The sequence below is a fragment of the Urtica dioica genome, chromosome 1 (assembly GCF_054948205.1).
Source record: "Urtica dioica subsp. dioica isolate 48M chromosome 1, U.dioica_male_clone48M_v1_H2, whole genome shotgun sequence".
Classification (NCBI taxonomy): domain Eukaryota; kingdom Viridiplantae; phylum Streptophyta; class Magnoliopsida; order Rosales; family Urticaceae; genus Urtica; species Urtica dioica.
In genome coordinates this window covers 48,053,057-48,125,145 of record NC_142756.1, presented here as the reverse complement: position 1 = coordinate 48,125,145, position 72,089 = coordinate 48,053,057, and the positions used below count along the sequence as shown (strand labels likewise).

The 72,089-nt window shown below is 38.7% G+C and overlaps 1 long non-coding RNA gene and 3 pseudogenes across 3 annotated transcripts; 1 reads left to right on the top strand and 3 right to left on the bottom strand.

Annotated features, from left to right (window-relative positions):
• Positions 1-14,780: 14,780 nt before the first annotated feature.
• On the bottom strand, positions 14,781-16,142 carry LOC149407984 (receptor-like protein kinase ANXUR2 pseudogene; annotated as a pseudogene).
• Positions 16,143-17,298: 1,156 nt separating this feature from the next.
• LOC149407983 (uncharacterized) lies at positions 17,299-20,914 on the top strand (annotated as a pseudogene).
• A 4,303-nt stretch (positions 20,915-25,217) lies between these two features.
• LOC149407982 (secreted RxLR effector protein 161 pseudogene) lies at positions 25,218-26,073 on the bottom strand (annotated as a pseudogene).
• Positions 26,074-32,050: 5,977 nt separating this feature from the next.
• LOC149407981 (uncharacterized) lies at positions 32,051-58,792 on the bottom strand. Of its 3 annotated transcripts, none has more exons than XR_016297773.1 (3): positions 58,530-58,792; positions 57,332-57,533; positions 32,051-32,137 (listed from the first exon to the last, which is right to left on the bottom strand). It is a non-coding gene; the product is annotated as an uncharacterized LOC149407981 (long non-coding RNA). The 3 variants fall into 3 exon arrangements; XR_016297779.1 differs by lacking the exon at positions 32,051-32,137 and adding an exon at positions 47,741-48,139; XR_016297767.1 differs by lacking the exon at positions 32,051-32,137 and adding an exon at positions 48,623-48,917.
• Positions 58,793-72,089: the final 13,297 nt, after the last annotated feature.

Genomic DNA, 72,089 nt, shown 5'->3' with positions numbered 1-72,089 from the left:
ACAAAAATACCCTTTTGACAATTTTCGAAAAAAACTTGTCTCGTTTTTGTTTTGACTTAGCTTCCAGTTTAACTATTCCTACTCGATGTGATTCGTGACAGTGACCTCATGGATCCAAATGAACAAAGCTTTAGCTAAACACTTGGACTCAAAAGTTCACAAACCTTTTCCAAGTTTAGCTTAATGTCAACTGACTCCACTAAAGAGTTGACACTGAAAATCTCTCGGTTCAAATGAATTTATTTTCTGCTCAAGAATTCAACCTAATTGTAATGAGTGGATCCACAGAATATTATCAGTGTTTACCCTTCATGAATATCATCAGCTAGTCGGGATTTACAAAATTACGATTTTACCCTTCTAGATGTTATTTCCTCAACTCATTTGTCGCTTGTGAATAAGTTAGAAACAATGAATTGACGAGGAGCTAACAAGTCACATTGTTTCATCCAAAAGAGTCAGGACTCAATTTGGACACTGACCAGTTCATTTATTCACACTCCAAGGAACAAAGCATGAGGTGATATACATTGCATTTCAGCAATCTTGTACATGAATTCCATATCTATGAGATCTTCACAAAGTTACTCATGACATTCTCACAACTTAGTACTTCACCAATAGGTCTTGTTCGGAATCACATGGTGAGTCCGAACTCTGACTTTCTCAAATGAGAATACGTAAGGTGTGAAATGGCATGTCTCATTTTAGGATTAAGGTAATTCATACGTAGTGACTTCGAGACATAAGAGGTTAAATGGTTTGTTCTTATCTTGTCTCTAGAAGTACACTGGTCAATTCAGTACCTTCGGAAGATACCTAGAAGAACTATAGAGTCTCCAACTCTCAATGCCTCATCATAGATTCTTCTAACAATCATACTGAGGTCAATAGTCCTTTGACCCTTAGATTGCGAATATATCGTTTTAAGCAAACTACGAAGAGTTTGTTCATGCAAATCTACATTTGTCTCTTCGTAAGTTGTTTAGTTTGTTTATGGACTAAAGACTAATGTTTTATCATAAAGTTTCAAACAAACACGGAAGAATGAATGAACGTTTCAACTTTTTATTAATGAAAAAGCAATTACAAGCAAGAGTCTTCATGAGACTTTATTACATCAAATGTACAATATAAATATTACAACTCTTCTTGTGGGCACCATTGACAACACTAACAAGTCACATTGATTCATCCAAAAGAGTCATGACTCATTTTGGACACTGGCCAGTTCATTTATTCACATTCCAAGGAACAAATCATGAGGTGATATACATTGCATTTCAGCAATCTTGTAAATGAATTCCATATCTATGAGATCTTCACAAAGTTACTCATAACATCTTCATAACTTAGTACTTCACCAATAGGTCCTGTTCAGAATCACATAGTGAATCTGAACTCTGATTTTCTCAAATGAGAATACGTAAGGTGTGAAATGGCATGTCTCATTTCAGGATTAAGGTAAGCACGATGCAATTCATACGTAGTGACTTCGAGACATTAGAGGTTAAATGGTTTGTTCTTATTTTGTATCTGGAAGTGCACTGGTCAATTCAGTACCTTCGGAAGATACCTAGAAGAACTATAGAGTCTCCAACTCTCAATGTCCCATAAGCAGACATCATAGATACTCCTAACAATCGTACTGAAATCAATAGTCTTTTGATCCTTAGATTGCGAATATATCGTTTTAAGCAAACCATAAAGAGTTTGTTCATGGAAATCTATATTTGTCTCTTCGTAAGTTATTTAGTTTGTTTATGGACTAAAGACTAATGTTTTATCATAAAGCTTCAAACAGACACGGAAGAATGAATGAACGTTTCAACTTTTTATTAATGAAAAAGCAATTACAAGCAAGAGTCTTCATGAGACTTTATTACATCAAATGTAAAATATAAAGATTACAACTCTTCTTGTGGGCACCATTGACAACAAACTCCCACTTGACTCAAAGAAGATGTGTGTAGTCCTTCATGCCTAATCCCTCTCGATGTTGGTCGAAGACCTTGTTCGCTAGGGCCTATGTGAATGGATCTGCTAGGTTGTCCACCGTTGAGATCTTCTTCACTTCCACGTCTCCGCGCTGCACGATCTCTCGAATCAAATGGTATTTCCTCTCAATATGCTTAGAGCGCTTATGGCTTCGAGGTTCCTTTGAGTTAGCGACAGCCCCACTATTATCACAATAAAGGGTCATGGGCTCGTCGACATTTGGAACAACTTCCAAATACTTTAGGAATTTTCTAAGCCATACAGCCTCTTTGGATGCTTCACAGGCAGCCACATATTCTGCTTCCATTGTGGAGTCAGCAATACAAGATTGCTTAATACTTCTCCACACAACAGCTCCACCATTAAGGATGAACACAGATCCCGAAGTGGATTTCCTGGAATCCTTATCCGCTTGAAAATCGGAGTCGGTGTATCCCGTCATAGTCAGGTCAGTACCTGAGTATGTAAGCATCAAGTTCCTAGTTCTTCGAAGATACTTAAGAACATGTTTAACAGCAATCCAGTGTTCGGGTTCAGGGTTGGATTGGAAACGTCTAACTACGCCAATGGCGAAACATATATCAGGTCTAGTGCAAAGCATAGCATACATGAGGCTTCCTACGGCAGAGGCGTAAGGAATTTTCCTCATGTCTTCAATCTCTTGTGCAGTCTTGGGAGACTGGTCCTTATAGAGTGAGACTCCATGCCTAAAGGGTGTTTGGCCCTTCTTGGAGTCTTGCATCGAGAAGCGGTCCATTACCTTATCAATATAAGATGCTTGAGAGAGCGACAGTGTCCGGTTTTTCCTATCTCGAAAGATTTGGATCCCCAGAATGTACGCGGCTTCTCCTAGATCCTTCATATCGAATTGCTTTGCCAGCCAGACCTTAACCTCAGATAACTTACCCACTTCATTACCAATGAGTAGTATATCATCGAAATATAGTACCAGAAACACAACTTTGCATTCGTGTATTAACTCGTAAACACAAGGCTCATCTATTGACTGTTCAAAGCCGAAGCTCTTTACAGTTTCATCGAATCTAATATTCCATGACCTAGATGCTTGCTTTAATCCATAAATGGACTTAAGCAACTCACAAACCTTGGTCTCTTGACCTTCTTCCACGAAACCTTCTGGTTGAGCCATGTAAATGCGCTCGTCAAGATTTCCATTCAGGAAGGCTGTCTTGACATCCATTTGCCAGATCTCATAGTCGAGAGCTGTAGCTATGGATAGGAGTATGCAGACGGATTCAAGCATCACGACTGGCGAGAAGGCTTCTTCATAGTCAATCCCTTCTTGTTGGGTATAACCCTTCGCCACAAGTCGTGCTTTGAACGTCTCGACCTTCCCATCCGGACCCCTTTTCTTCTTGTATATCCACTTACACCCTACGGGTTTAATCCCTTCAGGAAGGTCTACAAGTTTCCAGACTTTGTTGACATACATCGAGTGCATCTCAACTTTCATGGCGTCAAGCCAAAGGTTTGATTCAGAACAAGCCATCGCTTGGCTATAGGAAACTGGATCATCCATGTCAGAGACGGCTACGAGAGAGTCTCCATAGGACAAGTACCTGTCAGGCTTTTGAGTAGCCCTCCCACTACGTCGAAGTATTACTTGACGAGATTCTGATGAGTTAGGTTGTGTTTCAGTTGGGGTAAGAATAGTTCTTACAGATGGGGTAGAAGCTTCCTCACCCAACTTTTCTTCAAGCACAATTTTGCTTCTAGGTTTTAAATCCTTCATAAAGTCATCCTCAAGAAAACGAGCATTCGTGCTAACGAAAGTCTTATCGTACTCGAGACTATAGAAAGTAAAACCCTTGGTTTCCTTTGGATATCCAACGAACAGACACAATTCTGACCTACTAGCCAACTTGCTAGTCTTTTGCCTTAGCACGTGTGCGGGGCAACCCCAAATTTTGATGCGGCCAAGATTCACTTTACGGCCAGTCCATCGTTCATAAGGAGTACCAGGAACCGTTTTGGACGGAACTTGGTTCAGAATATAAGCGGCTGTTTCGAGGGCATATCCCTAAAAGGAAAGAGGGAGTGTTGAGTAACTCATCATTGATCTAACCATCTCCATAAGAGTTCGGTTTCTTCTCTCTGACACTCCATTTTGTTGAGGTGTGCCAGGTGCGGTAAGCTGAGAAGCGATACCTTCTTCTTTAAGAAAGTCATCGAACTCTCCAGACATATACTCACCACCTCGATCAGATCAAAGGGTTTTGATCACTTTGCCAGTTTGCTTTTCCACTAAAGCCCTAAAGACCTTAAATACGTTAAAGGTCTCAGATTTGTGTTTGAGCAAATAGACAAAACCATATCGCGAGTAATCATCGGTGAAGGTAACGAAGTATTCGTATCCTCCACGTGCATGTTGGCTGAGCGGACCACATACATCAGAATGTACTAGTTCCAGCAACTCAGTGGCTCTTCGACCCTTATCGGAGAAAGGTCGCTTAGTCATTTTATCTTCTATGCAGGATTAACAAGTAGGTAGTGAACCTATTGCAGAGGCTTGGAGTGGACCGTCCCTCACAAGTCTCTTAATCCTATCTAGACTGATATTACCAAGTCTCAAGTGCCAGAGGTATGTTGATTTTGTTAGATCGGAGGATTCAGAAAGTTTGATCCTCTTTGGCTCCATAATTAGATCGTTATCTATTTTGTTGTCTTAAAAGAGAAGGTTGAGTGGAATAGATGTAGAAAAGAGCATTCTTCATACATGCATCAGTGACAAAAGAATTATCAGGAAACGAAATACGAATTCCATTCTTAATGAACTTTAAACAATAATCTTGCTCAAGAAGACGAGCAACGGATATTAAGTTCTTCCCAAAGGTAGGAACAAAATAAACATTATTCAAGTTTAAAGTGCGGTCTTTAAAAGACAGCGTCACGGATCCCACAGTCTTCGCAGACACCAGGCTCTCATCACCCCATTTGAAACAAAACTCGCCTTCCTCTAAGCTTTTGGTTTTCTTGAAACCATTCAACGAACAACAAATATGGTTAGTAGCAGCGGAGTCGAGAATCCACGTTGATACATTATCAGCTACTAAGCATGCTTCGGTAACTAGTACAATACTATGTTCCTTTGCTTTGAGATAGGCAAGACAGTTCTTTTTATCGGCCTTGTGAGGTCTCTTCTTAGTTCCAGAGGCGGAGGCTATTTGCTCAGTAGCATGTGCCTCTCCTTGATTCCTCTTTCTCTTAGCGAGACCTACAGCAGTGTGAAGTTCCTTCGTAGGCTTGGTAACAGTGTACTCTAGCTTGTTTATGGAGTAGTTCATCTTGGAGGTATCAAGAGATGCGGGGAGAGTTTCTAAGATCATATCTATGACACTCTTCCCATCAATCTCAGATCCTAGTATTTCCATTTTATTCAGAAAACTAATGATCAGTATCATAAAGTCTCTGATATGAGTCCCACCCTTCATGCGACAGTTCATAAACTGTCGGACTGCTTGTTGCCTTGTTTGACGCCTTTGCCCTCCAAACATCTCAAGGAGATTGTAGAGCATGTCAGTGGCAGTCTCGATGTCACGATGTTGTTTTTGCAACACATTGTTCATTGATGCTAAGATATAGCATCTCGCAATCTCATCAGATCAAAGCCAGGCCGCTAAGGCGTCTTTGCCCCTTGAGTCGAATCATCATTCGTCAGAGGAGGACACGGGGTGGTGAGTACCCATTTGTGCTTGTTAACGGTAACTATTATGTCGAGGTTATGTTTCGAATCTACGTAGTTTTTTTTTCGAGTTTGTTCGAGGAAAGGATGATTGAGGGATGTTTGCGAGACATGTTGCTTAATAAAGTTGAAACAAGTTTATGATTAGTCTTTGGTTTAGGATTTAAGTTTTATTTAAGACTTGATAAAATCGAAAGGTGTTATAAACCAAACAATAATTTACTCCCTCAAGAGAAGGCCGCAAAAAATCTCCATTTATAAGTAAATGACACATCATTAATGCTTAGCCAAGATGTCAATACATCAATTTTGACTAGCCACCTTTTAAATTGGTTTGATCACTCACATCCTTTCGCAGAGCCTCAAGGGAGGATTACTAGGGATTGAGCCTAAGTGTGCAACCAACCACTAAGTCCAAAAGATCAACTTTGAAAACAATCCCCCAAGGGGAGGCCTTGTCATCATCGTCTCACTCTCGGACGTAGCTCATTGAGCAATGATCGAAGCAAAAACGCCTTGGAGTACTCCCATTTAAGAGATGGTCGCAAGAGCGGCTCTAAGTCCCACGTTAATTGCTTCTTTCATTAGTGTTGGGGATCGTGGGTTACAAACAACAAATATAACCCTCCCACTTAGTTTTTGGAGTTGGTTCATCGACTCTTATAAGTTCGGAAACAGATTTCCTAGTTAGAGAGCGACAGAGCGGACAACTAGAAGAGAATCCTAGATCTCCATGTTCAGAGCAGTGTTAGTGCATAAAGGCACAAGGGACATACTCGGATCTTTTCCTATTTTCTATTTTGGGAAAGTGCATGAGGGAAGTGTGAACTTCAACTCACTCGAACACTTGAAAGTTTGAGATTACACATCTTTTTATTTTTCGGTTTGTCTACAAAGAGACCTCCCACTCAAAATTTCAAGAGCATATAGATTTTGAACATATGTGATGTAGATATAGTTTTGAAAAAATTTTGAAAACATATTTGATTTGGATGACAAAATATTTTCAAGTTTGAAAACGAAAACGGTTTCTCAAAATTCAAACTAGTTTTGTAAAAATTCAATTTCAATCAAACATTCAAAAATCAAAACATTTTAATCTTACACATCATGTTTATAATCTTATGAAAAAAAAAATTTCTCAAGAAATTTTTCTCATTAGAGTTCTATAACTCATGGTAGTGGGGCTGAAAATCCGGAATTCTAAAAACTGGACTTTCGGAACAGCCGCGCACCTCAAAGTAAAATCGCCATAACTGGCGGATCCTTTGTCATTTTGACCTGAAACCGGTGGCATTGGAGAGAGGACAGACATAGCTTTAATTTGATTCAAGAATCATTAAATTTTGATTTTTGAGCAGAGAGTTATACCACTTTTACTGCGGGTTTTACTCCAGCTCGAAGAAAAAGAAATAATTAAAGCTTGGTCATTTTAGGTGCGAAAAGGAACGTTTTAGGATGTTGTTAAAGCTTTTATTTGTGTTTTATTAGCAAGGTAATAACATGGTATAAAAGAAATAACAACATGCATAAAACGATTCAAGTAAATAAAAGAAACTAGCAAGACAATATAACTAGTCACAAAAATTTACTCGAAATTTCTCAAAACTTTAAAACACGTTTTTCAATATAAAAAATTAAAAACTTTTAGAACTGATTCTAATGTGTTTAATAACACCCCAAACTCATAGAAAAACAACATGATTTTTAATTTAAAGGCAAGAGCAATAAATTAAAAAAAAAATCTAAGAAAACAATTCTAACTTGTCACAAAAATAGTAAACTTTCGAAAACGATTTTCAAGCTCATAATTTTTAAATACATGTACATGCATATCTTTGACCATAGCTCTGATACCATTTGTTGGAATTGATCTAGGGTTTAAGAAAAAGTTTAACGCTTCGTTAAGCGGCGGAATTTTAAAAATTTTATTTTTCAAGTAAAACAGTTTTTACTAACCTAGACAAAGAGCAAGCACATGTAAATAAAAACTAATATGAGCATAGAAGTTTACTAACCTTTTTAGACGCTTGAACGTTGAGAAGCTTTTGGAAAAAGGTTGCAACGTTCGTCTCCCCTCGCAGAACGTCTCTCTTCCTTCCTCGGCAACTCGAGCAACCACGAAAGTTTCTATCACTAAATCACTCGAGAGAAAAGGAATTAGTGAGTGGACACTTTTAAACACTACGACTTAAGAACGAGTCTTGAAGTCGCAGAGCTAAACACTAGGTCAAGTGAGGACCTAGGTGTCAAAACAAAAAAAACGAAATTGATTAGAGAGAGAGAGAGAGGAGTCGGCCACAAGGTCTAGAGAGAAAGGCTCTCAATCTCTAACTTATGTGGGATGAATGAAATGAGAGGAATGAGGGTCCTATTTATAGGAGAAGGGTTGGCCTTGGAAAGAAGTAGTTTCCTTTTATTTTCCAAGCCTTTATGAGGAAATCTTATTTCCCCTTTTTCCCTTGCTTTACACGTCCAACATAGGCTTCAATAAGCCTTGGATTTGTTTCCTCATTTAGTCTTTTCTCTCTCCTTGCTTCATTTGGCCGAATAACTAGTTTCCTCATAGAGGAAATTTGTTTCCTCTTTTTCTTTTTGCAAGTATCTTGATACATTTATGCACAAAATAATCTCTCTTTCTTTGGGTATGTTGGGCGCCTAAGTCCTTCTAGAAAGGGATTCTAGAAGCTTTTCCATTTGTTCATGACAACATGAAAAAGGCCCATTAAGAATTTTCAATAAAACTCTTATGAAATGAAATTAATCTACAAGGCCCAATAAATCTAATTTTGGCCGAGTGATACTTGTCATCAAATGACCATGTCAAAAAAATTTATTGACATTCATTTCATCCTATGTCACAAAAGACAAAAAATACCCTTTTGACAATTTTCGAAAAAACTTGTCTCGTTTTTGTTTTGACTTAGCTTCCAGTTTAACTATTCCTACTCGATGTGATTCATGACAGTGACCTCATGGATCCAAATGAACAAATCTTGAGCTAAACACTTGGACTCAAAAGTTCACAAACCTTTTCCAAGTTTAGCTTAATGTCAACTGACTCCACTAAAGAGTTGACACTGAAAATCTCTCGGTTCAAATGAATTTATTTTCTGCTCAAGAATTCAACCTAATTGTAATGAGTGGATCCACAGAATATTATCAGTGTTTACCCTTCATGAATATCATCAGCTAGTCGGGATTTACAAAATTACGATTTTACCCTTCTAGATGTTATTTCCTCAACTCATTTGTCGCTTGTGAATAAGTTAGAAACAATGAATTGACGAGGAGCTAACAAGTCACATTGTTTCATCCAAAAGAGTCAGGACTCAATTTGGACACTGGCCAGTTCATTTATTCACACTCCAAGGAACAAAGCATGAGGTGATATACATTGCATTTCAGCAATCTTGTACATGAATTTCATATCTATGAGATCTTCACAAAGTTACTCATTACATTCTCACAACTTAGTACTTCACCAATAGGCCTCGTTCGGAATCACATAGTGAGTCCAAACTCTGACTTTCTCAAATGAGAATACGTAAGGTGTGAAATGGCATGTCTCATTTCAGGATTAAGGTAAGCACGATGCAATTCATACGTAGTGACTTCGAGACATAAGAGGTTAAATGGTTTGTTCTTATCTTGTCTCTAGAAGTGCACTTGTCAATTCAGTACCTTCGGAAGATACCTAGAAGAACTATAGAGTCTCCAACTCTCAATGCCTCATAACCAGACATCATAGATTCTTCTAATAATCATACTGAGGTCAATAGTCCTTTGACCCTTAGATTGCGAATATATCGTTTTAAGCAAACTACGAAGAGTTTTTTCATGCAAATCTACATTTGTCTCTTCGTAAGTTGTTTAGTTTATTTATGGACTAAAGACTAATGTTTTATCATAAAGCTTCAAACAGACACGGAAGAATGAATGAACGTTTCAACTTTTTATTAATGAAAAAGCAATTACAAGCAAGAATCTTCATGAGACTTTATTTCATCAAATGTACAATATAAAGATTACAACTCTTCTTGTGGGCACCATTGACAACACTAACAAGTCACATTGATTCATCCAAAAGAGTCATGACTCATTTTGGACACTGGCCAGTTCATTTATTCACATTCCAAGGAACAAATCATGAGGTGATATACACTGCATTTCAGCAATCTTGTACATGAATTGCATATCTATGAGATCTTCACAAAGTTACTCATAACATCTTCATAACTTAGTACTTCACCAATAGGTCCCGTTCAGAATCACATAGTGAATCCGAACTCTGAGTTTCTCAAATGAGAATACGTAAGCTATTAAATGACATGTCTCATTTCAGGAATGAGTTAAGCATGATGCAGTTCATACGTAGTGACTTCGAGACATAAGAGGTTAAATGGTTTGTTCTTATTTTGTATCTGGAAGTGCACTGGTCAATTCAGTACCTTCAGAAGATACCTAGAAGAACTATAGAGTCTCCAACTCTCAATGTCCCATAAGCAGACATCATAGATACTCCTAACAATCGTACTGAGATCAATAGTCTTTTGATCCTTAGATTGCGAATATATTGTTTTAAGCAATCCATGAAGAGTTTGTTCATGGAAATCTACATTTGTATCTTTATATGTTGTTAGGTTTGTTTAAGGACTAAAGACTATAGATTATCATAAAGCTTCAAACAGACAAGGAAGAATGAATGAACTTTTAACTTTTATTAATGATTTAGCAGTAATAAGCAAGAGTCTACGTGAGACTATATGCCTTCGGCGTTCGAATTGTAGTCTGAAGAAGCGTCCTCAGCGGCGGACCGGGCTCAAGTCCATTGGAAAGGGGGGCCAGAGAGGGTGAGAGCCCCATTGTGCCCGGACCCTGTCGCACCACGAGGCGCTGTCGGCGAGTCGGGTTGTTTTTGGGAATTCAGCCCCTATCATGGGGTAAATACCGTCTGAGGCTAAATACTGGCGAGAGAGCTCAAGAACAGGTCTTAGAGTCGAAGAGCTAAAACAAACACTTGGTAAAATGTGGACCTAGGTGCCAAAACAAAAAAGAAAAAGGAAGAGAGAGAGAGAGAGAGAGAGAGAGAGAGAGAGAGAGAGAGGTGGTCACAAGGTGTAGAGAGAGAAGCTCTCAATCTCTAAATTGTGTGGGATGACAAACAATGAGAATGAGGGCTCTATTTATAGGAGAAGGATTACCTTCAATAAGGTAGTTTCCTCTTCTATAGAATATTGCATATTCATGAGCAAATATTGCCCCTCTTCCTCTTATGTCACACGGCGAAGAAGAGCTTCTTCAAGCCCTTGGATTTGTTTCCTCTTTTGTTTTCTCCTTAGTTGGATGAGTAGCATGCATTTCGAAGGAGCTTCTAGATGTTTCTTCATTTGTCCATGATAACATAAGAAAAGCCCATTAAGAATTTTCAAGTAAAATTCCATGAAATGAAATTAATCCTCAAGGCCAAATTTCTTTAACTTGGCCTTGTTTTTTAATTCATTGTCATCATATGAAAATGTCAAAAAAAAAACTTATTTATTAACATTCATTTCATCCTATGTCCAAAAAGACAAAAATACCATTTAGACAATTTTCGTAAAACTTGTCTCGTTCGTGTTTTGACTTAGCTTTTAGTTTAACTAATCCTACTCGATATGACTTGTGACAGTGACCTCATGGATCCAAATGAACAAAGCTTGAGCTAACATACTTGGACTCAAAAGTTCTTAAACCTTTTCCAAGTTTAGCTTAATGTCAACTAACTCCACAAAGAGTTGACACTGAGAATATCTCGGTTCAAATGAATTTGTTTTCTACTCAAGAATTCAACTTAATTGTGATGAGTGGATCCACTGAATATTATCTATGTTTACCCTTCATGAATATCATCAGCTAGACGGGACTTACAAAACTACCATTTTACCCTTTTATCTATTATTTCCTCAACTCCTTTGTCGCTTGTAAATAAGTTAGAAACAATGTATTTATAGAATCACACAATTGACTGACTGACACAAGATTTATAGCAAAACTAGAGATATAATAGACATCAGGAAGCAAAATATGAGATGTGATAGCATAACCAACACCCTCTGATGGCATAACAGTGGCATCGGCGATCACAATCGGAATAGATGAATGACAAAAAAATGACACAAAAGATGAAAAATGAGGGGGAGGCACCTGAATCAAGTATCCATACAGAGGATGGTATACCTGGGACTGACGATGAGGACAAACCTTTAGTGGAAGAGGAAGACATGGCATGAGGTTGTGAGGCAAGGAACTACTGGAACTGCTCAAACATGTACGGATCCACAGATGGGGCAACAACGTCGTTGGTGAATTGAGGTGCCCACAGAGCCGTCGGACGGGGTACCCACGAAGCCGTTGGACAAGGTGCCCACGACAGGGATGGACGTTGTTGTTGCTGCTGAGGTGGTCGTTATTGCTGCTGCGGTTTACCTCTGCCCAACAAGTGTGGACACTGAGCCTTCTCTTTACAAAAGGCACACTTATTCGGAGAGATTGTCATATATGGCCTGAGCGCACTACCATCGGACGACCGATGTAGGGAAGCAAGGACAGTAGGCGCTGAGGGTGGTGGAGTCTCCTTGTCAATCTTAGACTTGAGACGGACCTCTTCGGCCAGCAGCTCATTGACCACAGAATCAACAGAAGGAAGAGGACTTCGATGAAGAATAGCACCACGCAATCCCTCAAAGTCGTCGCGAAGCGCCATAAAAAACTGAACCAATAGTCGCGAATGCTTAGGCCGCCCACCTGTCACATAACTCCACATCGATTTTCCACACAAAAAATTCCTCATAACGTAAATCTAATATGAATAATTTTTCCATCCATTTGAACACCAATCACCTTAGGGAAATCATCTCTACGACCCGCCATATCGAAAAACACCAATCCAAACACTCAAAAAACGAAATCCAAACAAATAGAGAGAAACGCCCAAATCAAAATCCAAAAACGCATCCAAACAGCACCAAAACGAAGGACAAAACAATCATCCAACCACTTACGACATCCACAAATCGAGAAAAGGAGGCGAATATACCAACTATACGGACGAAAAACGTAGCTCGACTCGCCCAAAAAAATTTGGGCACTGCCCCCCCGTAACCTCCAGCGAACTCACTCCAAAGTTCGATCCGTGAACACCGTGGATGGTATATTAATTTTCTTCAATCAATCAAAAAAATGTCATGAGTTGAGAAGATGGCTCTGATACCGTGAAGATTTAAAGATTAAAAGAAAATAGAGAATCTGAATAATGAATTGGGTTAAAGAAAAATACAATAGTCTGTGTATACATAATCATAATACAACAAAAGGGAAAATAAAAGAAAAAATAAACCTAAATAAATATAATAATAATAATAATAATAATAATAATAATGATGATGATGAATATATATATTTATATATATATATATATATATAATGAAAGCTGAAACAAATGTAAAATTGTTATTATAAATTGACAAAGTGGGGATGAAAAGGAGAAAATAAAAATTTCTCTCTCTTGAGTTGATCTTATTTGTGACTTTTTTTGAAAAAAAAAAACATATAGTTGAAATAACACTCCGATTTAGTCCTACACTCAAATTCTATAACAATAACACTTTATGTCTATAGCGATGCTGCTTCTAGTAAAGGTGATATAGATGTATCTTCCTTTCATATTTACTTTCCATAAAGCTACAGCACCACGACTCAAAAGTCCAGATTCCCAGATAATTATTAATATAATAAATTTAAGATTAAAAAAAATTAATACAATAAATTACAGTTTCTAAATTCTAATGAAGACGACAATCTCTTTTTGAGATTTGACCGTGGTTGGATGTCCAATTTTTTTAGTGATACATATCTATATCGTACTTTAAATTTATTTTTAAAATAAATATCTTTTCTGTCCAAAATTGTTTATAAATGTGAATCATTGTAATTGTTATGAGAAAAACATAAAATGACAAAAAAATTTATCGTCATAAAAAAGTAAATAATATCATTTTTTTTTTGCTTGGTTTTTGGGATTTATAAAAACTAAACTCCTTCCTTCAAAAAATAATAATAATAATAATAATAATAATAAATATACTACCCGCTAGATAAATTTTGTGTTCGGCTACGAGAAGAAAATGTAAGATTGCTAAGTGATCATTGATGTTAAAAAAAAAATAAAAAAAAGCACAGTTCCAATAAACTAGAAACTAGGGGTGGCAATTCGTGTTACGTGTCGTGTTCGTGTCGTGTTTTATTCGTTTTCATGTATTTTTTGACAGACCCGACCCATTTATTAATCATGTTCAGGAGCAAAACTCAAACCCGACCCACTATGTTTTTGCCAAACCCAGACCCAACCCACTAAGACCCATTTATTAATCGTGTCTTAATAGACCATGTAACCCACGAATCCACTTAGACCCACAGACCCATTTAGACCACTAAACTCATTTGAACACGTGAATCGGTTTAGGCCCTTAGACATGTTTATTTCAAAATATTGAAATTCTCTAAATCAAATTAAATAACAAATTAGTTAGAATAAGTAATTAATAAAAATACTCCATATAATCAACTAAGCCACCAACATAATATTTTTAATACAAAAGAGAAGTTCAAACACAATCCATTGGGTCATTGTGGGTCTTGATCGTGTTTACCCATTAACAACCAATTGAATATTTGTGTCTAATTGGGTCCTAATGGGTTGTCATGTTCGCGTCGTGTTTATCCGTTATTTAATCCTGTTAATCGTGTTCGACACGGATGGACCCAGATCCATTTAAGGTCAACCCAAACCCATTTACACCGTGCCGTGTCTCGTGTACGGCCCAAATTGCCACCCAGCAGAAGTTATAACTCACTATGTACTACACACGTAGACACTTAAAATGCAAGCACATAATCCTCATTCACACTAATCCCATTTGAATCTTTGTCGCTCCGAAAAATTCGTAATCAAAATAGACAATAAACAACAAACACAACACGCACAATATGCACTATAGACTGTACAATACAAACCTTAATCACAAACAATGATATTATTTTAGAGTTTAGACTGTGAATCATGGGCAGTGGTCCCAGAGAAAACATTGGTGCTCTTAGACTCCAAACTAACAAAGCTCTCTCTGCTTCCATCCGCGGCAGCTCGGAGCACCAACAAATCGTACTCGTCCACAATTCTAAATACCACCTCCGGGTAGCAATAATGTTCCCTCTTGTCATGGCCGCTCTTCTCGACGGCAGCATCAGCCTCCAGCTGGAGCTTGAGGGCGAACTCGAGGTGCTCCACAACATCACCCATCGAGGGCCTCGGATCCCACGTATCCCGGAGACAGCTGTCGGCCACCTCCACGAACGTCCCGAGACACTCCGGCGCAATCTTCCCTTTCAAGGACAGGTCGATGATGTCGTACAACGTCCCATCCCGGGCGCACTTCCGGGCCCACGCCAAGAGGCTCCGTCTCCCGTCCTCGAGCCGGAAGTCGATGGGCTTTCGGCGGCATAGAGCCTCGAAGAGAACCACCCCGAAAGAGTACACGTCGGACTTGTCAACTAGCTTCTGACAGTTATAGTACTCCGGGTCTAGGTAACTCGGAGTGCCCTTAACCACGGTTGACACCGCTCCGCCACCAGCCTAGCCCACCCGGGAGAGCCCGAAGTCCGCTACTTTGGCGACCTAGTTTTCGTCGAGCAGAATGTTGGCGGTCTTGACATCATGGTGGATCACAGCAGCGCCGGAGAATCCAGCGTGGAGGTACTGCAGGCCACGGGCCGCGCCCAGATAGGCCTCGAGGCGGGCCCGCCACGAGAGAAGGATGGAACCCCCATAAAGGTGCTCGCGGAGTGTCCCATTTGCCGCAAAGGCGTAAACGAGGATCTTCTCGCCGTTTTCATCACAGTAGCCGATGAGGGAAACGAGGTTAACGTGGCGGAGGCGGGAGAGGAATTTTATCTCTGCCACAAACTCGTTCTCTCCCTGTTGGTTTCCCGGCGAGAGACTCAGCCGCTTCACAGCCACGGACTTGGACTCGTCGCAGTCGATGAAGCCCTTGTAGACGTTCCCAAATGCTCCGCGTCCGACCACTCGGTCCTCCGAGAACCCATCCGTCACCTCCTCGATCTCCCACAGATAGAAGTACCGGCAAAGCTCCTCCGAAAGCGTTGACCCAGACTTTGACTTCGATGTTGATCTTGGCTTCTTCTTCCGAATAACCAACGTCGTGTACAACACCGCCGCGGTAACAGCCACGAATACGAAACTCACTCCGGCCAACGAGGACGCGAGAATCAAGACCCTTCTCTTTGAATCAGACTCCTTCTTCGGGTACACCGGTTTGTCGCCATTCCGAGTGACGTTGACGCTAGGATTTGGCCCGGCCAGGCTTCGGTCTCTGGCGCTGCTCATCTTGAAAACTTCAATCCCATTCAATAAACTGGGCGAGTGGTATGACTGATGAAGAGAGAGTCCTTGTCCTCGACGTTAACCACGTAGTCCTTATAAACCGGAACTCCGAGGCCACGACCACCAGTCCACAAGTCAATGTTACCCAGATTCTCCGTCGTCCACTCGCTGATGAATACGTAGAAGAAGTGTGCTTCGGGACCGACTGCAGCGACTGTCTCTCTGAGCAGGCAGAAATGGAGTCTCACCAAATAAAAGAATGTCCGGTCAACGGGAAGCCGCCAAGTGAGGTTTGACCTCTTGTTCTTCTCTGCGTCCGGGCCCATCGACATTGCAGTACGGTACACCTCGTCCGGTGCCGTGTAGTTCGGCGTCACCAAGTAGTTCAAGGCCAAGCTCATGCTGACAGGAACAAAACCGGAGGGGATGAAGTAACGATCGTCCCGAGACCATTCCCTGAACATCTCGGTGTCCTCGGCTCGAGAAATAGTCTGTTAAAGGATCAATATTAGCCCAATAGAATTTCTAAAGCCCAACAATTGTGAAAGCCCAATTGCCAAGAAGACTAATAAGCCCACTTGGAGAATAAGCCCATCATCTAGAAGTTTCTTAGATAAGTATAGAAGTGTTAGAATTGTGTAGAATTTCTAGACATGTAAAGAATGTCCTATAATGGTTTAGTTATCTAGACATTTTAGGAATTCTCTAGAAGATAAAAAAATGTGTGGTCTACATTGTTTGGCCTCTACTATAAATACCCATCTACCCCCACCAAGTCTAGCATCCAAAAATTTCAAAAAGAGTAGTAGTCTCCTAAAAGTGTCTTCAAAAAGTCCCAAAAGTGTTTTTGTAGAGTGAGTCCTAAACACTTGGTCTTGTAATCTCTCTTGAGTAGTCTTAATAAAAAAGTGTGAGTGTTTTCCACAAAAAGAGTTGTGTTCAACAATCTGGTATCAGAGCGAGGTTGTGAGTTTCGTTGTCGGATCTCTTGAAAGTCTTAGTATGCTCTGTGGCTGCGGCTTTGACTGATCTTCCACATCAGAAACGATTTCTTGAGATTGTTTGTGTGAGTTTTCTTTGTGTCGTGAGTATTCCATGACTCTGCAAGCTTTGTGTCAAAAACTAACTTGTTTGGTATTACTGAGGTACTGCCAACACGATGGGTGATCTCCAAGTCGTCAGAGGAATTAAGAAACTCAACAACAACAACTACAACACATGGGCAGCATGCATGATGTCCTATTTACAAGGACAAGACCTTTGGGAGGTCGTCGGAGGAAGCGAAACCACGCCACCGGAGGAAGATGCTAACATCATCTTGCGCAAATGGAGAATCAAAGCAGGCAAAGCAATTTTTTCCTTGAAGAAGAGATGTTAGAGCACATTCGGGATAAGAAGACGCCGAAAGAAGCATGGGACACGTTCGTGACGCTTTTCTCAAAGAAGAATGATACGAGGCTAAAAATCTTGGAGAACGAGCTGCTATCAATCTCACAACGCGACATGGTGATTGCTCAGTATTTCCACAAGGTCAAGTCGATATGCCGTGAGATTAGCGAACTAGATCCGAAGTCCATCATCGGAGAAGCTCGTATGAAGAGGATTATCATCCACGGGTTGAGACCGGAGTATCGAAGCTTCGTGATTGCTGTACAAGGATGGCCCGTTCAACCATCACTCGTAGAGTTTAAGAATTTGCTAGAAAGCCAAGAAGCTATGGCTAAGCAAATGGGAGGCATCACGCTGAAGAATGAAGAGGAGGTGCTCTTCACAAGTAAAATTCGAAGCAACCCTAAGCCACCCGCTAAGGAAGAAGTCATCAAGGAACCATGCAATTTTTTGAGAGCTCAAAATAATGACAATAAGAGTTCTCAAGGGAAGAGGTTCGAAGGCAATTGTTACAATTGCGGAAAGAAGGGCCGCATGTCAAAGGATTGTTGGTCGAAGAAAAAGTCCGTCGAAAGCAATGCGAGAACATCCAAAAAGGAGGCAGAGGATGACTGGGATGCTGAGGTGCTATGTGCCATAGAAGAAAACGAGCTAGCACTCACGGCGGTGATGAGAGACAAGATCGACTATGAGAATGACTTGATAGTTGATTCTGGATGCTCAAATTACATGACTAGTGATCAGAAGAAACTGCAAGACGAGAAAGAGAACAAAGGGAGTCGCGTGGTACGGACAGCTAACAACTCACCGTTGCCAATTTCTCAGAACGGCAACACGACAATTATGCCTGGTAATGAATCTAACATGGTGTTATTACACAATGTCTATCATGTACCGGGTATAAAGAAGAACTTATTGTCTGTATCACAAATCACATCAACCGGCAACTACGTCTTATTTGGGCCAGAAGATGTGAAAGTCTATCAAGACGTCAAGATCTCGGGAAAGCCAATGATGGAAGGACGGAAGGTGGAGTCTCTCTATGTGCTCTCAGCTGAGTCTTCCTATGTAGACAAAACCCGAAAGAATGAGACAGCGGATTTGTGGCACGCAAGGCTGGGCCATGTTGGCTATCACAAGTTAAAGGTGATTATGGAGAAATTTATGCTCAAAGGCCTACCTCAACTGGAAGTCAAAATTGATATCGTTTGCGCTGGATGTCAGTACGGCAAAGCTCATCAGCAACCGTACAAGGAGTCAAAGTTCAGAGCAAAGAAGCCATTAGAGTTAATTCACTCTGATGTGTTTGGTTCAGTCAAGCAAACATCAATCGGCGGGATGCGGTACATGGTGACGTTCATCGACGATTACTCGAGATATATCTGGGTGTTCTTCATGAAATAAAAGTCTAAAACGTTCTCAAAGTTTCAAGAATTCAAGACCACGCTAGAAGGAGAACTGGGAATGAAGATTCGTTGTCTATGCTCAGACAATGGAGGAGAATACACATCCGATGAATTCAATCGGTATCTGCATGAGTGCGGGATACGTCATTAGTTTACATGTGCCAACACGCCACAACAAAACGGTGTAGCAGAGAGAAAGAATCGACACCTTGGAGAGATTTTTCGTAGCATGCTACACGCGAAGAATATCCAAGGAAGATTTTGGCCGGAAGCCATGCGAACTGCTGCCCATGTGATCAACAAACTTCCCTAGCCAAGGTTAGGTTTCATTTCACCTTTTGAGACATTATGGGAAATGAAACCAACGGTTAGCTACTTCCGAGTATTTGGCTGCGTTTACTACGTATTTGTGCCTAGCCATTTACGTAGCAAATTTGACAAGAAAGCAGTCAGATGAATATTTGTTGGATACGACTATCAAAAAAAAGGATGGAAGTGTTGTGGCCCAACAAGTGGGAGATGTTACACCTCACGAGATGTAGTATTTGATGAAGCATCTTCGTGGTGGTCCTCGGAGAAGAAAGTCTTGCCAGACTCGAACGACATTGAAGAAATCTCGCAAGAGAAGATGGGGGAGCAAACCACACACATATGGTCAAGTGTGATGTTGAAGAGCAAGAAGTGGCTCAACCAAGCAAAGATGGTGAGACAGAAACGCCGCCTCCCTAACTCAGACGGACGGGAAGAATCCGGAAGCCAACTCCCAAGTATGCCAATGCAGCAATTCTAGAAGACGGTGTCATAGAGCCAGATACATATGAAGAAGCTTCACAAAATTCAGCTTGGCAGAAGGCGATGAAAGAAGAAATCACAGCATTGGAGCAAAACCAGACTTGGGAGCTAGTGCCAAGGCCAAGAGATATCAAACCCATTTCCTGCAAGTGGGTTTACAAAATTAAGCGTCGCCCTGATGGATCAATTGAGAGATACAAGGTTCGCCTAGTAGCTCGAGGATTCTCTAAACAATATGGACTAGACTATGATGAAACGTTTAGTCCAGTGGCAAAGATCACTACTGTACGGGTCCTACTAGCACTCGCGGCAAGTAAAGATTATAAATTGTGGCAGATGGATGTGAAGAATGCTTTCTTGCACGGGGAGTTGGACCGAGAGATCTACATGAACCAACCAAAGGGATTCGAGGATGCAACTAATCCTAATCATGTGTGCAAGCTAAGGAAAGCTCTTTACGGGTTCAAGCAAGCACCAAGAGCCTGGTCTGGAAAGATTGCTGAATTTCTCACTCGAAGTGGTTATTCAGTTGCACATGCGGACTCAAGCCTGTTTACCAAAGAGAGAGAAGGAAAATTGGCGATTGTGTTGGTCTATGTGGACGACTTGATCATCACAGCGGACGACATACGAGAAATCCAACAGACGAGAGAAAATCTATCAGTTCGCTTCCAAATGAAAGAGCTAGGAGAGCTTAAACACTTCTTGGGGGTTGAAGTTGATCGCACAAAAGAAGGGTTCTTTACTTCAGAAGTTCGGCATGTTGGAGTGCAAGCCAGTCTCATCAACGATGAAGCCAAATTCCAAAATTTGTGCACATGAAGGCAGGGAGTTGGATGACGGGACGATGTATCGACAACTAGTAGGTAGTCTTATCTACTTAACTTTAACTCGACCTGACATTTCTTATGCATTTGGGGTAGTGAGTCGGAACATGCAAAGTCCAAAGAAGCCTCACTTGGATGCGGCCCGACGGATCCTAAGATATGTAAAAGGTACAATTGACTACGGTGTTTTGTACAAAAGAGGCGAAGATTGTAAGCTAATCAAATATTGCGATGCTGACTATGCAGGAGACCACGATACCTGAAGATCAACCACTGGGTATGTGTTCAAACTCGGATCGGGAATAATCTCTTGGTTCAGCAAACGACAACCCACTGTGTCATTGTCCACAACAAAAGCTGAGTACAGAGCTGCGGCTGCATCAGCTCAAGAGAGTACGTGGCTAATACTCTTAATGGAGGATTTGCATCAGAAAGTTGACTATGCGGTCCCACTTCACTGAGACAACCAATCTGCGGTTCGCCTTGCAAAACATCCGGTGTTTCATGCTAGAAAAAAGCATGTGTAGGTGCACTACCATTTCATTAGAGAAAAAGTTCTGAAGGAAGAGATCGAGATGCACCAGATCAAGACGGAGGACCAAGGGGCAGACTTGTCACAAAAGGGCTGAGCACTGGAAAATATGAGAACTTTTGAAGCCAGCTCAACATGGTACGGCGAATGATGGCTACTGTTTAGGGGGAGTGTTAAAGGATCAACAATAGCCCAATAGAATTTCTAAAGCCCAAAATTGTGAAAGCCCAATTTCCAAGAAGACTAATAAGCCCACTTGGAGAATAAACCCATCATCTAGAAGTTTCTTAGATAAGTGTAGAAGTGTTAGAATTGTGTAGAATTTCTAGACATGTAAAGAATGTCCTAGAATGGTTTAGTTATCTAGACATTTTAGGAATTCTCTAGAAGATGAAAAATGTGTGGTCTACATTGTTTGGCCACTACTATAAATACCCATCTAACCCCACCAAGTCTAGCATCCAAAAATTTCAAAAAGAGTAGTAGTCTCATAAAAGTGTCTTCAAAAAGTCCCAAAAGTGTTTTTGTAGTGTGAGTCCTAAACACTTGGTCTTGTAATCTCTCTTGAGTAGTCTTAATAAAAAGTGTGAGTGTTTCCCACAAAAAGAGTTGTGTTCAACATAGTCCGCCCTCCGACGTTCAGTCGGTGGACTGTCTCGAGCGCTATGTTGTTGTAACTCTGGAAGAAACTGCTGTCGATTCCGAGTGTCTTAGGGCTCTTAACTGGATCGCCCTCTGGCGCATAGTAAAGCTCCCTCGGCATCGACACGATCTCGATAGCGTTGATGAAAGCGTAAGAGGAATAAGAAGAAGAAGGAATAAACTCTAAGTCGATCGACTGATCTGATTCTTCCACGTATACACAGAACTCCCTGACAAAAGCCGGGTTGTCGTTGTACTCGGCGACCATCGAGGTGCTGAAGTTTCTGAGGAGCGTGAATTTCCCGGCTCGAACAGAGAAGAAGGAGTGGGTTAGGTCGAGGTTTGGCTCGTACACTGCAGGGTAGAAGTGGAGGCGGATGAACTTGGGACCGGGGATGGAAACTTGAAAACTGTACGAGAAATTGGACCGGGAAATCCTTGCCGTCATGTCTGGCACCGTTTTCACGAAGCTCTTCTGCTCGGTGGCTCTTGAGGAGCTTCTATCCTTCGGCGAGACTAAAATGAGAATATTTGTTGCTTTGATCCCCGGTCCAATTCCGATCGCCCGGAGCAGTTAGATTGTCCGGCGAACCGCAGTCGAGGGCGATGTTATCTTCGGGAAAGTAACAAATTGATTTGGATCCGGCGATGATGATGAAGGAGAAGAAGATAGAAAGTGAGAGAATAATTTTGGGTCTCCTCATCATGAATGTTAATTAATTTGAGTGGAATGACATGAGCCCCTCTGTTTATTCACATGGTCATATTTTTATACATCAAAAATATAAAAATTAAAAAAATCATATTCTTTACAAAGAAAAGCCGGACGTGATATGTGGATTTTATATGAGTATTCTAAATTATGTGTACTACGCATAGCACTTCTTTAGTTTAAATACATCTTCGTTTTTTTGGTCTTTCCAGCTCTTCCTTCTAACTTCTAAGGTAACCGATTAAGAACTAAAGGAAAATTTATCTTATAATTAGTGGTAAACAATAATTAAGGGACTAGTTAACGGGATCAATTGATATTCTCCATCGCTCTGCCCCGGATGATTAAGGGACTAGTTTCTCGCTATAAATCAGGGCCGGAGAGATATAGAGAGGCCGAGAAGGTCAACCATAGAGGTGAAGATCTAAAAAAAATGATGAAGGGAGAGAGATATATATTGTTTAACTCCAAGATTATCAATAAAACCAAGGATCGACTTACCGTTCCGTTTTTCTACCGAGACTTAAATTTTGGGGGTAAACCTACTTACTGGAAGGGAAACCGATGGGTATTCAGACAAAAAAAAAAGGAAATCGGTACCGGTAAAAAATCACTTATCGTAAAGGAAACCGTCAAAAATGTAGGAAACCGATGGGTATTCAGACAAATATTTTACAATAATAAACACTTTTTCATATTTTGCAAAACTAAATTACTTAGATTACAAACACATACCACAAAATATAAAACTCAAAGTTCAAACCAATATAAAATTCAGCATAAAATACCGTAAAGTCAAATCTTGATTACAAAACGTACGATAAAATATAAAACACAAAGTTCAAATTAAGATAAAATCAACATAATGTACCATAAAGTAAAACTTTGATTACAACACGTACGACAAAATATAAAACACACTACTTAGTAATTAATTATACGTTAAGTGTCTCTCGTTACTCGTGAATGAAGAAGCGAACGTCATAATTCATCATCAAATTAATTTTTATTCAACATAAACATTATCACAATCATCAATTCATCATCAAATTAAGTTTAATTCAACATAAACATGATCAACATCACAACCATCACCTAATTAATTTAAATTCAACAGAATCATGACAATAATCATGAATTTCTCATCAAATTAATCAATCCATCATCATATTCTAGGATTAAGACACAAATTTTTGAAAAAATTGAAAAAATCCCCAAATCTCCAAAACCCTAGACTCATACCTCTCGGAAACCTCGGTTTTTTTAAAAACAAAGGCAGTGACAAACGAAAAACGACCGGATTCCTACAGGGTTCACCACAGGGCAGCGGTTTCTTCGCGTTTCCTCCCGGTGAACTCCGGTTCGACGAATCCCGGCCGAAATCCGGCCGATTCTCCCGGAAAGCCAGACCGTGAATAAAACATAAGCTTTTCTTGAAAATCCATCAAGTTCAAGCCAAATATATATATATATATATATATATATATATATATATATATTCCATAAAAAAACTAAATAACAACTGCACATTGGTTGAAGTGTTAAGTCCGACCCTCGTGAATTTTTTTCCGGTCACAATTTTATTTATTTATTTTGGATGTGGAAAAACAAACAAGGTGAAATGGCGTTGTTGCTTAACAAGTTTTTTATTTAAAAACACTTACATACCGTGAAAGCAAAATTAAAAGAGAATACATATGTGAGAGGAGACAAGAAAATGGACAAAATGTGTAGGGATCTGGATTCTCATTACACTTTAAAGTGAAATAGGTACTCGCGGTAAAATAAAAAAAGGTTCAATCGACAAGTTCTTAAACAATTATATAACTTTGGCTAAAACCATTCGAATATAATTTGAAAATTCCATTAGTTAATCAATGAATTTATTTTATGTGATGTATCTTATCATGTTACTATTGACAGGTTAGGTGACACAATAAATTTTTGTAAGAACTATATTCCATAAAGCCCAAAATCATCATGTAAATCATTAAGAACGATAATCAGAATAGCTGGATCCATCGGAATTGATCGCCGACCGTTGCGGAAGTACTGCGGCAATCCAACGTGGGTTCGTAAACACGGACGAGTGTGGTTTGTGGCCTTCCTCAACCAAATCGCCTTAGCTCCTCCATGGGACTGTCGTCACTCTTCCAGATGGGGAGAAGAGAAACTGTGTTATGATTTCGTGTATTCGGGACCATAACCAATAGGCCCTTTTATAGTGCTTAATAGGATTCCCATAATCCCCTTATTAGGCAAAATTAGTATCTACTCAATTAATTCCATATTCAATTAGAAATCAATGGGCATCCAAAATTAGACCACAGAATGTCAACCCATTAATTCAAATAGCAAAATATAATTGAATTAATATATGTTGCCCAATATAGAATATTTGACAAAATTTTCTTACAATCTCCCACTTGGGCTACATATGATTCCTGAATCAATTATATCACAATTTCTTTAGGCGCGCTTCCGTATGCTATTTATACTTTGATTTCTCTTTAATCAATCTGGTCCATTTCATATATCAATAATGGAATTATCGCAACTTTTATCACATTCCGTTGTGACTAAACCACGACAATCACCATATTAATATACTACATGACATAGATCAAATATGGATGAGTAGCATGGAAATTTTGAGCAATGTGGTCTCAAATTAGCGTCAATTTCCAACTGATCCTTCTTTAGTCTTTAGTGAGATCATTTCCTTATGCAATATAATATCGTAAGTTTTAGAATTCAGGACAATGATAAAAAAAAACTTTATTCTGCAGAAATCATCAATCAAAACATGAATACAGAACACATAGTACACAAAATAAAACTCCCACTAAACCAAGGTATTTTCTAGAATAACGCCCATATGAGCAGTGTGCTCATGAAACACCTTAGGCGTTAAACCTTTAGTCAATGGGTCTGCTAGCATAAAATCGATTCCTATGTGTTCTATAAAAATTTGTCCATCCTGAACTCTCTCCTTCACAACTAGAAACTTGATGTCGATGAACTTTGACTTCGTCGAGCTACTGTTATTGTTGGAGTAAAGAACCGTAGATTTGTTGTCACAATAAATCTTCAATGGCTTGTCAATGCCATCTACAACTCGCAATCTAGTGACAAAATTCCGCAGCCAAATTCCGTGGTTGGATGCCTCGAAACAAGCTATGAACTCTGCTGCCATGGTTGAAGAAGCTACAAGTCTCTGTTTAGCAGACTTCCACGAAATAGCTCCTCCTGCCATCATAAAAACATAGCCTGATGTGGAGCGCTTGCTGTCTTGACATCCAACAAAATCGGAATCAGAGAAACCTATGACCTCCAAACTCTCTGATTTCCAATAAGTGAGCATATAGTCTTTTGTTCGTCTTAGATAACGCATCACACGTTTTGCTGCCTTCCAATGTTGCAAACCTGGATCACTCAAATATCTACCAAGGACACCCACGATGAATGCAATGTCGGGACGAGTGCAAACTTGAGCGTACATAAGACTCCCAACAATTGAGGCATAGGGAATCATTTGCATCTCATTTCTTTCAAAATCATTACTGGGACATTGTTTGAGACTGAATTTGTCTCCTTTAGATATGGGCGTATCTCCTGGCTTACAATCTTTCATGCCGAATCTGCTAAGCACTTTGTCAATATAGCTCTTTTGTGATAATCCAAGAACACCTTGAGAACGATCTCTTAGTACTTGATTCCTAATACAAAAGAAGCTTCACCAAGATCTTTCATTTCGAAATTCTTCGTCAGAAATTTCTTGGTTTCATGTAGCAAACCAATGTCACTACTAGCGAGCAGAATGTCATCGACATATAAAACCAGGAAGATGTATTTACTCCCACTGAATTTTTGAGATACCATTGCCGGGATGCCTGTTTAAGTCCGTAGATGGATTTTTTTAACTTGCAAACCATAGACTTTGGATTTCCTGACACAAAGTTTTATGGCTGAGTCATATAAATTGTCTCTTCAATGTCTCCATTGAGAAACGCAGTCTTTACATCCATCTGATGTAGCTCTAAATCAAAATGAGCTACTAGTGCCATAATAGTCCTAAAAGAGTCTTTCGATGAAACTGGAGAGAAAGTCTCTTTATAGTCTATGCCTTCCTTTTGAGTAAAGCCTTTGGCGATTAGACGAGCCTTATACCTTTCAACATTACCCTTTGAATCCAACTTGGTTTTAAATATCCATTTACAACCAATTGGCTTTGCACCTTCAGGTAAGTCAATAAGATCCCAAACGTCATTGTCTTCCATTGATTTCATCTCATCTTTCATGGCATCGATCCACTGTTGAGATTTAGAAGAACGCATGGCTTGATGGAAGTTGATTGGATTATCTTCTGTCAGACCAATGCCATCCTCATGTTCTTGAAGAAAAACGATATAATCATCAGAAATCGCACTTCTTCTCTCTCTAGTGGATCTCCTGAATGGCACTTCTTGAGGTTGTTGAGTTTGTTCTATGGGCGGGTCTTGAGGAAGAATCTCAATGTTGTCTTGGTTAGGGACAACGTTGGGAGTGATATCTTCAACTATGTCTTGAACGGTAAGAGGTATAATATCTTGTATACCGATAGTTGAAGATTCTTCTTCAAAGACAACGCTCCTAGTATTTTCTTCTCCCCTAAACTCAATATCCTCAACGAATCTGGCATTTACCGTTTCGAAAAAAGATCTGGATGTGGGATTGTAAAACTTGAAACCACGTGAACGTTCGGCATAACCAACAAAATAACAGCTAACCGTTCTTGAGTCCAACTTTGCTTCATGTGGCCTATAAGGCCTAGCTTCAGCTGGACAACCCCAAATGTGTAAGTGCCTGATGCTTGGTCTTTTGTTAGTCCAAAGCTCATAAGGGGTTTTGGTAACTGCTTTACTTGGTACTCGATTCAGGACATAAACCGTTGTCTTCAACGCTTCTCCCCGAAGAGTCTCTGGTAAGGAAGAATGACAAATCATACTCCTTACCATATCCTTAAGAGTTCGGTTTCGTCGCTCGGCAAAACCATTCATGCTAGGTTTCCCTGGCATTGTGTATTGCGAAACAATTCCACATTCATCGAGGAAAAGGGCGAAGGGTCCTGGACGTTGTTCACCAGATCCGTCATACCTGCCATAGTATTCACCACCACTATCAGATTTGACAACCTTAATTTTCTTTCCAAGTTGAAGTTCGACTTCAGCCTTGTAAGACTTGAAAACATCCAATGATTGTGAATTTTCGTGTATCAAAAATAGGTAACCATATCGAGAATAATCGTCTATGAACGTAATAAAATACCGTTGTCCATTCCAATCAGCTGTAGGGAATGGACCACATATATCAGTATGTATTAGTTCAAGAACATCCGTACCTCTATTGGCACCCAATTTTCTAGAATTAGTTTGCTTCCCCTTGATGCACTCAATGCAGACTTGAAAGTCTGTCAAATCAAGGGGTTCAAGAATTCCATCTGACACGAGCCTCTGAATTCTCTGTTTAGAGATATGACATAAACGCTTGTGCCATAAAGTGGCAGAATTCTCATTTAATTTTCGTTTCGTACCATGTGAGCTTGTACTTAATATTTCATTGTTAGAACTAACAGTATCAAGCAAGTATAAATTATCAATTAAAGAACCGGAACCTAAGAAATTTGAATTTTGATGGAGACTAATTTTATTATTTCCAAATGAACAAGAGAAACCAGATTTGTCCAACATAGAAACAGAAACAAAATTTCGTCTAAAAGACGGTACAACAAAAGTCTCAAATAAATCCAAATTAAAACCAGTCTTTAAAAGCAATCTAAATGTTCCAATAGCCTCCACGGCAATTTTATTGCCATCGCCCACAAAGATAAATCTTTCATCATCACTTGGCGGTCGGCTCCACAGGCAACCCTGCATGGATACGCTTACGTGAGTAGTAGCACCAGAATCTACCCACCAAGTATCCTTAGGTACGAAAGCCAAATTAATTTCATAACAAACTAAAGTTAGAGTCTTGTGAGAATTTTCTAAATTGGCAGTGGAATTTTTGTCCCTAATGGTGACGTCCATATTCATGGAGTCGAGGGTGATCTTTTTCTTTGTCCTACTTAGCATTTGGATGTCGTTGATTTGAGTAGTGATGTTTGTGGAGGCGATAGGTGAAACTAGATCAACGAACAAAAAAAAAATACGTGCTCACATTAGTACTTAATTAAATCAATAAACCATCTCAAGCTACCTAGCACAACATTAATTCCTAGTCTTTGGACAGAGAAATTAATTGTAATTGGTACACTGAATGCATTGATCAATTACTGATAATAAGTTCTGTCAAACTATAAAATGTCTTTGGACTTTTCATAGATCACATGAATGACACTTTATAATTATCACGCATTTATCATTGCAAGCACGTTGTTATTCGGCCAAACTATGTCTTCCTTTGGGCCGAGCATAATTCGCATGAATAATTTCGCACAAACATCTATTCGTATAATTTTAATTAAATTAATTTTTCAACAGAGGCTACTTTGGCAACATATTGTTTGAATCAACTCAATTAAAATACACCAGATAACCTTAATTGATGGTTTAATTTGATTTTAAAAAAAAAATTTACATAACTAAAGATATATACCTTAGTATCTAGTTATATAAAAACAGCCTAACACAAGCTGTAGGAACGAAAAAAAAAAAACTTTCCTAATGTATCCAAAAAAAGTATTCGGCAAAAGCAAAAAAAAGATTTTTAAAAAAAAAAAAAGTAAATGCTCTTTAAGGCAATAGCAATAACAATTATATATGATATTTGGCCAAATAATAACCTTCCTTTGGGCCGGCCATTACTCGCATAAATATACGCAAAGATTAGTGCTAATAAAACAAAATATGCACAAAGATTTCCGTATATTTGTTCACAAGAATTACCAAAAAAAAAAAAAAGGGTTTGCATTTATACGGTAGGAATTAAAAGATAAAAAACTTTTTGTGTAAACCTGATTACCAAATACATACTATAAAGAGTAAAACATACAACCAGATGTAGAATAAGAGTCTATAAAGCTCTATACAGGACCGAAAAAATAACAGTATGGCCAAAAGATCCTTTTAACATATATATTCATATATTAATTGAAAAGGAATCCATTAGTTTGCAACCACTAAGCAACAGATGTGATTGAGAACAAACAGCAACAACAACATCATAAAAAAAAAATGTATAAAAAGCATATGACTGTATATATACACTTGAACAAATACATGTGCACAAAGCCAGAAGCAACCGCCACAAACAAAAAAAACATACAATATCAAAATAATTCATACAATACCCAAAAAATCCATCACCGAATGGACGAAAACATGACCCAAAAATGTATGAATTAAATCTAACGATCCAACATGAAATACATGCTCTGACACCACAGTTTTATCACAGTGCATATATCAAAATGCACAGTAAATGGACGCACATGAACCAGTCCAGACAAAAAAAAAAATATTGATCAACGAACTTCCTAATGAATTAACATGAACGGCTCTGATACCACTTGTAAGAACTATATTCCATAAAGCCCAAAATCATCATGTAAATCATTAAGAACGATAATCAGAATACCTGGATCCATCGGAATTGATCGCCGACCGTTGCGGAAGTACTGCGGCAATCCAACGTGGGTTCGTAAACACGGACGAGTGTGGTTTGTGGCCTTCCTCAACCAAATCGCCTTAGCTCCTCTATGGGACTGTCGTCACTCTTCCAGATGGGGAGAAGAGAAACTGTGTTATGATTTCGTGTATTGGGGACCATAACCAATAGGCCTTTTTATAGTGCTTAATAGGGTTCCCATAATCCCCTTATTAGGCAATATTAGTATCTACTCAATTAATTCCATATTCAATTAGAAATCAATGGGCATCCAAAATTAGACCACAGAATGTCAACCCATTAATTCAAATAGCAAAATATAATTGAATTAATATATGTTGCCCAATATAGAATATTTGACAAAATTTTCTTACAATTTTATCAGATTAATGAGCAAAAGATAAAAAGCAGTAAATAAGAGACAAGTTTAGTAACCCGTTTCAAAAAAATGCTTACATTTGGAGGGATAATAAAAAAAATCACTAATCAACGATACAAATAGTACGCAACGGTCTTCTTATCTGAATGAGCAATATTTCAGTGCTATTTTCCTTAGGCTACGCGTGAATTTTAAAACAAGCTCCCCCTTAATTGAAATGTCCTCACTGTGACTTAAAAAATTACTCCATGAATGATTGATCAACGTTTATAACGATGTGTGATCTTTACAATACAACTAAACACAAATCTTATTTTTTCGCTAGCAAGGATAAATGACGAAGAACAAAAGGCTGAACATAATGACACTCACAGAGAACAACTTCTCGCCAGAAAGTAATTCAAAATAAACCATCAGCCAGAAAGTAAATAGCAGTGAATGTTTTGATACACTAATTTAAAATAAACCATCAGCTCATATACTTTTTATTTTCAAAAAATTTGAAAAATAGCCAATTTAGACGTTTGATATTGTTAAATAGCCAAGGTTTGGTAAATATTAGATAAATAACTATAAATGATGATGTGGCTTAATATGGCAGTTGCTGTTTACCTAATATTTACGTTTGTAAATATATAAAATTGACTATTTACAATATATTTACCAAACGTTGGCTATTTTGCAATTCCCTACGTTTAAGTTGACTATTTTGCTAAATTACTCTTTTATTTTTGCGTAAAATTGTAGCATATAATATGGATTTTCGTACTTGATTTATTCGACGTTTCCGCATTACGTATTCGATTTAAACAACACGAGTGGATCAACATATGAATTTGATGTTTTGTTTTAGTTTTCTTCTCAAAATTTTAGTATCATTTCTAGCATAATGAACGGGCTCAATCTTTTTGGTCCAGTCTTTTATTTATAGTTTTTTTTATTAGCGGTATTAGAAATCTCTTTGGTCTCACACAAAAGGCTTAATGAGAACTAACAATTGTTAATAAATGTTATGGTTATTGTTCTCGTTATAAATTGGATTTGTGACTTGTTCCGAAACACTGTTAGGATTCTTATTTTCAATTTCGGCCCCACTGTTCGAAAACAACACAAAAAGAAGGAAATTTCTTCATTAGTAACACATTCAACAAATATCTTATCATTAATAATACTGATAATTAGATAAATAAAAAACAAAATAACTTTTATTCTTAATGTAGCACGCACCCACAACGCACATATAGCAGTAACGCAGCACAGGCCAGTACGTATGTACAAAATAAAGTAAACAAACAATAATGCTAAGAAATTATATCAATTAGTTGATATAACATAGTAGTAACGAAGCGAGCACACAGTTTGTTTTATCCTCTGCAATGGACCTGTTTACACTAGCTGTTATTTTTTTAGTTGGCTTTGGGGTCACAATGGTATTTCTCATGTTCATCCGTTGGGCAAGTTTGTTTACTAGGGCTTGGCCGTGCCCTCCGTGGCGGTACCTGGTTTGGTTTTATCAGTCAAGACTCGGCTGACGAGGACGCCGAAGTAGAGGTCCTCAATCAGCATATCCAATTCCATCTCCTCAGTCATCACGAACCCACCTCCGCCATATGTCACGTTTCTACCACCGTCGAGAATCAGGGCCGGCTCTAAGGGTAAGTCATGAAATTACCTAACGGTGTTAAGATGGTTGTTCAAGTTTTAGGTTAAACAACTTGTAAAAAACTGATTCTTTTTAGCATATTAGATGCAATAATATGGAGACAAACAATCAAACAGAAAGTAGTAAAGAACATAGACAAAATGGTAACCATATTCGGTATAACGACCTACTCAGGGGGACTGCGATGTCTGGGTAAAAGAAATCTACTATATCAATCAACCAGGATTATAGGAATACCAAGTTAGACAAAACTCATCTTTGTTAACACATCTCTTCAATGGTTATCTCCAGTATGTCGCGGTTCTCGGACGATCTGCCGCTCGGGGATCGTGACAGCTGGTCAATGGGGGTTTTACGTTTTAGGAATTCTTACCCACGAGAAGATTTTATTTGTAATTCTCACTGAAATTATTAATAAAATAAAGTTTGACATTTATTATCTATTTGAATTGAAAACGGTTATTTCTTATAAAAGATTTATCAAACATTCAGCAATCCGTAATCTCCATATTAAATTGAATCGCGTGCTGAGCATTCGAGTTTGGCTGGTGAACTAAATCATGGTTGATGATTGATGATTGATTCATGCCTGGATAGCTGAATTTAAAATCATATATGTGGAACACGAGTGAAGGTTGATCACTTAGTGGGAGCATTCTACACTTGTGGTAAGTGTACGACCTAGACATACTTTCGTTGTTGATGTGTCGTTTAAGGACCATTACGACACACTAACCAGGGTCGCTATGATGGTCACAATGAGACTTGATCTAAATCCTGAAGTAATCATGGACTTCTAGTTCATATCGTTGGGTTCTTAGACTCATTTCATTAAAGGCTACTAAGACGTTGATTAAACTTATGTCTTGGGAATCTGGAATATGATCTGAGCGAAAAATGATTCATAGATACAGAATCCAGCCTTCCTGAAAGAAGGTAAATGTTCACTCACCTAAGGGTTGATTCAAGAACCGATAGATTGTGCGTACTTCTGTACTAAGTAACGTTCGGAAGAATCTTTCGATGGGTGCTTAAGGAATATAAGTATCAATAAAAGTATAAAGGAATAATTGATCTTTCTCGATACGAGTTGAACCTGGAGGATCTTGATCACGAACTGACTATATGGTTTGGTCTTGGCTTACATAATGGAGTATTTGACCAAGATTAAACGAATCGATTGAAAAAGAAAAATGACTGTTTCGTGTTTTTCATCGGATTTGTTAAGCTTCTACTACTAGAACTATAGTCCCCGATTCGGTTCTGATAAAGATGGATAAGAACTCTCTCGTAATAATGAATATCATTATTATAATATCACAGCTATAAATTGTTTAGCAGCATTCATTCGGAAATTTGTCTATTTGCTGAATTAAATATTTATTGTGGAATTAATTATTTATTGTTGGATCAAGTAAATAATTAATTGAATTTTAAGTTGGGCCTTATCGACACTGTAAAATTAAAAATTCATTGGCCCAACACCAGCAATAATGGGCGCCTACTTTGGGTAGTAAATACCCAATATTCTCTTTAATTAGTTGATAAATTTGTGGAAGAGACATCAGGTAACTAATTAAATAAGAGAGAGAATAATGATGGCTGAGATCTTCTCTCTTCAGTAAATAATGAACTAAGATATTCATTTATTCTCTCTCATAATTAATTTCCTAATTTCTAGAAGAATAATAATGGTAAAGATATCATCTCCATTAAATAAATAAATAAGATCCTGTGCTCATTTATGTCAAATATCTAGATTCCTTAAGTATAAGAAAAAAAATAAGGAAATAAATATCCTAGATTATGATCTGGTGGATGAGAGAAAAAGTAGGATTTGTAGTCGAGATCCAACGCTTCATGCTTAAATACAAAGTATGAAAGAATAAAGGAGAATAAAATATATCTAAGAAATTCCTAGAATATCTCCTTTCTACCACTATAAATACGGGTCTAAGAGAAAGCAAAAACCACTCAAGCTAATAGCTAAAAATTTCGACCAACTCTCATGTGTTGGACGAAATTCTCTATCTCTCCCTCTCCCTCAGAATTTCATGATTCCATTCCTACAAACACGGTACGATCAGAAGTCATGAAACAGAGTCACAGTGAGATTCAAAGTTGTTGTCAATGGTGCCCACAAGAAGAGTTGTAGTCATTACTTTTGTACATTTGATGTAATAAAGTCTCACAAAGACTCTTGCTTGTAATTTCTTTTTATTAATTAAAGTTGAAACGTTCACTCATTCTTCCTTATCTGAAGCTTTATGATAAAACCTTAGTCTTTAGTCCATAAACAAACCTAACAACAAACGAAGACACAAATGTAATTTGCATGAACAAACTCTTCATGGTTTGCTTAAAACAACATATTTGCAATCTAAGGATCAAAGGACTATTGATCTCAGTACGATTGTTAGGAAAATCTATGATGTCTGGTTATGAGACATTGCGAGTTGGAGACTCTATAGTTTTTCTAGGTATCTTCCGAAGATACTGAATTGACCATGGCACTTCTAGAGACAAGATAAGAACAAACCATTTAACCTCTTATGTCTCGAGATCAGTACGTATGAATTGCATCATGCTTACCTCAATCCTGAAATGAGACATACCGTTTTATAACATACGTATTCTCATTTGAGAAAGTCAAAGTTCGGATTCACTATGTAATTCTTAACAGGACCTATTGGTGAAGTACTAAGTTATGAAGATGTCATGATTAACTTTGTGAAGATCTCATGTATATGGAATTCATGTACAAGATTGTTGAAATACAATGTATATAACCTCATGCTTTATTCCTTGGAATGTGAATAAATGAAATGGCTAGTGTCGAATTGAGTCATGACTCTTTTGGATGAATCTATGTGACTTGTTAGCTCCTCGTCAATACATTTTTTCTAACTTATTCACAAGCGACAAAAGAGTTGAGGAAATAACAGTTAGAAGGGTAAACTGGTAATTTTGTAAATCCCGACTAGCTGATGATATTCATGAAGGGTAAACACTGATAATATTCTGTGGATCCACTCATCACAATTTAGTTGAATTCTTGAGTAGAATATAAATTCATTTGAACCGAGAGATTCTCAGTGTCAACTCTTTAGTGGAGTCAGTTGACATTAAGCTAAACTTGGAAAAGATTTATGAACTTTTGAGTCCAAGTATTTTAGCTCAAGCTTTGTTCATTTGGATCCATGAGGTCACTGTCACAAATCATATCGAGTAGGAATAGTTAAACTAGAAGCTAAGTCAAAACAAGGAGACAAGTTTTACGAAAATTGTCCAAATGGTATTTTTCTCTTTTTGGACATAGGACGAAATGAATGTCAATAATTTTTTTGACATTTTCATATGATGAAAAATGAAACTTAAACCACTTGGCCATGAAGAGATTATTGGGCCTAGAGGATTAATTTCATTTCATAGCATTTTACTTGAAAATTCTTAATGGGCTTTTCTTATGTTGTCATGAACAAATGAAGAAAAATCTAGAAGCCCCTTCTAGAAGCCTCACTCGTCCATACCAAAGAAAAAGAGATATAATTTTGTGCATCAATGTATGAAGATACTTGCCAAAAGAAAAAGATGAAACAAATTTCCTCAAGCAGGGAAAGTATTTGGGCAGCCAAGGCAAGGTGAAGGGAAGCAAAAGAGGAAACAATTTTGCTTCTAGAAGGCATGTCACACGTCCAAATAGAGAATGGAAAATAAGGAATTTTGCTCATGAATATGTGATATTCTATAGAAGAGGAAACTACCTTGTTGAAGGTAATTCCTCTCCTATAAATAGAGGCCTTATTCCTCTCATTTTATTCATCCCACATAAGGTAGAGATTGAGAGCTTCTCTCTCTAGACCTTGTGGTGGCCGCCCCTCTCCCTCTCTCTCTCTAGTTTTCTTTCATTTTTGTTTTGGCACCTAGTTCCATATTTGACCTAGTGTTTTAGCTCTTCGACTCTTAGACTTTTTCTTGAGTCGTCGTGTTTAAAACTGCCCAGACACTAATTCCTTTCTTTCTCGAGTGATTCTTGTGATAGAAACTTTCGTGGTTGCCCGAGTTCTCGAGGAAAGAAGAGAGACGTGTTGCGATGAGAGTCGAACGTTTCAACCTTCCTAAGGCTTCTCAACGTTCAAGCTTTTCGAAGGTTAGTAAACATATAATGCTAATTTATAGTTTTCTTTATATGTACTTGCTCTTTGTCTAGGTTAGTAAAAACGTTATACTTGTTTTAAAGAAATTTTTTAAATTCCGCCGCTTGCTCAAAGCGTTAAAACTTTTCTTAACCCTAGATCAATTCCAACAAATGGTATCAGAGCTATGGTCAAAGATATGCATGTACATGTAATTAAAATTATGAGATTGAAAATCGTTTTCGAAAATTTACTAATTTTGTGACAAGTTAGAACTGTTTTCTTAGATTTTTTTTTTAAAATTTATTGTTCATGCTTTAAATTAAAAATCATGTTGATTTTCTATGATTTTGGCATGTTTTTAATTAAAGTTTTTTATTTTTTATAATGAAAACGTGTTTTTAAAGTTTGAGAAATTTCGGTAAATTTTTGTGACTAGTTATCTTGTCTTACTAGTTTCTTTTATTTACTTGATTCGGTTTACGCTTGTTGTTATTTCTTTTATACCATATTATTTCCATGTTAATAAAACACATATAAAATCTTTAACAGCTTCCTAAAACGTTCCGTTACACTCGATTCTTTTTTCGCCCTCAAAGTCCATACTTTAATTATTTCTAGTTTTCTTCGAGCTCGAGAAAACCCGTAGTAAAAGTGGCATAAATCTCAGGTCAGAATTTAAAATTTAATTATTCTTAAATCAAATTAAAGGCCGGTTTGTCCCCTTTCCAATGAAATTTTTTTTTGGTCAAAAGGACATGGGAGCCTTTAGTTATGGCGATTTTACTCCGAGGTGCACGACTGTTCCGAAAGTCCAGTTTTTTATAATTCCGGATTTTCAACCCCACTACCATGAGTTATAGAACTCTAATGAGAAACTTTTCTTGAGAAATTTTTTTTTTATAAGATTATAAACATAATGTGAAATATTAAAATGTTTTGATTTTCGAAAGGAAATTGGATTTTTACAAAACTAGTTTCAATTTTGAAAAACCGTTTTCGTTTTCAAACTTGAAAATATTTTGCCATCCAAATTAAATAAATTTTCAAAATGTTTTCAAAACTATATCTATATCACATATGTCCAAAATCTATATGCTCTTGAAAATTTGAGTGGGAGGTCTCCTCGTAGACGAGCCGAAAAATAAAGTTGTGTAATCTCAAACTTTCAAGTGTTCGAATGAGTTGAAGTTCACACTTCGCTCATGCACTTTCTCGAATAGAAAATAGGAAAATGTCCGAGTATGTATCTTGTGCCTTTATGCACTAACACTGCTCTTCCTTGAACATGAAGATCTAGGATTCCTTTCTAGTAGTCCGCTCTATAGAAAATAGGAAAATTTGTTTCCGAACTTATAAAGACGATGTGCCAACTCCAAAAACTAAGTGAGAGGGTTATATTTGTTGTTTGTAACCCACGATCCCCAACAGTAATGAAAGAAGCAATTAACGTGAGACTAAGATTCATTCTTGTGGCCCTCTCTTCAATGGGAGTACTCTATGGCATTTTTTCTTCGATCATTGCTCAATGAGCTACGTTCGAGAGTGAGACGATGAAGACAAGGCCTCCTCTTGGGGGATTGTTTTTTCAAAGTTGATCTTTATGACTAAGTGGTTGGTTGCACACTTAGGCTCAATCCCTAGTAATCCTCCCTTGAAGCTCTGCGAAAGGATATTAGTGATCAAACCAATTTAAAAGGTGGCTAGTCAAAATTGGTGTATTGACATCTTGGCTAAGCATTAATGATGTGTCATTTACTTATAAATTGAGATTTTGTGCGGCCTTCTCTTGAGGGAGTAAATTATCATTTGGTTTATAACACCTTTGGATTTTATCAAATGTTAAAAACTTAAATCCTAAACCAAAGTCTAATCATAAACTTGTTTCAACTCTTATAGGCAATATGTCTCTCGACCCTCTCTCAACCATTCTTTCCTCGAATAAACTCGAAGGCGAAAATTATGTCGACTGGAAACGTAACCTCGACATAGTCCTTACTGTCGACAAGCACAAATGGGTTCTCATCACCCCCTGTCCTCAAACGAATGACGATTCGACACGAGAGGAAAAAGACACCGTGGCGGCGTGGCTCCGATCCGATGAGATTGCGAGGTGCTATATTTTAGCATCAATGAACAATGTGTTGCAACAACAACATCGTATCATCGAGACTGCCGCTGATATGCTCTACAATCTCCATGTGATGTTTGGAGGGCAAGGACGTTAAGCTAGGCAACAAGCGGTACGACGGTTTATGAACTGTCGCATGAAGGCTGGAACTCCCGTTAGAGATCATATGATGCTGGTCATTAGCTATCTAAACGAAATGGAGATCCTTGGATCTGAGATTGATGGGGAGACTAAAATAGACATGATCTTGGAAACTCTCCCCGAGTCTTTTGATACTTTCAAGTCGAACTACTCCATGAACAAGCTAGAGTACACTGTTACCGAGCTTATGAAAGAGCTTCACACCACTGAGGGACTCAATAAGAAAAAGAGGACCCAAAGAGAGGTACATGCTACTGCCTCTACCTCTGGATCTAAAAGAGACCTCGCAAGGCCAAGAAGAAGAACCAACCTAAGGTTCAAAAGAAGAAGAAGACGCCAAAGGCTCCTAAGGTGGACAAGTCAAACGACAAGTGCCACCACTGCAATTTGCCTGGTCACTAGCGTAGGAACTGTCCTGCCTACCTCAAAACCAAGGAAAAAGGTATTGTACTTGTTACTGAAGCTTTCTTAGTAGCTGATAATGTATCATCGTGGACTATTGACTCCGCTGCTACTAACCATATTTGCTGCTCCTTGAGTGGTTTTAGGAAAAGAAAAAGCTTAGAGGATGGCGACTTCTTCTTCAAATGGGGTGATGGGAACATGGTGTCTGCAAAGGCTGTGGGATCCATGACGCTGTTTTTTGAAGACCGCACTTTAAATTTGAATAATGTTTATTATGTTCCTTCCTTTGGGAAAAAACCTAATATCTGTTGCTCAACTTTTCGAGCAAGATTATTATTTAAAGTTTATAAAGAATGGAATTCGTATTTCTTTTTCAAATTCTTTTGTCACTGATACATGTATGAAGAATGGTCTTTTTTACATTTATCACAGTCAACCTTCTCTTTTAGATACCGAAATAGATAATGATCTAGTTAGGGAGCCAAAAAGGATCAAACTATCTGAATTCTCCGATCTAATAAAATCAACATATCTCCGGCCCTTAAGACTTGGTCATATCAGTCTACACAGGATTAAGAGACTTGCGAGGGACGGTCCATTCCAAGCCTCTGGAATAGGTTCACTACCTACTTGTGAATCTTGCATAGAAGGAAAAATGACTAAGCGACCTTTCTCCGATAAGGTTCGAAGAGCCACTGAGTTGCTAGATATAGTACATTCTGATGTATGTGGTCCGCTCAGTCAACAGGCCCGTGGAGGATATGAATACTTCGTTACTTTTCACTGATGATTACTCGAGATATGGTTTTATCTATTTACTCAAACACAAATCCAAGACCTTTGACGTATTTAAGGTCTTCGTGGCTTTAGTAGAAAAGCAACCTGGCAAACAGATCAAAACCCTTCGATCTGATCAAGGTGGTGAGTATATGTCTGGAGAATTCGATGACTTTCTTAAAGAAGAAGGTATCGCTTCTCAGCTTACCGCACCTGGCACACCTCAACAAAACGGAGTGTCAGAGAGAAGAAATCGAACTCCTATGGAGATGGTTAGATCAATGATGAGTTACTCATCACTCCCTCTTTCCTTTTGGGGATACGCCCTCGAAACATCCGCTACATTCTGAGGTTAAGGTCTGGCTGGCAAAGCAATTCGATATGAAGAATCTAGGAGAAGCCGCGTACATTCTGGGGACCCAAATATTTTGAGATAGGAAGAACCGGACTTTGTCGCTTTCTCAAGCATCTTATATTGATAAGGTGATGGATCACTTCTCGATGCAAGACTCCAAGAAGGGCCAAACACCCTTTAGGCATGGAGTCTCACTCTATAAGGACCAGTCTCCCAGACTGCACAAGAGATTGAAGACATGAGGAAAATTCCTTACGCCTCAGCCGTAGGATGCCTCATGTATGTTCTGCTTTGCACTAGACTTGATATCTGCTTCGTAGTTGGCGTGATTAGCCGTTTTCAATCCAACCTTGGACCCGAGCACTGGATTGCTGTTAAGCATATTCTCAAGTATCTTTGAAGAACTAGGAACTTGGTGCTTACATATTCAGGTACTGACCTGACTATGACGGGATATACCGACTCCGATTTTCAAGCGGGTAAGGATTCAGGAAATCCACTTCGGGATCTGTGTTCATCCTTAAAGGTGGAGCTGTTATGTGGAGGACTATTAAGAAATCTTGCATTGTTACTCCACAATGGAAGCAGAATATGTGGCTTCTTGTGAAGCATCGAAGGAGGCTGTATGGCTTAGAAATTTCCTTAAGTATTTGGAAGTCATTCCAAACATCGACGAGCCCATCACCCTTTATTGTGATAATAGTGGGGCTGACGCTAACTCAAAGGAACCTCGAAGTCATAAGCGCTCTAAATATATTGAGAGGAAATACCATTTGATTCGAGAGATCGTGCAGCGAGGAGACAAGAAAGTGAAGAAGATCTCAACGGTGGACAACTTGGCAGATCCGATCACCAAGGCCCTAGCAAACAAGGTCTTCGACCAACATCGAGAGGAATTAGGCATGAAGGACTACACACATCTTCTTTGAGTCAAGTGGGAGTTTGTTGTCAATGGTGCCCACTAGAAGAGTTGTAGTCTTTATTTTTGTACATTTGATGTAATAAAGTCTCACGAAGACTCTTGCTTGTAATTGCTTATTTATTAATAAAAGTAGAAACGTTCATTCATTCTTCCTTGTTTGAAGCTTTATGATAAAACCTTAGTCTTTAGTCCATAAACAAACCTAACAACATATGAAGAGACAAATGTAGATTTGCATGAACAAATTTAGATTTGCATGAACAAATTTGTTTCCACTTTTTCTTTTGGCAAGTATCTTCATACATTAATGCACAAAACTCTCTCTTCATATATTGAGAGGTTTTTTATGGACTAAAGACTATGGTTTTATCATAACGCTTCAGACAAGGAAGAATGAATGAACGTTTCAACTTTTATTAATAAATAAGCAATTACAAGCAAGAGTCTTCGTGAGACTTTATTACATCAAATGTAAAAAAGTAAAGACTACACCTCTTCTAGTGGGCAACATTGACAACATAGTTAGCCTCCCCCAAGAGCTCCAATCCTAGTGAACTGGGTTATGAGAAACTGTGGTTAAGACTCGTATTCAAAAGCGAGAATAGTATATTAGGATCTCTGGGAGTCACATCATGGGATCATATAAATCACGAGTTAATAAGCGAAAAGTATATATGTTAAGATTGGGATCGAACACGAACTACGAAATCTCTCATGTTAAGCTAAGTAAAGAGAAGATATGGAATTGTACTGCCTCCGACACATACCTCATGTTAGCAGGTACTTGTTATCCTTCGTGGTGGTACCACGTGGGTATTAGGCAGGAGATTGTGCACCCTTCTATCTGGCGCCAATAAGACATGTGTTGTGCAGATATCATTAAGGGATCCCGAGAAGGACATGTTGGAATTGATCTAGGGTTTAAGAAAAAGTTTAACGCTTCGGTAAGCGGCGAAATTTTAAAAATTTTCTTTTGATAAGTAAAACGTTTTTACTAACCTAGACAAAGAGCAAGTACATGTAAATAAAAACTAATATGAGCATTAAAGATTACTAACCTTTTTAGAAGCTTGAACGTTGAGTAGCTTTTGGAAAAGGTTGCTACGTTCATCTCCCCTCGCAGCACGTCTCTCTTCCTTCCTCGGCAACTCGAGCAACCACGAAAGTTTCTATCGCTAAATCACTCGAGAGAAAAAGGAATTAGTGTGTGGGAACTTTTAAACACTATGACTTAAGAACGAGTCTTGAAGTCGAAGAGCTAAACTCTAGGTCAAATGAGGACCTAGGTGCCAAAACAAAAAACGAAATTGACTAGAGAGAGAGAGAGGGAGGAGTTGGCCAATGTTCTAGAGAGAGAAGCTCTCAAATCTCTAAAACTTGGATGAAGGAAATGTGAAGAATAAGGCTCCTATTTATAGGAGAGGTCTCACCTTCAATAAGGTAGTTTCCTCTTCTATAGAATATCACATATTCATGAGCAAATATTCCCTTATTTCTTCTTTCATTTGGGCGGCCAAGAGGTTCCATGCTTAGCCATGGATTTGTTTCCTCTTTTATTTGCTTCTCCATTTACCTACTTGACCGATTCTCTTTATTCCTCTTAGAGGAAATTTGTTTCCTCTTTTTCTTTTGGCAAGTATCTTGATACATTCATGCACAAAATATTCTCTCTTTTCCTTTGGGTAGTAGGCGCCCAACATGCTCTAGAAAGGCCTTCTAGAAGCTTTTTCCATTTGTTCATAACAACATGAAAAAGGCCCATTAAGAATTTTCAATAAAATTCTTATAAAATGAAATTAATCCACAAGGCCCAATAAAACTAATATTGGCCGAGTGATGCATGTCATCAAATGACCATGTCAAAATTTATTGACATTCATTTCATCCTATGTCTCAAAAGACAAAAATACCCTTTTGACAATTTTCGTAAAACTTATCTCGTTCTTGTTTTGATTTAGCTTCTAGTTTAACTATTCCTACTTGATGTGGTTCGTGACAGTGACCTCATGGATCCAAATGAACAAAGCTTGAGCTAAATACTTGGACTCAAAACTTCACAAACCTTTTCCAAGTTTAGTTTAATGTCAACTGACTCCACTAAAGAGTTGACACTGAAAATCTCTCGGTTCAAATGAATTTATTTTCTACTCAAGAATTCAACCTAATTGTAATGAGTGGATCCACAGAATATTATCAGTGTTTACCCTTCATGAATATCATCAGCTAGTCGGGATTTACAAAATTACCATTTTACCCTTCTAGCTGTTATTTCCTAAAATCCTTTGTAGCTTGTGAATAAGTTAGAAACAATGTATTGACGAGGAGCTAACAAGTCACATTGTTTCATCCAAAAGAGTCAAGACTCAATTTGGACACTGGCCAGTGCATTTATTCACATTCCAAGGAACAAAGCATGAGGTGATATACATTGCATTTCAGCAATCTTGTACATGAATTCCATATCTATGAGAACTTCACAAAGTAACTCATGACATTCTCATAACTTAGTACTTCACCAATAGGTCTTGTTCAGAATCACATAGTGAGTCCGAACTCTGACTTTCTCAAATGAGAATACGTAAGCTATGAAATGGCATGTCTCATTTCAGGATTAAGGTAAGCACGATGCAATTCATACGTAGTGACTTCGAGACATAAGAGGTTAAATGGTTTGTTCTTATTTTTCTCAAGAAGTGCACTGGTCAATTCAGTACCTTCGGAAGATACCTAGAAGAACTATAGAGTCTCCAACTCTCAATGCCCTATAACCAGACATCATCGATTCTCCTAACAATCATACTGAGGTCAATAGTCCTTTGACCTTTAGATTGTGAATATATCGTTTTAAGCAAACTACGAAGAGTTTGTTCATGCAAATCTACATTTGTCTCTTCGTAAGTAGTTAAGTTTGTTTATGGACTAAAGACTAATGTTTTATCATTAAGCTTCAAACAGACAAGGAAGAATGAATGAACGTTTCAACTTTTTATTAATGAATAAGCAATTACAAGCAAGAGTCTTCATGAGACTTTATTACATCAAATGTGCAAAATAAAGACTACAACTCTTCTTGTGGGGACCATTGACAACAGGACATGTATTGTATGATGGGAATTGTCGAGATCTAAGCTGGCAAATTCTCAAGTAAGTAGGAGTTACCGGGACCTAAGCTGGTAATTCCATAGATCATGATAAGAGTAAGTATGTTATTATGTGAATCACCAGGACCTAAGCTAGTGGATTCTTATGAGATGAATTTATCAGTACTTAAGTCGATTGATTTTTAAGAAATGTGAATTTATCGGGACCTAAGCCGATTGATTCTTAAGAAAGGTTGATTTATCGGGACCTAAGCCGATACTTCCACAAGTTATGTTAAGATATGAAATGTATGTTATGTATTGCTTTTATGGTATGTGCATGGGGCATTAGTTACATAGGTATCCACTTACTGAGTCTTTCGACTCATAGTTATTATCTTGATATTGTAGATAAAGGCAAGGCTAAGGAAGACTAAACAGAGCATCACCAGAACCCGATAAGTAAGTACGCGTGTGTATGTACGGCTGCCGACTTGTGGCTAAGTCAAGGGCGAATTGGTCTGTTTTGTTTTTTTATTGTCAAGTCTTTTGTTTGTAAAAGTTTTAAATAGTATGTTGTTAGAAAAATGAAAAATTCGCCCGTATTTTTGAGACGCTTATGTAAATATTTTAAAAGTTTTCTAGAAAATGTTCTCCAGAAGCACTCCCACCACTGTTTTTATGAATTTTATTTATGTTAAGCAAGATACGAGGATCTCTGCCGCGGCTCATGGGCGAGCTAAGGCTTGCGGGTCATGACCGAGTTCATCCATTTTCCTCTCCGACGTGTCATGGACTTCATCAATGGTAGTCACTTTGATCTTGAATCTCTCTGGAAGAGATCTCAAGATTTTCTTTACCAGTTTAGCATCTGACATAGGGTCTCCAAGAGAGTGAGATTCATTTGAGAGATCTCTAACTCTCACATAGAACTCACTGATGGTCTCCTCCTCATACATTTTCATGTTCTCGAACTTGGTAGTGACAATTTGAAGTCGAGAATTCTTTACCTTATCAGTTCCCTCATACGTGGTTTCCAGGATGTCCCATGCTTTCTTGGCACTTTCGCAAGTATTGAACAGCCTGAAGACATTTCTATCAACACCATTGTCGATGGCATTGAGAGCTTTAGAGTTGGATAGAGCAGCTTCATCTTCTGTGGGACTCCAGTCAATCTCAGACTTCTTCTCGTAAGTAACACCATCTTCCAAGAGCTTTTTGGGAGCTTCCCATCATGTGATGACCGACTTCCACGTTTTGTGATCAATGGACCTGATGAAGGCACCCATCTTTGCCTTCCAGTATGCATAGTTCTGTCCATCTAGAAGCGGAGCTCGAGAGATAGAACCTCCTTCCCTGAAAGTGTCCATCTCTAAAACAATAAAAGTTAGATCAACACGAATCTCACTCGGAAGCTTAAGGTGCCTGCTCTAATACCACTTGAAAGCCCAGATCTACTATTTAAGTTGTCTTGTTAGATGTTATTAGGAGGAGTAAGAACAACAGTAAAGACAAAAAGGAAATAGAACGCACAGGAATGGTAGCCCGGTTCGTGTTGGAATAGATATAGGATTAAGAATAATTTATCGCTTCTTGTAAGCGTCGGAAAATAAAAATTCTTTAAAACATGTAGAACGATTTTACTCTAGATAAAGTGCATGAACATGTAATCTAAAATAAAACTGTAATGAGTTTTCACTCGGTACCGACCTCGCTTGAAGCTTGCGCGTTGAACAGCTTGTGGATTGATTGAATCGATCGTCTCCCCACTTAGCTTGTCTCCTTCGTGTCTTTTTTAATCTGAGAGACCACGGTAGTTTCTACCACTAGAGTCTTCGAGCTTGGAAATGATTTAGTGTGTGGGCACTATTAAACACAATGACCTAAGAACTAGTCTTAGGGCCAAAGAGCTCATACAAAATACTAGGTCTAATGAGGACCTAGGTGCCAAAACAAAAGAGTGAGAAGAAGAGGGGGAGAGAGGGCACACAGACAAGAGAGAGAGATACACACACACACCAAAACTAGTTTCAACATTTTGAATGTGGTGTCGTATTTATAGGAGAAGGAATTGCCTTGAATCAATGCAAAAGGTGCAATTACCTCTTTTCTATTATATTCATGAGCACAATATTAGTTTCTCATTCCTATCATAATAATACCAAGGCTGGAAATTTATTTTCCTTTTCTCTCTTTGACGTGTACAACAATAGACATGTGCTATAAATTTGTTTCCTCTTTCCTTTTTGGCAAGTATCTTAATACATCAATGCACAAAATAATTTCCCTCTTTCTTTATTTGATGATGCCCACGAGTTTCATCCATCTAGATCATGCTTCTAGATGTCTCTTTATTTGTTCAAGACAATACAAGAAAAGCTCATGTAGAATTTTCACATAAACATCTATAAAATTAAATTCAATCCTCAAGGCCAAAATCCAATTCTTGGCCGTATGAATCAATTCACATTATCATCATATGATAATGTCCAAAATTTAATTTTGACATTTATACCATCTTATGTCCTTATGGACAAAATTATCCTTTAGACAATCTTCGCAAAATTCGTCTAGTTCAACACTTGAACTTGTTTTAACTTAGCTACTAGTTTAACAAATCCTACTATAATAACTTGTGGTAATGACCTCATGGATCCAAATGAACAAAGCTTGAGCTAGCATACTTGGACACAAAAGTTCACAAACCTTTTCCAAGTTCAAGCTTAATGTCAACTGACTCTACTAAAGAGTTGACACTGAAAATATATCGGTTCAAATGAATATATTTTCTACTCAAAATTCTACTTAATTGTGATGAGTGATTCCATTGAATATTATCTATGTTTACCCTTCATGAATATCATCAACTAGTTGGTATTTATAAATTTACTATTTTACCATTCTAGTTGTTATTTCCTCAACTCTTTTGTCACTTGTGAATAAGTTAGAAACAATGTATTGGCGAGGAGCCACATTGATTCATCCAAAAGAGTCATGACTCAATTTGGACACTGGCCAATTCATTTATTCACATTCCAAGGAACAAAGCATGAGGTGATATACATTGCATTTCAGCAATCTTGTACATGAATTTCATATCTATGAGATCTTCACAAAGTTGTTCATTACATCTTCATAACTTAGTACTTCATCAATATATCTTGTCTATATCACATAGTGAATCTAGAACTCTAACTTTCTCAAATGAGAGTATGCAAGCTATGAAGTGATATGTCTCATTTCGGGATTGAGGTAAGCATGATGCAATTCATACATAGTGACTTTGAGACAGAAGAGGTTGAATGGCTTGTTCTTGCACTGTGTCTAGAAGTGCACTGGTCAATTCAGTATCTTCAGAAGATACCTAGGAAGAACTATAGAGTCTCCAACTCTCTATGTCTCATAATCAGACATCATAGGTTCTCTTGGCAATCATACTGAGATCAACATCCCTTTGATCTTTAGATTATGAATATATTGTTTTAAGGAAACCATGAAGAGTTTGTTCATGCAAATCTATATTTGACTCTTCATATGTTGTAAGGTTTGTTTAAGGACTAAAGACTAAGGTTTATCATAAAGTTTCAACCAAACAAAGAAGAATAAATGAAAGTTTCAACTCTTTATCAATTATTCAGCACTTACAAGCAAGTGTCTTCGTGAGACTTTATTACATCAAATGCATATAAGCAACAACTACTACTCTTTTTGTTGGCATCAATGCCAACATTTCAGCCAAACTGCCTACTCTTGGGGGATATGAATTCTGGTGAAAAGAGTAACTTTACTAGACAATAGTATAAGTACAATGACATAATACAATCGGATGATAACCTTCCATTTATTCCTAACTCCAAACTATTCTAAAAAGTTTATAATCTAGGCTCCCCATAGATTTGAGCTTCCCTGACTTTTCACTCTCACATTCTCAATGTTTCAATAAATATCAATCACCAGCAACATCATTAGCTGGGTTCGCTCTCACCAGAGAGACACCAACACTAGATGACAAAAGACACACATTTTATTTGTCTTAGGTTTCGGCGTGATAAGAATGTGTAACCCTACACACAAGAGAAACATTCTCTTATACAAGAGACAAGCAATGTAGCAACTCGAAATTTTAAGATTAATGTTGTAAATTAAGTTTCTCAAAAGGACGAGAAAATAAAATGGAAATATATTTTGCTCGGAGTTTAATGGATGAGAAAATTATGTAATTAATTTTCTAAGAATTATTTCCATAATTTTGGGTTGGAATAATAAGTTTATCGAATTAATTAAAATATATTAAGGTAAGGTGAAATCTCGAAACAAAATAAAGGATTCATCGAGTATGTCTCGAATAATAAATTATTTTTCGAGGAGATATTCCGGAATTTAATTTAAGAAAATAAATTCTCAAGGACGAGAATTAATTCCGAGAAACCTTGAATACATTTGAACTAATTGAGAACGAACGAGAAAATTCTCGGTTTGAGACATTTAATTAAAAGCTCAATCTGTTATGGTTTTAGTCAAAAAAATTTGTGACAAGGATGGTTGTAATGTTTTTCCGGGCTCGTTTGAAATAAATCTTTTGGTTTGGGGTTAATTTAAAAAGGTGGAGAGAACGAGGATTTAATGAGTAAATATGAAATTTTCATTTCATATAAAACGAATTTTTTTTATCTCTTTCTTCCTCATTTTCTTTCTTCCTTCTTCCGATCTTCTTCTTTTCCATCTTCTCCATTTGCGCGGCTGTCACAGGGACAATATTTCCTCCCAAATTTTGCGCCTGTGATGGCTCGAACACCCGCTGTCCGATCAGCCAACTCTTTAACACAACACCACGTAAGCAATCTGACGGCAACAAACAATAGCACAATGAAATACCCAAGCATACAAGAGCACACACACAATCTTTACGGGAACCCACCCAACCTTTTGATTATCTCACAAAGGAACTGTTTGCACTCTCTAGCAAGGACACCACACTCTCCGGTGACTCATGCCTACATAGAATTGGTAGTTGACATCCTACAACTGCCCATTAACAAATAACCGTCGCTGCCAACATGGCACGAGCGGTTACCATAAATACAAAGACTTTTGCCCACCGAAAGCCTTCAGCGAATGCCCACCTGGCATTAACAGTTCGTGTACATTTGTCTAAGGGAAACTGTTGCCAACCGTCAGTAACCGCCTCCACTTGTCACGCGCGGGCGCTCGCTCGCTCAGGTCTCCGCCTAAGTCAAGCTCGCGTCAATGTGCCTCCCGTCTTTCGTCATTTGGACATCACGTGGCGCTCAGCCCTCGCCTCACGCGTATTTTTCTGGCTGTGCTGAAGCCATCGCACTTCCCTCCGTCAGCTGACTCGCATCAACTGCCTCTCCCGGATATTTGCCATCTCGTCCAAGACACTGCTGCTCGTGCAGCTTGGACTCGGCCAGCAGCACACTTTTGCTCCACGAGTAGTGTTGTTGGCGATGCCAATCATCTAAGGTGGTAACAAACCATCCCCACCAGAAGAACCCGACGTCCTCGTCGGACTCATCGCATGGAACGCCTTATTCTGCTGCTCAAACTGCCAAAGGGATGTCGCCTTCTCCCAAGTGCCATCGGCCGCTCCACTACCCTTCCACTGGATCAGGTACTCGGCCCTCCGGCTCTTCTTCCTCTGTCCGAAGACCCGGTGGACGAGCACTTTCTCGATCTCCTTGTCGAATTGTTGCCGTATGGTCGGTGGAGGTTTCTTCACCTTTCCTTGATCCACCTGCGCATCCACGTGGTAAGGCTTCAAGAAGCTTACGTGGAACGTCGGATGAATCTTCAGTCTATCCGGCAACTTGAGTCGGTAAGCCACCTTGCCGACTCATTTGACCACCTCAAATGGTCCATCATATCTCGATACCAACCCCTTGCGGTACCTCTTATCTGTGATTTTCTTCCAAATATGCGGTGTTAATTTTATAATCGCGAAATCGCCCACTTCGAACTCTAGCGCCCGGTGATGTTTATCAGCATACTTCTTCATTCGCCGTGCAGCCTTTGCCAAGCTATCTCTCTCTTGTTCCAACAACTTGGACTTGTCTCTCAAGAATATGTATGCTGCTAGGTAGCTTCCTTGAGACTTTTATTTCGCCACTTCATGCGGCGCGAGAGGACATTGCCCCATGACTATCTCCGATGGTGTCACTCCCGTGCTTGATGAGCGGTGCATGTTGTAGCAAAACTGTGTTGTATCCAACAAGTCCATCCAGTTCCTTTGGCTCACCAACACATAAAGCCTCAAGTATTCTTCTAACAAAGAATTGAGCCTTTCAGTCTGACCATCAGTCTGTGGATGGTTCGTCGTGCTGAACTTCAACTCCGAGCCCATCAGGTTGAACAACGTCGTCCAGAACCGGCCTATGAACCGACTGTCTCCGTCACTGATAATATCCTTGGGCAAACCGAAATACTTGATGACATGCTTGAACACCAGCCGCGACATCTGTCGTGCATTGATGAGGGGCCGGGATGAACACAGCTTACTTGAAGAAGCGATCCACCACTACTAGGATCGATCTCATTCCATTCACTAATGGAAACCCAACTATGAAGTCCATTGAGATAGACTGCCACGGCTTATCGGGGACCACTAATGGCTGTAGCAATCCTGCTTCTGCCCTCCTGTCTGTCTTGTCTAGTTGGCATACTAGACATGTCCGGACGAAGCCCTCAACATCTTCGTTCATCTTCGGCCAGAAGTAGAATCTCCCCAATAGCGCCAACATCCTTTCAACGCCGGGATGCCCCACCCATACGGGGTCATGCGTCTCGCGCATCAATTCCTTACGCAAAACCTGCCCCTGATGGCACGTACAACCGACTGCCCTTCCATAAATAAGGCCATCTTCAACCCAATATCTCCAAACCAAGCCTTGGACTATCTCCTCTTTTAGCTTCACGTAGGCCCGGTCAAGCAATGACGGCTCCCTCACCCGGTCGAGGAAAGTTGACTTCACCGAAGACAACGTAGCCACATAAGCTTCAACTTCCTTTCGACTTAGAGCATCCGCCACTTGATTTTATTTACCCAGCTTGTGTATCCACTCAAAATTAAATTATGCCAGAAACTCTTCAACCCAATATCTCCAAACCAAGCCTTGGACTATCTCCTCTTTTAGCTTCATGTAGGCCCGGTCAAGCAATGACTGCTCCCTCACCCGGTCGAGGATAGTTGACTTCACCGAAGACAACGTAGCCACATAAGCTTCAACTTCCTTTCGACTTAGAGCATCTGCCACTTGATTTTGTTTACCCGGCTTGTGTATCCACTCAAAATCAAATTATGCCAGAAACTCTTGCCATCTCGCTTGTTTTGGAGTAAGCTTCTTCTACGTCTTGAAGTAAGTACTGGCCACGTTATCCGTCATGACCGTAAATTTGGTCCCGAGAAGGTAGTGCCTATAAGCATCTAAGCAGTACACCACTACCGTCATTTCCTTCTCATGATTTGAATACCTCTGTTCGGAATCTTTCAACTTCCTACTCTCGAATGCCAATTGGATGCCCGTCTTGTACTAACACGCCGCCAATCGCCCGGTCTGAGGCATCCGTGTAGACTTTGAATGGCAAGTCGAAGTTCGGAAGTTTAAGTATTTGTTCTGAGGACACCGCTACTTTCAACTTATCAAAGGCAACCTGGCAATCATTTGACCATACCCATTTGCAGTCTTTCTTCAGTAAGTCGGTCAGGGGGGTTTACCTTTCTCGAGTACCCCCCGATGAACTTCATGTAGTAGTTTGCAAGACCAAGAAATGAACTTAACTCTGGTACCTTCTTGGGTGTTTGCCAATCCATTATTGCCCTGATCTTCTTCTCGTCAATGCGAATCTGTCCTCGGCTCACCCAGTGGCCTAAGAATTTCACCTCTTCTCGGTAGAATTCGCACTTCTCTTTCTTCACAAACAACTTGTAATCCCTAAGCTTCAAGAAAACAAGCTTCAGATGGCCGACGTGCTGTGATAAATTCTCACTATACACCACAATATCGTCCAGATATACCACAACGAATTTATCCAAAAACTCATACCGCACATAATTCATCGAATTCGAAAACGTAGCAGGGGCGTTGGTTAAGCCAAAGGGCATCACCAAAAACTCAAATGACCCATACCCCATCACACAAGTTCTTTTGCCTTCATCGCCCGCTGCAACACGTACTTGCCAATAGCCCGATCGCAAATCCAGTTTGTGAAGTAGGAAGCCTACGACAGTTGATCGAGCAGATCCGTCACATTCAGAACGGGATATTTTTTTTTCACCATGACCTTGTTCAGGGCCCAGTAATCAACGCACATCCTCATGGATCCGTCTTGCTTCCTTTGGAACAGCACCGGGGCACCGTATAGAGCTTTTGAGGGTTGGATGAAGCCCGTCTCCATCAACTCATTCAATTGTCGCCTCATCTCGTCAAGCTCCATAGGACCCATTCTATAGGGGGCTTTCGCTGGTGGTCTCGCGCCAGGCTCCAACTCGATCCGATGATCAACATTACGTCGGGGAGGATGTTCCTTCGGCAATTCAGGAGGCATCACATCCGTGTACTCGTTCAGCACCTCGGCCACGACGTTTGGGACTTCCACCACCTGATCAGACTTGATCTCGATCAATGCCGCCGCATAACCCATCTTGCCCTTCTTTACACCGGCCTTGAATTGCTTCGCCGACTGCAACTCCACAGTCTTCCCTTTGTCCTGACCCTTGAACAAAGCTTCAACGAAACACGCCCCTCTCTCATCATGGATAAAGATCCCTCTTAGGTATGGAATCACCGCATCTTTGGCTTGCACTGTGAATTCCATGCCTAAGATGAGGTCAAAATCATCTAGTGGCCCCACCGTGAAGTTGCATTCGTCGCGCCATATGCCCATTTCCATCATCGCACGCGCCGACCCAACAACTGGCTTTGCCTCTGAATTCACTACCTTCAGCCAACAAGAACTATTGGTGACAGTCAATCCCAGTTTATTGGTTTCCCGTTGAGCCAAGAAATTGTTGGTGGACCCTGAGTCAACCATCGCCTTCACCGGTTTCTCATCGATCCATACAGCAACGTATAAGAGTCCCTTGAAGGGAGTCTTCTCCTGACCGATTGCATTCAGTAACTGCATGGGATTCATCGAGACTGTTGCTCGTTTCTTGCACCACTGCTTTCTCCCAACAATAATGCATTCAGCCTTTCCTTGTCCGGGCATTCTCGAGCCAAGTGAGGACCATTGCAAATGAAGCAACCTTGCTGGTCCTTCTTTTTGTTCACATTCGAAGCACCATACTTTGACTTGTGTTTGTCCTTCTTTGACCAGTCATTCTTCTTCCATTCCTTGGAAGATTTCTCTGTCTTCTTATATTTTCCCTTCTTGCCATCCCTAGACGGGTTAGTCGATTGCTTGAAGTCGACTAGCCCATCTGCAGCCGCCATTGCCGAGGGCAAATCCTTCACTACTTGCCTTCTTAACTTGGTCTGCGCCCAAGGTTGCAATCCGGACATGAAGTTACACAACTTGTTATCATCGGACATGTTCTTGATGTCGAGCATCAAAGAGCTGAATTCCTTGACATACTCGTGCACCGTCGAAGTGTGACGTAGTTTCTTGAGGGCCAACCAGGTCGTGTTGCAGGGTGGGAATTGATCATTTAATTCCTTCTTCAACGTCTCCCGCCTCTCTATGAGCGGCCTTCCCGAACTTATGTCATTATCCAACCTTGATCGCCACCACAACTTAGCATCCCCAGTCAGGTACATCCTCGTCACGGTCACCTGCTCGGCTTCCGGGACACGAACAGCCTTGAAGTACTGTTCGATGTTCCATAGGGAATTCTCCAATTCCTTAGCGTTGCGGGCACCTTCAAATGGCTTAGGCTCCGGGACTCTAACTTTCGACGTCGATGTGCCATCACCACAGTCTGACTGATGAGGGTTTGCCAACGCCCTATTCAGTATTACAATCTCATCCTCCAGATTCTTCACCCCCATGGTCGAAGTTCTCAACTGATCACTTAGCAATAAAAACTAGTTTTTCACCGTGTTCACCCAATCAAGATGAGTCCGATTGAGGGATTCCATCGATTCGCCATTGACCATCGTCTGGAGCGAGAGACTTCCAGCATCATCATCTCGTGGATCATCAATCCCGACAATGCTTTCCAGATGGGACAACATGTTCCTCAGTTCGTTCATCGTTTGCGTCTACGCCGCCGTCACCATTAACGCCACTTAAGGCTCTGATACCAATTGTCATAGGGACAATATTTCCTCCCAAATTTTGCGCATGTGATGGCTCGAACACTCGCTGTCCGATTAGCCAACTCTCTAACACAACAGAACATAAGCAATCTGACGGCAACAACAATAACACAATGAAATACCCAAGCATACAAGATCACACACACAATCTTTACTGGAACCCACCCAACCTTTTGATTATCTCACAAAGGAACTGTCACGACCCGCGACCTCTCGTCGGCGGCTCACGGGCCGAGACGGTGGGGTTACGTCTCAGATCTCAACATCAATATAAATATAATATATCTCATATCAACATAATCAGAATTAAATAACCATAATACTCATATCACTTATATTAAACATAATACGATGATATATAAGAGCGAGGTCCATCATCGCCGCTATCCACTTGGCTCACGATATCCACGTTGAGCCTATGCATGTACTTTATCTTCCTAGCCTGATCAGTAGCGACTAGAGAAGGAGCGAACCTTGCTAACGTGTCGAACTTTGTCGTATATTCTGATACTGACATTGAACCTTGTTGAAGGCTCATAAACTCGCGCACCTTGTTCGACAGGTTAGCTTCACTCAGGTACTTCCTATGGAACAGATTGAGGAAATGGACCCACGTCATTGAGTGGACATCCTCAGACGACGCCACCACTTCCCACCAGCCCCTAGCATCATCCTCCAGTTGATTCACAGCGCAAGCCACTCTCTCGCTATCAGACAGCTGCATGTAATTGAAGATCTGATGCATCTTCTTTACCCAGTTCTCAGCTGCAGCTGGATCAACATGGCCATCAAACGTCGGAGGCTTCTGCTTACGAAACTTCTCGTATACCGACTCGCTCATAGGAGGAACGACGTCAGGAATATGGAAGTTGAGCTCCTCAAGAGGATCCACAGGCACTGGCGGTGGATTATCTAGTCGTTCTCCTGGAACTGGAGGCGCTGGGTGCTGTTGAGGCGGCGCATTCAGCCTCGTTAAGAGTTCTACGATCGTGCGGTTTTGTTCCTCTAGCTGCTGCACGAACCTCTGATTCATCTCATCTCTCTGGGTCGCGTCGGCAGCTTGTCTCTCCAGCGCGCGTCTGATCTCCGTGAGATCCGCCGCTGTAACATTCTCAGCATTAGACGGGTTTCGTCTAGGGGCCATGCCTGCTCAATTCTATACATGGAAGAGGACACGGTAAAAATCCAAGTCACAACATCGAGAATGCGAGAAAAGAAAACACATCAACACACGATTCTAACTCAAAACGACATTTCACATCATTTCTCATATCTACATCAAGTCAAAAGATATATCCAACCTGCATTCATGCATCAACTATTCACATGTCACATGGCAACTAACACTGTCTACACAAATCTACAGACTCCCAACAAGAGACTAGCATTTCCTGAGGCTTAGTCAGACGAGTTTCAAAAAGGGTAATCCTGACGCTGCTTACTAAATATCTACGTCCTATCAACAACAAGGCAACATTAAGCTCAGTATGATCCCACAATCCGTATCGGAAACATGTATCTCAAGTCTACAGAAAAGGCTAAGCATGGGCTCTGATACCACAAAACCTGTCACGACCCGCGACCTCTCGTCGGCGGCTCACGGGCCGAGACAGTGGGGTTACGTCTCAGATCTCAACATCAATATAAATATAATATATCTCATATCAACATACTCAGAATTAAATAACCATAATACTCATATCACTTATATTAAACATAATACGATGATATATAAGTGTTATAAGTGGTGATATGAAAACCTGGGTAAATTTTTCGCGTTTTAACTTTAGGAATTAGAGCCTTACAACGACTCTTATTTATACACAAGCTCCCGAATTTTAAGTATATATACGAGGGATAGTTTGAGGATCATAGTTTACGGAAGGGGTTCAACAAAATATAGATTTTATTATAGAAAGGTTTGAACCCGGGTGAGTTCCCATTAGCCCAAAGATCAAGAGATACACGTCCGGTCTTCATCTTCGACTTCTTTGTTCACATCGGCGCCTTGCCCTTCTCTACATTACCAAGGGTCATAAAACTATGAGTCGATTGACTCAGTAAGTGGGAGTCTAACCTAGAAAAATAAAGCGACTAATGCCATGGGATAATATGTGACGTGCAAACAAGCACATAAGAATGCATGGATGCAAATCTAACAAGTTCTAGAGCATGACTCGTGTGTACACACTCTAACTAGTACTTGTCGTCTTTAAGGTTACACACATCCCCCGCTATAACCTCTAGAACGACAAGAGACCAGCCTTAGACTTCGAGCAGCAGTCGTCCGGCGGCCTAAGAGTTTTAACATCTGTCTGGGATCCACTAATGGTACCACTTCATTCGACGTCGGCGCCACCCCCAGGCCCTAATAGCCCGTAAAGGTGCATTCTTCAGGCCTTCATAACCTGGCAACAAGGTCGGGTACGACTCTTGGTCGACTCCCCGAGATATGAGTACTCAGGGCCATCCCCTAGGCCCTCATAGCCCGTCAGGGTTCAATTCCTTTTGGTACCATCGACACATCAATTCTTTAGGATTCGGGTACTCTGTAGCACTCAGAGTACACACCTATGCTACTTACAGGAGAGCGACTCGGGTTAAATCCCGAAAGAATTATCATTTCCCTTTTATGCTCGTTAGTGTTATAAGTTGAAGACTCGGGATATGACTCCCGGTACTTCTACCCTCGGCTCGAATTCGAGAGTCTAACATGCTCTCCTGTCACCTCAGATCTAGCTAAACTCTATGGTTAGCAGAGAGATCTAACTACAACAAAGTAGTAACGTGGCTGGTTCAAGTTAGCATTTGAACCTATGGGTATAAACCCAACTAAATTTTCCAAAAAGAGTGGCCGAAGCCTTAATCTTTGGTGTTTGTGTCTTTTAAGGCTTTTCATACTCTTTATTATTATTAACACATAAATGCACGTAAACAGGATTATTCCATTGGTAAGTAGTTGACTTATGTCTCCACACTTACCTGAAATAACTCGACAGAAAGACGACTTCCAGCGATGTCTTGATTTCACGCTCTCCGTAATACTTGACACTTGTCGAAATTTTCAAAAGAAGAGTTAATCGAGCTTTAATTTCGATAACTCTATTCTTGAAAACTTCAAAATCCGGCTTCGTCGCGTTTAACTCGTCCAGTTCCCGCTCGTCTGTCCAAATCTATCATCAAACTATGGAATCCGACATCGAGTTAATTCCTTAAATCCAACTCTTATCAATTTCCAAAATTCCAAATCCGACATCTCGACTCAAAAATCCGAGTCGAACCAAGTCGACAACCGAACACGAATCCAAACTAACTTGTCACAAAATCCTTAGATTTGTCATGAAAATTTCTAGACTCGTCATAAAAATTTAGACTCGTCACAAAATTTTATAGACTTGTCATAAGATTCAAATCTCAAATCTCAAATCATTCAATCAAATCCATTTTCTCAAGAAAATTCAACGAGCCCATAAACGTACTCGATTCCAAGTCCGAACCAACATTCCAAAACTCAAATCACATTTCTCTAATTTCAAATCCAAATCACAACCTCAACAAATCACAAATTTCAACTCGAGGCTCAAAATCACATCACACGGCCAAAACAAAATTCCATAACAAGAAATTCGTCCAAAAAATTTCAACAAAAATCAAACCATGCCTCTCAAGCATTACCCAAACATTTATCAACCTCATAAACGTCTCATGATCAACAAAACACCTTAAGAAAAAACAAAACCCCACGGATCAGCCATAAATCCTCGTTCACTAGCAAAATTCGGCCAAAAATTCAAACACACGTTCATAATTTCCAGCTTCAATACCCTGTTTTCAAAAATTCATAACTCACTCAATTCTCAACGGATTTACACGTTCTTGGTCATTTTAGAAACCTCATAACGTCTATCATCCAGGAAAAATATCAACAAATCCAAATTAAATCGGTACCGAACTGTCTACGTCAATTTACAGAGGCTGTTCACAGCGAGCTCAAAAATTCTCAAATCATTCAAAATCGACTCAAATACACAAATCCGAGCTATGAACATCATTAATCAAGTCCAACAACCAAATAAAACCCATCAATTCCACTGATTTTAGCTCGGATCAAAAACCCCCAAATCAATTATACTCATGAACCCTAACTTGAGTTTTCCAATTTAGCCATATCAATTCTTACCTCTAATCTGCTCTCCGGTGTGCTCTCACCTTGATCCCGGTGTCCTTTCTCGGTCAGCGGCCACGGCGGCTCGACGGCGGCGACTCTTCTCCTCGGCGAGGCGCGCGCGTGGTGGCTGTGAGCCGCGCGAGAGGTAGAGCGACGATGGAGAGGAAGAAGAAGAAGAACGAAGATGAGTGAGGGTGGTGATGGGGTTGAGTGGCCGAGAGAAAGAGACTCGGTGGTGGTGGTTGTCAATATTTTTTTTCTTCTTTGTTACTCTTGCAGGTGATCGCGTGAAGAAGGAGAAGAGAAGATATAGCACGTGAAGAAGAAAGGAAAAGAAGAGAGAGAGAAGGTGAGGTGGCCGAATGTGAGTGGAGAAAAAGAAGGGGATAAGAACGCCACGTGGCATCTTCTCATTGAGCCACACGTCTCTTGAAATCACCCCTCAAAAATCTTTTTCTTTCACTCTCGTCCCTCAATTTGTTGCACTTTAATCCTTTCAAAATAAATCCTCTCAAACTCGTCCTTAATTTATTAAAAAAAATAATCATGAAAAATAACCGAGAATTTCTTATTAATTCCCGTTATTTTAAATATATTTAAGGGATTTCGGAATTTATTTTCACTCTTGAGATTTTAAGTCTCCGAGTACGTTCCGAATAAATTTATTCGGAAGTTCATATCGAGTTTACTCGAATATCCTTATTCCGAAATTTCATCGACCTTAAATATATTTATGATTATTATTTTTTTTTCTCCAAGATATTTAAAATTTAAGGACGTCTCATGTGCAACAAGAATTTGATTCAAAATAAAACTCGTTTATTTTATTCAAATTCACAAGTCCAGCGTTGCAAAAGTTTGTGTATTACAGGAACTGTTTACACTCTCTAGCAACGACACCACACTCTCCGGTGACTCATGTCGTGCATAATAACATACATAGAATTGGTAGTTGACATCCCCCAACTGCCCATTAACAAATAACCGTCTAGTAATCGTCGCTGCCAACATGACACGAGCGGTTACCATAAATACAAAGACTTTTGCCCACCGAAAGCCTTCAGTGAATGCCCACCTGGCATTAACCGTCCGTGCACATTTGTCAAAGGGAAACTGCTGCCAACCGTCAGTAACTGCCTCCACTTGTCACGCACGGGCGCGCTCGCTCAGGTCCCCGCCTAAGTCAAGCGCGCGTCAATGTGCCTCCCGTCTTTCGTCATCTGGACATCACGCGGTGCTCAGCCCTCGCCTCGCGTGTCTTTGTCTGGCCGTGCTGAACCCATCGCACTTGTCTCAGTTAGCTGACTCCCACCAACTGCCTCTCCCGGATATTTGCCATCCCGTCCAAGACATTGCTGCCCGTGCAGCTTGGACTCGGCCAGCAGCGCACTTTTGCTCCACGAGTTGTATTGCTGGCCGTTGCCAATCATCTAAGGTGGTAACAGCGGCCGACCTGCAAAAACCAAGAGAAAAAAAAAATATTCAGACCACAACAATAAGAACAACCATAATCATCATCTTCATCCTTTCCACCATCTTCTTTTTCTTCCTATTCGCTAAGCCATCGCGCGCCACCAACCGAACTCCACCACGCGCGTCTTGGCCGAGGAGACGAGGACCGCCTCGAGCCACCGTGGACGCCAACCAAGAAAGAAACGCCGGGAAAGAGAGAGAGCACAACGAGGAGGCCGGATTTCACGAAAATTAGGTGAGAATTTCTCACACCCGAAATGGATTTTAGGATTAGAGTTTGAAATTGATTTTTGGGGCTTTTGGATCCCGAGTTGGTTTAGTGGAATTAATGTGTTTTTGATGATTGACTAAGCTCGATTGTGATGTTTGTGGCTTGAATTGGTGAATTTGAAGATGTATTCTTTAAAAATTTTCTTGATTTTGGACGAAATTAGAGAATTAGGGTTTATGTAGATTTCAAATTTTTGGGGCTTTTCATTATGAGCGTTTATTGAGGAGATTGAAACGTTTTCGGAGCGATTTCCCCGTCCCGGACCATTGCAAGGAAAGCTATAACCAAAATCATTTTTATCTGGTTTTGGTTTTAAATTCAAGATATTGTGGTGTGATAGAGTTCAAATTCTAAATGATTTTGGTTTGAAATTTCTTATGGTCGTGTGTTTGTTTGGGGTCGTGCGTGTATATGCGTGTGTTGTTGTTGTTGTTACTCTGGAATTGTTATTGATAATGATATAAGATCGGTAGGTTGAATTGATGTCTCGTTTTGATTCGATAGTTGGTGATGAGTCGGAAACATGTTTGATATTTTGGACTGTTGATTTGGTTGGTGAGCTTTGTTTCGTTGTGAGTTTTATTGGTCGAGGGTCTAGCTTCGGAATAGGCGGGCCACGCAGGGCCCTCAACGGATTGTCGGGACGGCGAGGATGCTGCCGGGAAATGACGAAGCTACCGCGCGAGTGTCGACGAGGCGGGCCGAACAAGACCAAGAATAGGCCGGGTGGATAACGGTGTTTCGGTTTTGGCTCGGAGACTTGCGAAGTGTCTGTCTAGAATTTAACGAAATTATTTTTCCATTTTTCTGTTGTTATGAAGTTCAAGTGTTTTTTTTTTGTATGAGTCATTCCGAGTTAGTACGTTATGTTTTATTTTAAGTCGGTTTCGATGTAAGTCATAAAAAGGAAAAAAAATAATAGATTATCTCTTATTATTACTAATCTTGTTTATGGTTTTAGAAATTGAAACTCGATTTTTGATTTGATGTTGGATTTCTCGCTTACTCGAGCTTAGTTTCAAAGAAGTTTGAAATATGCTTTGGATTTCTTATTTGAATTTATTTATAACATTTATTGACAAGTTAAAAATTTTTTGAGTTGTTAAATGAGTTTTAAGAATTTCACGAGTTTGGATGGAAATGTGAATTTGATATTCGAGCTGGAATTAATTATCGAAATCTAAACACAAATTATTTTAATACTTGACTCTCGATCTTGGTCCGAGCTTAGTGATAGGAAATTGGGAATTTCCTTGAATTATTATTTTCGTGCTTTATTTTTCGTTTGATCGAAGGTGTGTATTCCATTAGGAATCTAATTTTTTATCTTGATTTATCGAAATAGGATACGAGGCTAGGTTCATGGTGTAAGTGAACGTCTGGATTCTCGATATTAGTGAATATTTGGGTTCACAGAGCGAGTGAAAGTCTCGTGAATGAACGATACAAACGCTTAATCTCGAGGTAAGTTATTCTAGACCTTCTCTCCTGATTTTATGGTTTGGCCTCAAGTATATATTATTTTCGAAATGAAAATGGTTGTGAACGTGCCACGAAACCTAGAATCGTTTTCAAAATGTGGCGAAATTTCAAATCGAAATATTTGATTATTAAATTAAGAATAATTTTGATATTATACATATATCCCGTATTTACGAAAGAAAATGTTTCATATATCTTGGATAAGCTGGATTCACACACACTTATACGGTGTGGAGAATGCACCTTGCTCTGATCAAAGGACTACCACGGGTTAAGTTTGCAGGGCGGCTCAGGAGAATGCACCTACTGGGCCTCAGGCTCACCCCTATTTTCTTCAAATTTTTCTTATACTCAGGAAACGAGAAGAAGAGTTAGGACAATCTCGGAGTTTAACGTCGTCAAGGTTTTTGAAGTTTCAGTTTCATTGTCTAGCAGATCTGTATATAAGTTTTTACTTATAAAAGTTTGTCATATTTTTGCGTTCTGTTTTGTTTATCTTTGGATCTGTAAAGTGAATAACTAAGTATGCACTGTGGGATGTTTAGTTACTCGTTTAGTGTTTAATAAAGTATGTTTAATATCGCTTATCTTCCTTTAGTTCACGTCTCGTTCTCGGGGCATGACAAGCAAAGAGCCTCTGATCCGGAACAGAGACAGATGACGCACATCCAACGCGGTCAATAAAAAAGGTGTCAGCAAGACCACGTCCACTAGTACAATTAATAGCATCAGGTGCGACACCAATGTCGCACCTGAAAGTATCATCAGGTGCGACTTTAGATGCGACAAAGTCGCATCTGAAAGTGCGCACCTGATGAAATTTCGGCAGAGTTTCCCCTATTATACTGACAAACCAAAAACCTGCAAAATTATTTAAAAACATACACAAACGATCCAGAACTATCCTATAAATTAGCTCAGCCCTAAACCGAACCTCCGTGGTTCGATCACAACATTTATAAATGAAAAATCGAAATAAACAAAATATCACAAACTATCAAAACATGTCACAAACTATCAAAGCATGTCACAAAACTATTTTTCTTATTTAAATTACAATTTCATTACATGTTAAATCAACTACACAAACTTATCACAAATTAATTAACTAATTATAAACTAAGCAACATAAATGTAATTATTAAACTAATTACAATTTCTAGGTAATAATTTACTTACAATTAATCTAAATTAATTAAAAGCAAAAAATTTAAAAATGTCACAAACTATATATCAAAACATGTCAAAAAACAATTAAAACTTAATTTTAACCTAATATAAACAAATCACATTATTAAACATGTGAAATTATCATATTAATACTAACTAATTTACAATCAATTTAAACTTTTAACCTAAACTAATAGAATTATTAAACTTAACCAAATTACTAATTAAACATGTTAAATTAATTATCAAATTAATACTAATTAAGTTACACATTAAATTAAACTAATCCAATTAAAATTACTTAACACAATATATAATACTATAATTAGTAACACATATAAACTAAACATATATGCAATATACAAACACACACATATATATATATACATATATTATTACACATATATTCATATATGAATTAGTAATACATATATATATATATATATATGTATATATACTTAAACAGGAAAAAAAATAAAAACACTAACCTTGCGTCGGAGATTCAGCAGAGACGGTGAGGTCCGGTGGCTGAGGCGCTGTCGGAGATGGAGCAGGGATAGCGGAGATGGTGAGGTCCGGTGGCGGAGCTGGACAAAACAGAGCAAAATTGCCGTGAGAGAAAGAGAGAGCCAGAGATAGAGTGAGAGAGAGAGATAGAGAGATAACCTGGTGGCCGGAGCAGGGACGATGGCAGTGGTGACTGGCGAGGTCCGGTGGCCGGATGAGGGAGAGGTCAGGTGGCCGGGTACGAGGCAGAGGACCAGAGACGCACGGGTACGTGGCTGTGAGGCGGGTACGGGTACGTGGCTGTGAGAGAGAGCGAGGCAGAGAGGGAGCGAGGCAGAGATGGAGTGAGAGAGAAAAATACCGAGTGAGAGAGAGAGGCAGTGGTGACTCGGAGGCAGCGGGGCCGGGGCTGAGCGTACGGCGGAGACGGTGGCGGAGCTCTGGCTGATGAAACATAGAAAATTAGTGAGAGAAAGAGAGAGCCAAAGATAGAGTGAGAGAGAGAGAGAGATAGATAACCTGAGGATGTCGATCGAAGCGGGAGCTTGTGGTGGTCCGGTGGCCGGCTGAGGCAGCGGAACCTGAGACGGGCGCTTGTGGTGGTCGGCGAAGTGTTCTTAGGCGAAGGAATAGTCGGAGAAGAGAAGGACGGAGGAATAATCGGCTAATGAGGACGGAGAAGAGAAGTTCGCAGAAAGGGAGAGAGAAAAACGAGTTTACAAAAAAAAAACAAGTTTCAGCGGCTACGGAGAAGAAGAGTCGACCTGGGTTTTTAAACAAAACCCTAATAATCAGGTGCGACAGAATCGCACCTGATAATTCTTCAGGTGCGACTAGTCGCATCTGATAATTCTTCAGGTGCGACTAGTCGCACCGGATTATAATTAAAAACAATAAAAATTTCATTCGCCACGTCAGATTAATGAAATAAAAGAGGGGGAGATGAGGCCCGCCTAAAAATTTAAAACTATCTGATGCGACACAGTCGCACCTGAAAGTTTCATCATATTTTCAGGTGCGACTAGTCGCATCGGATTGTCAAAATCAAAAGACAATTTGAGCGAATTTTTTCGGCTTCTGATTGACTATCAGTCGCATCTAAAAGTTATTTAGATGCGACTAGTCGCATCTGATAGTCTTGCACATCAGAAAATCAATTTTGTAGTAGTGGTCGTATCCTGACAGAAGGAGAAAAAGGATGTTCTCTAAAGAGGTAGAAACAACATGAGAGACAAGAGATTTGCCTGAAACAATAACGCCAAATTCCATGTAACAACACAACAGTTTTTGTATTGATAATGAATATTGTAAAACATGAATTTTTGTTTATAATTAAATAATGAGCCAAATAGTCACACCACCAAATATTCAAGACTAACAACTCATTATAAACAGAAAGAAATTTCTTCTTTTTTTATATTCTATAAAAGTAAGGAAATTTCTTCATTAATAACACATTCAACAAATATCTTATTATTTAATAATAGTAAATAATAAGAGATTAAAGCAAAACGAAATAACTTTTGCTCTTAATGCAGACATACACATATAGCAGTAACGCAGCACATACCAGTATGTAATAAAAATGAAAATTCAATTAAATTAGTTTAACTTTTTTACCGAAAATTTAGGTTAAAGGTTAACTGTTTAACCGAATTTTTTTAATTAGGTTAACCGAAATTAATCGAATTTAACCGAATTAGTTTAATATATTATATTTAATATTTAAATTTATTCAAGAAATTAATACCTTTAATTTCATTATAATTAAAATAATTGGTAAATTGATAGAATTAATTTTTTTTAAAAAATTATTAAAAATTAGTATATAAATTTCAGTTTAACTAAATTAAATTTTGTTAATAGATATTATTAATTATAATTAAAGTTAAATTAATTAATTTAATTTGAAAAATAATATATTGTATTTTTTTATTCAATAAGTCTTATAATCTAGGTTAACCTAGGTTAACCAAAAATTAACCGATCAAAATTAACCGAACGGTTAATTTTAACAGAAATTGCGGTTAAAATTAACCGTTCGTTTAAATTTATACGGACAATTTAGGTTAAAAAATAAATCAAAAGTATTTGTTTAACCGAATTTGTATCTGTACATATAACGTACATACATACCACACAAAGTAAACAAACAATGATGCTGAAAACTTATATTAATTAACCGATATAAAATAGTAGTAACGAAGCGAACACACAATTTATTTCATCATGATTTGCAATAGGTGCTTTTACATCCGCCGTTGTTTTTCCGTTGGGTTTGAGGTCATAGCTGTAGTTTCCATGGTCATAATTCGGGAAGCCTGTTTAAAATAAGAGAATAATTACCTTTTTCAACTTTTTTTTTAGTAGGGCACTATCGGCCAGGATTACATGATGTATTAGCAGTGCAAAGCGCAGGTGGCACTAACGGCCAAGATTACATAGTAGGTGGCATTATTGACCAAGATTACATACTTATTATAATAAATTCTAGGGAGCATGCATTTCTGCATCCCATGGGGGCTTGAACCCATGACCTCTCCGTCGAGGTGAGTGTGGGATTACCGCTAGACCAAGCTAGCTAACAATAACAGCATTTAATTTTATTAACGAAAATAATAACAAATCGTTAATCTTATTAATAAAAACCATAACAAACAGTTAATTTTATAAATAAAAATCATAACAGTTAATCTTATTAACGAAAATAATTACAACAATTAATCTAACTATTGAAACAAAAACTACAGTTAATCTTATTAATGAAAACAAAAACAACATTTAATCTTATTAACAATAGGATTAACCGACAATTAATCTTATTAATGAAACCAATAATAGCGGTTAATTGTGTTAATAAAAACAACAACAATTTATTTTATTAGCGAAAATAATAATAACGATTAATCAGTAAGATTAATTGACAGTTACTCTCATTAATAGTTTGGTTAACTAACAACAAACACAATTCAGTCATACAATTCTGATTGAAAAAAAAAATCTATAGAACTTTGAGAGAGAAGTATAACAGGAAACATACAAGTAAAAATCCCTAGTGATTCAAACAAAACAAAAAAGTTAAAAAAATAAAAATAAAAAAAAACCACTATGGAGTTCAATTCTCCTCATCACTTTCACGAATAATCAAATATCAAAACGCAAACAAACTATGATCGAATCATCCAAAACAACCACAATCAAATTTTTCTGCAGGCTACAGCTATGGCGGCAAAATTCTCCCACGCTACCCCGACGGCAAGTTCCGTTACCTCGGCGGCAAAACATGCGTCCTCGTCGTCGACCGCTCCATCCCTTTCTCTGGTACCAAATCCCTAAATTTTCATTATATATTATGATTTTGTAATTATATATATGAGCTACAAGCGAAGCTCGCCGACAGTGCCGGCCCAAACTCACCGGAGACTCTAGACGATTCAATATTTTGGGGTCCTATCATACTAATAAAAATTTAAATTTTCAGAGTAAAAAATGTAATTTTTTTAGAAAATAGACCAAAAGTGTAAATTTTTAAAGTAAAAAAAATATAAATTTTCTTAAAAATAATCGAAAAGTGTAAAATATATATATATATATATATATATATATTTTGTGGTCCAACCCAATTGTGGGTCCAAGGCACAAGCCTTGTCCGCTTTAGGTCAGGGCCGGCCCTGCTCGCCGAGCTGTGCAGCGCGTCGGTGACTCTCCGGTATCAGCGTCCAACTGTGGATCTCGACTCCTAATCTTGACGCGTTGGTCTAGATCACCGACGACGAAGACCTAAACAACCTAATCGAAGAGTACGATCGTGCCTCCACGCTCAAGAGGACAAGAACTGAGCCTTCCTCCTCCGTTAAACTGCTTCTCCGCCGTCCTCATCATGCTCGGCCTCCTAAAGCCTCTCCTGGAGTTCACCAACGCCATCAATAAGCTTGCAGATCGACGCGTCGGAGCCTCCGATCGCTGCCAGAAAACCTCCGTCGTTGAGAAATTACGTCAAGACAAGAGCCTCCTCGCTGTCCTTCCGCTCCGACTCTCCGAGCTGCTCGCGGCGGAGATGCTCCAGCGGGGCGTGTCGGCGTGCACTTGGCGGTCTCACTCCGGCGTTACGCGGGGAAGTGACGGTCTCGGAAGTGCTAGACGATTTTTTTTTTTTTCCTAAAAGAAGTGGACTATTTGGCTAAACACTAAGCTTGCCCAAGATTAAAACATGAATTTTTATAGTAATAGCCACACCACCAAACATTCAAGACTAATGACTCATTATAAACAGAAGGAAATTTATTTTTCTTATTTTTTTTCTATAAAAAGAAGGAAGTTTCTTTTTCTTATTTTTTTCTATAAAAAGAAGGAAATTTCTTCATTAGTATCACATTCAACAAAAAAAACTTTTGCTCTTAAATGCAGCACACACCCACAACACACAAACATACACACATATAGCAGTAACAGCCGGTACGTACGTACCAAACGAAGAAAACAAACAATAATGCTGAGAAATTATATTAATTAACGGATATAAAATAGTAGTAATGAAGTGAGCACACAGTTTATTTCATCATCAGGATCTGCAATAGGCGTCTTTACATCCACCTTTTTTTTTCCGTTGGATTTGGGGTCACAATTGGCCTTTCCATGCTGATCTGTTGGGCAAGCCTGTTTACCGGGCTTGCCCGTGCCCCCGGTGCCCGTACCAGCTGGTTTGATTTGGTCGACCAGGACTCGGCTGACGTGGACGCTGAAGTAGAGGTCCTCAATGAGCATCTCCAGCTCCATCTCCTCAGTCATAACGAACCCACCTCCGCCGCCGCCATATGTCACGTTTCCATCGCCACCCAGAGCCACCGCCGCCGCGCAGGAGCTAGAGTTGGCTAGGAGAAGCATCGCGGCTGTGGCAACCATCGCTATCGCTGCCATGCTGGCCGTCGGATGAGCCTCAGTTCTTCTCCACATAATGTATCTCTCTCTGATCTCCGTTCTCTGTTTTTGTTACAGTGCTCTTTTGTGAGAGGAAGCCTATATGGCTCTCTAGCTCGCTCTCCCCCACAATTTATATCAAGAGAAAGTGAAAAGTACGTTTTGGTCACTATTTTTGTTTGTCTGTCTGGTTGATTACTCTATGCTTAGATATTGCAAGAATAAATATTTCTAGACAATTATTGAAACTGATACCTCTGAAAAATAACTATAATTCATTTAAATTCAGTGAAATAATCGAAGTTTAAAATACATCTGTAAAATTCCTCCAAAAAAAATAAACAAATAAAGAATAAAAAATAGATCAGTAAAAGTTATATATAGAATAAAGTTTGTATCCACCGGCCGGTGTGTATAAGTTATAGATAGTATGACACTTTAATTATTTTGCTAAGATAGTTAAATCTTCAGAATTTCGAATATTATTACAAATTAAACTTTGGCTATTTTCTCAATCGATTAGTATTAGGATTTTTGCACCGCGGTAACTTTAAACATCGCCAAGTTGATTTTTGCACGGAGTAATATAAATTTGTCATGCAAGAGTTCGCTACGGAGCGTTTTTTGGTCGCCGCAGCGAGGGGTTGGTGTATAGACGCTTGCGTGACGGAAATTTGCTCCATCGTGCAAGCTTCCGGTGCAACAACACAAAGTTCCTTTATAAAAGGGTTTGCACGACGAAAATTTTTTGTTGTACAAACTTTGCCAGGTAAATTACAAAAATGATGTTCTTAAAGTACCACATTTTTATAATTAACGATTGTTCTAATCTTCAAGATAAGTGTTTTTTATTTTTTATGTATGAAACAGTAAATTGTAAGCAAATAAATAGAGTCTAAAATTATAAACAATTTTTCGTAAAACAATCTATGATCATTAATAAAAATGATTATTTATAACTTAAAAAATATTATATTCGTGATAAAAATTTAGGCATGCTATTCTTGCGTTTACTTATAAAAAAACACTACAACATGTAATTTTATAGTAGTGTTTGCCACTCTCTCTTTTTTCGCTTCAAATGAATTTAGTGGTGTTTTCCTACATGAGTTTTCCACGTTAATCCAGCTCCTAATTTTGGTCTCAATTGTTTCTTTACGAGCATGAATTAATTTTGGATTCAATTTCTTTCTTTATAAACATGAATTTTTTTTCTCCTAAAAGATTATTACAAATATGTATTGTTAAATTTGTACGATACAGATATTTCTCTCGCTGCCATTTTATTGCAATTAGTCTCCTTGTAACAGAAATTAAACTGGTGCGTATGCATGCAAAAGATTATTGAAATATATATATATATATATATATATATATATATATATATATATATATACATCGTCCGTTTCACTATGTGACAAACTTTAATCATTCGATATTCTATTACGAATTTTGACTTTTTTTCCACATTAAAAATAAAGAAAAGAGAGAAGGAATAAACAAAGCAATTGTTAAGTGGCCAACACAAAAGTATACAATATTTGAGTCCTGCTTCTTCGTTACTCGAGTTTGAAATGTTCCAAAGTCGAGATAGAGGGACTTAAGACTAACTATAGATAAAGTTGCTGTTTACTTAGGCTCTTTGTTTAGATAATTTTTTAAAATTAAAGTAATTAAGTAGGGTAGTGGCAAAAAAACATTTGCACATAATTCAGCATTTCATTCATGACAAAGAAACGAATACATATATTGCGTTTCTTTTATAAAAGAAACTGACACTACTATTGATTTTTGTCACGTGACTATGGATAAATCGAACATCTTTACTTTTATGCATTTCTTTTCAAGCGAGCAATAATGCTTATCCACGAGCAACTATTGTCGTGGTCCAGGAGCAATAATTGATCTAGAGTACATTTCCTACAAATAATGTTAAAATTTGCATATAAATGTTTAAGATGATTTTAGAATAGTTTTCACAACATTAATAATCAATTAACTTATTGATAAATATTATAATTTATAATTTTCATCGAGAAATATATTAATTATGAATATAAATGAAAATAAAAATGGTAACTCAATTTAGTATTTGACACCTACCTCTTAGGGTCTTCGAACAGGTATAGAAATTAATTCATATTTAAATTTACCGATCTTATGCTTTAAGGATCGATCTGAGTTGTCATTTTTTTGAGTGATCTACTATTCATAAACTACAACGTGAGATGTTTTCTAAATTGAGATTATGTCACAATTTCATAAGTGTTAATTTTAGTGATCACAAATTAATGTGTCATAATTTCATATGATTATCACTAATTTTTTTATAAAAGGATCAAAACGCTTAGATTACAAGGATAGCGTAAAGGGAATTCAAAAGCAAAAGATAAAAAGTGGACTACAAACAATTATAAATATAACAAAATAACATGTGGGTTACCCATTTATGCAGATAAATCAGATTACTACACGAATTACGAGCGAAAACATCGATCTTCGCCTGTTGCATATTGCGATTTTATGGGTCTTACCCGACTGAGATTCACGACTAAAGAAAATCGTAACTTATATATGACTCTTAGATATGAGATTCAAATCTGAAGAAATATTCAAAACTACTCAAATTAAAAATCATGCGGTACAAAACCATAAATCTATTAAGTCTGAATTATTGTAACATAATCAAAAGCAAAAGCAAAACATGAAGAAGAAAAAAAAAATTTCCTAGGTCGAGAGTCCTCCATTGATAGAGACCAGCGGAGTCTCCATATCTCAGATGAGGCGACAACACCAAAGAATGAAAGCCCATTCTTGATTTTTTGGGAAAAAGCGTGACGGCTAACTTTGGAAGATATTCTATTATTGATTATTATTATCATTGTTTAGCTATAGATAAATAAAAGAAATATCAAATCTTTTTAAATATAAATATATAACATAATTAAATCATATGATATTAAGTTAATGTAGATCATAAATAATTGAGAACATACAATCTTTTGAATTTTATTCAACATTTTTTATTTTAAAAAGAAAAATTAAACCAATTAAGCAACATCAAATCTTACAATTGCATAATTGTTACATATATGGTAGCGAATCCATCCGATTTAAACCTTACAAATTCATTTTCGATATATATTTCAATAAATTTTGAGAGTTTTATTTCTTTAATTATCCCTCTTTTCTCACTACAACATTTATAACATTTATCGACGATTTTTTTCGTCGGTAATAACCCTAAAATCGTCGCTAAATGTATTTAGCGACGATATTAGCGACGATAAAAATCGTCGCTAATTCGCCGTGCCTAAATATATTTAGCGACGATTTAATCGTTGGTAAATATTTAGCGACGATATTAGCGACGATAAAATCGTCCGTAAATGTTGTGACGAGAAGTTTTTTTTTCATTTTGAAACAGACAACTAGCGACGAATTTGTCGTCGCTAATTACCGCGGGAAAAAATCCCGCGTCAATTAGCGACGACAAAGTCGTCGCTAAATGTTGTGACGAGAAGTTATTTTCGTTGTGAAACAGAGTTTTAGCGACGACTTTGTCGTCGCTAATTCACGCGGGAATTTTTCCCGCGCCAATTAGCGATGACTTTTAAAACGTTGTGTGAATAATATTTAGCGACGATTTTATCGTCGCTAATTATTATTATTATAAAAAAAAAAATTTCGTCGTTAATTATTTATTTTTTACGGTTTTTTGGTTGTGAAATTCTAAAATGAAAAATCAAATA